This window comes from Leucoraja erinacea, chromosome 19 (assembly GCF_028641065.1).
Source record: "Leucoraja erinacea ecotype New England chromosome 19, Leri_hhj_1, whole genome shotgun sequence".
Lineage (NCBI taxonomy): Eukaryota > Metazoa > Chordata > Chondrichthyes > Rajiformes > Rajidae > Leucoraja > Leucoraja erinaceus.
In genome coordinates this window covers 39032257-39104345 of record NC_073395.1, presented here as the reverse complement: position 1 = coordinate 39104345, position 72089 = coordinate 39032257, and the positions used below count along the sequence as shown (strand labels likewise).

The window sequence follows — 72089 nt, the reverse complement described above, 5'->3', positions numbered from 1 at the left end:
GCTAAGAGACTGCGATCAGTCCTGTGGGAAAACTTGCAAGCAGCCACATTGGACTTCATTCCCAACATTCCCAACAATGCCAATAACTAAAAGCAAAGAAAAGTTGAGGAAGACCATTGGAGACAGCCGAAAGATGGCCCATATGTATACAACATCGCCTATTTTCTTCGCTCCATAGATGCTGCTGCACCCGTTGAGTTTCTCCAGCAATTTTGTGTACCTTCGATCTTCCAGCATCTGCAGTTCCTTCTTGAACACAACAGGCCTGGCAATGCTGAGATTCAAAGAAACAGGGAGGATGAAGTCCACATCATTCTTGACTCAGCACACACCATGCCTAGGATCATACACACAAAAACACAGGAAGACCTCACACTTTGGAGGAACTGAAGCCACCTCAGATTAGACATGGAGTAGATGTGGAGATCTGAGAATGCACCAAAATCCTGTAGATTGGGAACGTCCAAGTTCAAACACAGGACTCTGGATAAAGACATAGAGTTGAGACCAAACCAGGAAGGACAATGCTCAAATGAAGCAGGTATCACTTGGAGTGTGTGCCAGAGTAAATCAGATTGAGACTGGATGGTTATTTGGATGTGTTGCTTGTGTTTCCCTATCCTTTTCATTTCTAAGGAGGGGTGTGATCTATGTGAATAATGTAATATCAATCCACCTTGCTTTAAAGCTGCTGTCCCTCTAAAGATTGTTCCATGTGACTAACATCTTTCAGAATTTCGACAGTGTGTCATGACCAGAAGTCCCAGAAGGTGGAAAGAAAGTAATTCTAAGAATTCCAACTGGCTCTGAAAGCTGTTGCGGAAACGAAGAATCTCTGTTGGTGGTTTCAATTGGTGAATACTTCTAATGTTATAGAGAGCGATAAGGGAGACGTTGACTCTAATGTAGGACTTCATGGGGTCAGGTATTATGTTCTTGCTGTTTGAAATCCCCATCCTACCTTCTGTAATTGTCCTGAGGAAGTGTAGATTAAAACACCCTTGCTAAAGGCTAAAGACAATTTTTAAGGGCTACATTTTAAATGGCCCACCAAAAAAACAGAGGAGGAGAGGAAGGATTATAAATGTGGTGATGTTGACTCGTCCTTTACACATTTACACCACAGACTTCTATGTTTAACTCCAATGCACAACGCATTTGAGCAATCAGCTCAGATGGGGAAGGATGAGCATCTCATTCTGTTACTGTCACAATTAAAGAAGTATCAGTACAATACAATACAATACAATACAATAATACTTTATTAGCCAAGTATGTTTTGCAACATATGAGGAATTTCATTAGCCAAGTCGGCCATACAAATAAAAAGCAACAGAACACACAAAACACATTTTAACATAAACATCCACCACAGTGACTCCTCCACATTCCTCACTGTGATGGAAGGTGAAAAAAAAGTTAAATCTCTCCCTTCTTTGTTCTCCCACGGTCAGGGGCCTCAAGCCTTCAGTTGCCGGGACGATCTTACTCCCATAGCCAGCAGTCGAACCCTCCGCATGGGGGCGATCAGGTCCAGGGGGAATCTCAGTTCCCCCGCGCCGGTGTGCTGACCCCGAGTCGGGGCTGGTTGAATGCCGTAAGGCTTTCGGAGCTCCTGACTCGGTCTCTCCCGAGACTGTGAGCCCTTGATGGTAAAATCAACAGGCCACAGTTGGAGCGATTCCAGGTTAAGGGATCGGGCCCAGACGGTAAGCCCACGCCCCACGGTGGAGCTCCAAGTCAACCCCGGGAGGGCCTCCAGCTCCATGATGTTAGGCCGCACAGCGACCGGAGAGATGACTCGAAAACCAACCGCATCCCCGTCAAGATAAGAGACTGAAAAAATATTTTTCCCCTCCCCCCACGTAAAACAAACTACAGAACATTGGCACAAACTTTTAAAACACATACAAAATAATAAAAAAAGATGAAAAAACAGACAGACTGTTGGCAAGGCTGCCAATCGTACCGCGCCCCTGACCTCTGTCTAACTTAAGCTGTAGGTGCTTGGCTTTTCTGGAACCTTCCATTGGTGGAACATAGAACATAGAACATAAAGCATCAAACACAAATATACAACATACTGTACAACATAGGACAAACAACATGCAACATACAATGTACAACATACACCATAGAACATACAACATGCAACATACAACATACACCATACACTATAGAACAAACAACATGCAACATACAACATACTATAGAACATACAACATGCAACATACAACGTACAACATACTATAGAACAAACAACATGCAACATACAACGTACACCATACACTATAGAACATACAACATGCAACATACAACGTACAACATACACCATAGAACATACAACAGTACATCACAGGAACGGGACCTTGGGCCCACGATGTTTATACTGAAAATGAAGCCAAGTTAGCAAGGCACATGATATCAAGGCACAAAATCAGCAGCAAAGCATAGCGTAGAAAACGTAACAGGAAAACACATCAATAAATCCCGACACAAATGTAATAAGTATGTGACAAATGGATTGATTGGAAGGAAGAACATAATTGGCCTGTGAACTTGATGCCAGACTTGACACAGAAACCAAAGCCAGCTGTGAACGTCTCTGAAGACACAAGGAACTGGTAAACAACAAAAAGCTCAGTAACTGGAGTAACTCAGCAGATGGCAGCATCTCCGGAGGAGGTAGCATTTTGGTTTAGGACCCTTCTTTGGACATTGTAGTAGGAGGGAGTCTGAAGAAGGGTCAGGATCGAACTCTGGTATTTGGAGCCACGAGGCATCTGCTCTACCAGCTGTGCCTGCTGGCCCTGGCAATATAGAATGAAAGACATGTTATCTAATATTTCAAGGTTTCAAGGTGAGTTTATTGTCACATGTACCAACACACAGTGAATTTCAGATTGCCATACAGTTACACCAATAAAGTGCAACAAGCCACCCAAATATATTTTTAACATGAACATCCACCAAAGTGTCTCCCCCAAAAAGCATTTGCACGTTTCCATCATTTTTATTGAATTTTATGAAAATTAGACAAAATCTCCCCCAGTTTGTTCCTTTCCTTCCATGGTCATTCTCCACCACTCCCCATCTGAGGAATTTTGTGCCCTGTGTGTACAATGATGTTACAATTTGGGTGGCATGATGGAGTAGCGGTAGAGTTGCTGCCTTACAGCACCAGAGACCCAGGTTCAATGCTGGCTGCAGGTGCCTGTTGGTACAGAATATACCCTGTGACCACGTGGCTTTTCTCTGGGTGCTCCCGTTTCCTCCCCCATTACAAAGACGTGCAGGTTTGAAGATTAATTGGCCTTTAAAATTGTTCCTAGCGTGTAGTGCACTGGTGATTGTTGGTCGGCATGGACTCGGTGGGCTGAAGGGCCTGGTTCAACGCTGTATCTCCAAACTAAACTAAACTAAATTACAGAGGAAAGCTTCCTGTGTTAATTAAGCGCAAAGAAACGTGACATTAACTCTCTAATTTAATTTTAACAAGGAAAGCCATTTCCTCCAAATGTAACTAAACTTTGACCTCATTTGGCTTCTGCAGGAATAATTACTGTTGCTATAAATGGCTGTTTATTGTGTAAAATGATACGTGATTTATACTAAGGCACACACACTAAGCAGAGTTACACCAGCGTTATACTAAGCTGTCAATTCTCATTGTGGATTGGAAAAGGCTACAATGACTGTTCATATAATTGTATCCAAGATAAATGTTCTTATTTTCTCTCGCTAAAGGGCCTGTCGTACTGTACGAGGTGATACAAGAGTTCTCCCGAGTTCTCCCCTAATTCGAGCTCGTGTAATGTACGTAGCGGGTACGTAGGAGTTCGTGGGTGTCACGTAGCGGCTCGTACGAGTAGCGGTAGGTACTCGGGAAACCCGGTAAACTCGTGACATTTTTTCAACACTGAAACATCTCCACGAGTAAAAAAATACTTGTGATGAAAAGAATTGCTACTTTTTACTCGTACGAGCCCCTACATACCCGCTACGTACATTACACGAGCTCGAATCAGGGGAGAACTCGGGAGAACTCTTGAATTGCCTCGTACAGTGGAACAGGCCATTAACTTACACGGTGCAATATTCTACAGACACAAGTACCCTTTGAGCACAAACTGTGAGCATTGAGAAGGAACTAAAAGATGGTAACGGAGATGGCCAAACATATTCCTATTTGTTTGCACACTGATGGCATCCTTTATTTTAATCTTAGATAGACACAAAATGCTGGAGTAACTCAGCGGAACAGACAGCGTCTCTGGATAGAAGGAATGGGTGACGTTTCGAGTCGTAACCCTTCTTCAGACTGAGAGTCAGGAGAGAGGGATACACAGAGATAAGGAGGTGTAAGGTGTGAGATCGAGACTATTTGATCTACAGTGTAATTTGTCATTTTAAATGCAAAGATGAAAGGCTTTCAAAGCGGAGAGGTCCAAAAGACAGGATCAGAATTAGGCCATTCGACCCATCAAGTCTACTCCGCCATTTAATCATGGCTGATCTATCTTTCCCTTTCAATCCCATTCTCCTAACATCTCCCTATTATCTTTGACACCCATACTAATCAAGAAGCTATCAATCTTCGCTATAAAAATACCAATGTCGGCCTTCACAGCAGTCTGCGGCAATGAATTCCACCCCCTGGAGAAATAAATTCCTCCTCATCTCCATTCTAAAGGTACATCCTTTTATTCTAAGGCTGTACTCTCTGATTCTAGACTCTTGCATTACTGGAAACATACCCTCCACATCCACTCTACCTCGACATTTCACTATCCAGTAGGTTTCAATGAGATCTCCCCTCGTTCTTCTAAACTCCAGCGAGTACAGGTGCAAAGCCATCAAACGCTCCTCATATGTTAACCCAATCATCCCTGGGATCATTTTTGTAAACCTCCTCTGGACCCTCTCTAATGCTAGCACATCCTTCCTTAGATATGGAGCCCAAAATTGCTCACAACATTTCACCAGTGCCTTATAAAGCCTCAGCATTATATCCTTGCGTTTATATTCTGGTCTCCTCAAAACAAATGCTAACATTGCATTTGCCTTCCTTACTGCAAACGCAAGCAGCAAATTAATCTTTTTGGAATCCTGTACCAGCACTCACAAGTCCCTTTGCACCTCTGATTTCTGAATCCTCTCCAGAACCAGGAGCCACAGTTTAAGGATAAGGAATAAGCCATTTAGAACGGAGACGAGGAAACACTTTTTCTCATAGAGAGTTGTGAGTTTGTGGAATTCTCTGCCTCAGAGGGCGGTGGAGGCGTGTTATCTGGATGCTTTCAAGAGCGAGCTAGATAGGGCTCTTAAAAATAGCGGAGTCAGGGGATATGTGGAGAAGGCAGGAACGGGGTACTGATTGGGGATGATCAGCCATGAACACATTGAATGGCGGTGCTGGCTCAAAGGGCCAAATGGCCTCCTCCTGCACCTATTGTCTTTGGCTATTTAGAAAGAAGTTTATCCCTTTATTCCTTCGACCAAAGTGTACGACCACACACTTTGCTTCGCTGTATTCCATTTGCCACATCTTTGTCCAATCTCCCAACCTGTTCAGGTTCTTCTGCAGACGCCCCACTTCCGGAATACTACCCAATCCTCCACCTATCCTCGTATCATCCGTAAACTTGGCCACAAAGCCGCCAATTCCATCATGCAGATTATTGACATACAACATGAAAAGTAGCGGACCCAACACCGACCCCTGTAGAACCCCTCTACTCACCAACAGCCAACCAGATAAATCCCTTTATTTGCCTTCTTCCAATCTTCCATCCATGCGAGTACATTGCCCCCAATTCCATGGCTTCCTCTTTGTATAGCAGCCTCAGGTGTGGCACTGGGGTGGGAGATTGCAACCTTCACGTGGTCCATCCTGTTTTGACGAATGCAATCAACCTGGCGTGCACAAACAGAAATCAAATAGAACAAGTTGTCTTACAACTTTAGGCTGTGCACGCCATATGCAAGAAGAGGAGGTATGGCACTTAGTCAAAGGCCTTCCGAAAATCCAAGTACACACATCCACTCACTCTCCTTTGCCTATCCCCCTTTGCCTATTTTACTTTCTTAATAAACTCCAACAGATTTGTCGGGCTGGTCGTCCTCTTAACAAAACCATGCTGACTTTGGCCTATTTTATTATGTCCTTCCAAGTGTTCTGAAACTTCATCCTTAATAATGGACTCTAAAATGTTTTCAACCACAGAGGTCAGACTGAAAAAGAACATAATGTGCTGGAGTAACTCAGCAGGTCAGACAGCATCCCTGGAGAACATGAATAGGTGACGTTTAGGGTCGAGGTCCCTCTTCAGACTGATGTTAGGGTGGGGAGAGAAGTAAACTGGAAAGTTTTTCCAGCTTTCTTCTCTTCCCCTTCTCCCCCTCCCCCTTCTCCCCCTTTCACCTCATTCCCTTTTGAAACAGTTACATTTGTACCAGTGGATTGAAAAATCACCATTCCTAACTCTAGTGATTCTTGAAAGATTACCATTAATGCCTCCACAATCTCTACAGCTACCTCTTTCAGAACCCTGGGGCATGTTCCATCTGGCCCAGGTGATGGATCCATCTTTAGGCCTTTCAGCTTCCCAAGCACCTTCTCCTTGGAGGGTAGGAACAGGAAGATAGGGGAGATGAATGCATGGCTGAATGGGGCAGGAATTTGGTTTTCTAGGCCATTGGGATCTCTTCAGGGGCAGAGGTGACCTGTACAAGTGGGATGGGTTTCGAGTTTTCTGGAGGGGTACCAACATCCTGGCAGGCAGGTTCGCTGGTCCTACAAGAGTGGGATTAAATCAGATTGGCAATGGGGAAGGATCCCATGCAGGGTCGAGGCAGGTGAGAGGTTAGAAGTTGGTATGGAGGGTGATTAGGGAGAGTATATTGGACAAGAAAGGCAGGGAGTGAGGGAAGAAAGTTGGTTTAAATTGCACTTATTTTGATGCAAGGGCCCTGATGTATAAGGTTAGGCCATGGATAGGTACATGGGCCAACTGGGACATGATAGTCGTTATTGAAACACGGATAAGAGAGGGGTACAGGGCTCAATGTTCCAGGGTACAGATGCTCCAGGAGAGACGGGGGTGAGGATAAGAGAGCAGGGGGGTTGCTTTATTGGTTAAGGAAGATGTCAAGGCTGTGGTCAGAGATTAGATGACGGACGGTTCATCTAGCGAGGCTATACGGGTGGAGCTGAGGAACAAAAAATGGACGATCACCTTGGTGGGAGTGGACTACAGACCCTCAAATAGTCAACGGGAACTAGAAGAGAAAATGTGCCAGAAGATGGCAGGCAGCTGTAGGTTGGTGGAGGTGTCATGGTGGAGGATTATAACTTTCCCCGAGATAGATACAAAAAGCTGGAGTAACTCAGCAGGACAGACAGCGTCCCTGGAGAGAAGGAATGGGTGACATTTCAGGTCGAGACCCTGCTTCAGACTGGTTATGGATAAGGGAAATGAGAGATATCGACGATGATGTGGAGAGATAAAGAACAATGAATGAAAGATATTCAAAAAATTAACGATAATAAAGGAATCGGGTCATTGTTAGCTGCTTGTTGGGTGAAAACAAGAAGCTAGTGCGACTTGGGTGGGAGAGGGATGGAGAGAGAGGGAATGCCGGGGCTATCTGAAGATGGAGAAATCAAACTCGTACCACTAAGCTGCCCAAGCGTAGGTGCGAGAGCAGACCACCAGGTCCATCGAGCCCGCAATTTGTGTTTAGCCTCACTCTGACAATAGAGGAGCCGAGGACAGAAAGATCTGTGTGTGCCTAACCCGTTGAGCATTTTGTGTCCATCCCTGGTTTAAACCAGCATCTGCAGTTCCTCCCTCCACTTAACTTTCCCCATATTGACAGGGAATGGCTTAGTGTGAGAGGTTTGGATGGGATGGAATTTAAGATTTTCATAGGGGGGGGGATTTTAATTTTCCCAATATTGACTGAGAATGGCCTGGTGCCAAAGATTTAGCCGGGGCGGAATTTGTCAAATGTGTTCAGGAAAGTTTCCTCAGCCAATATGTAGAGGGCCCTACATGGGAAAGGGCAATACTTGATCTAGTCTTGGGGAACTGGGACGGGCAAGTGGATGAAGTGTTCGTGGAAGAGCCTTTTGGGACCAGCGACCATTGTTCTATTAGGTTTAAGTTAGTTATGGATAGAGACAGGAAGGGCTCATAAGTTAACATTCTAGATTGGGACAAGGCCAACTTTGATGGTGTAAATCAGGAACTTGCTCAAGTTGATCAGAGCAGGTTGTTTGAAGGAAAAGGAACGGCAGGAAAGTGGGATGTTTTTAAAAGTGTGCTGACATTTCCAGGACATGCTTGTTCCTGTTAGAATGAAGGGCAAGGCAGGTAAGCGTAAGAAAGCCTGGATGACAAGGGCAATTGATGCTCAGGTCAAGGGTAAGAAGGAGGCATGGAGCAGGTATAAGCAACCCAAATCAAGTGTATCCCTGGAGGAGTTTGAGGAATTGTGGATTATGTTAATAAAGGAGCATCAGGAGGGCAAACAGGGAACATTGGATAGCTTTGGCAGATAACATTAATGATTTTTCCAAGAGATTTTATAGGTACATCAAGGGGAAAAAGGGTAACGAGAGGGGGAAGGGCACCCCTCAAGAATCTTATGAGCTGTACAAAATCATGAGAGAAATTGATTGGGCAAAAGCACAGAATATAGGAATCGAGAACCAGAGGACATAGGTTTAAGGTGACGGGGGGGAAGATTTAATCGGAAACTGAGGGATATCTTTTTTACATAAAGGGTGGTAAGTGTGTGGAACGAGCTACCAGAGGAGGTAGTTGAGGCAGGTACAGTTGCAACGTGTAAGAAGCATTTAGATAGGTAAGTGGATAGGATAGGATTTGAGGGATATGGGCCAAACTCAGGCAGGTGGGACTAGTGGATAGGTGGCAGGTAGATGGCGCTTGTTGGCCTGCACGGGGAAGTTGGGCTGGAGGTCCTGTTTCTGCACTGCACGACTCTATGACTCTTAAGAGACCCATATTTTCTAATTTCTTGTTTTCTTGTGATTTACAAGTCAAACTGATAATACTGCTGGCATTTATTAATAACACAATGGGCTTTCATTAAGTCACCAACCTTTGTGCATTGAGAAATGCTGATTTAATAATCATGGGAAACATAATGTCATTTATTCTAACAATAGAGTTGTCATCTGCTACATAATTTACTGTGCATATGTTTTTGAAGCACATCGTGATGGCAGTGTATTGCCCAAGGTTCACCGAAGGTTTATCATTAAAGTTAAAGCATTACATCAAATGGTAGGCAGACAGCCTCTGTAGCCATTAACAGAAAAGATTCATTATTGTCACTTTTTTCCTTTCATTATACAGTACAATACTTCACTGGTTGACATTTCTATTAGATTTTATGATGAAGTCGGCATTTTTTTCCTGATGGACTCTACCACAGCATTTTTGTAATAATAGCATTCTCCAGTAACTTCACGGCAAACTGATTTACTATCCTTGTGCTACCTCATCCTTTGGCAGATCTCCAAAATGATGTTTGGGATCAAGAATGTATACCCTGAAAAGGCATGGCTAAACAAGACGATCTCTTATCATTTTGATGGCAGCTGTAATTGTTTTCTAATGATACAGCCATTACAATTGTTTACAAAGGTTGCTACCATTTAGTATCATATCATAGAAAATAGGTGCAGGAGGAGGTCATTCGGCCCTTTGAGCCAGAACCGCCATTCATTGTGACCATGGCTGATCGTCCCCAATCAATAACCCATGCCTGCCTTCTCCCCATATCCCTTGATTCCACCAGCCCCTAGAGCTCTATCTAACTCTTAAATCCATCCAGTGATTTGGCCTCCACTGCCCTCTGTGGCAGGGAATTCCACAAATTCACAACTCTCTGGGTGAAAAAGTTTTTTCTCACCTCAGTCTTTAATTACCTTCCCTTTATTCTAAGATGGTGGACCCTGGTTCTGGACTCGCCCAACATTAGGAACATTTTTCCTGCATCTGGCTTGTCCAGTCCTTTTATAATTTTATATGTTTCTATAAGACTTCCCCTCATCCTTATATGTTTCTATAAGATCCCCCCTCATATCAACAGTTATATTCTAGCAACATTAATATTAAACAGTTAACCCACTGACATTCCTCAGAATTGTTGACATATGCTCAGGTTGGAGGTATATATTGGATCATTGATGGACAATTGTAAAAATACAAGGCTCGTATATGTGAATAGCAACATTTTTGTTATGTGTTGTCCTTAAAGCACTGGATTTTCACATTGCGACAATTGTAAACTACTCCAAACTGTAACGGTAGTCCCAGTCAGAATTAGTAACTGATAATGTTTTCTCTGGTTCATAAGCTTGAGGAGATCGGCACAAAGAAAATAATGGTCTTTCTGCACATTGTAATTAGACATGGAAAGAACAGGAATAGTTCATGTTGCGGACACGGCTCAGACCATCACACAAACCAACCTCCCTTCTATTGACTCCATCTACACCTCACGCAAGGCCAACAGCATCATCAAGGACGAGTCGCACCCTGGCCACTCCCTCTTCTCCCCTCTCCCATCAGGCAAAAGGCATAGAAGTGTGAAAACGCACACCTCCAGATTTGGGGACAGTTTCTGCCCAGCTGTTATCAGGCAACTGAATCATCCTGTCACAACCAGAGAGCAGTGCTGAACTAATATCTCCTTCTTTGCTAAATCTTGGACTATTCTTGATCAGACTTTGCTGGCTTTACCTAGCACTAAACATTATTTCCTTATCATGTAACTATATACAGCAAATAGCTCGATTGTAATCATGTATTATATTTCTGCTGACTGGACAGCACACAACAAGAGCCTTGCACTGTGCCTTAGTACACGTGACAACAAAATGAACTAACGTAACTATTTTGCGTCCGGATGGCATTAACATTGAATTTTCCCAATTTTGCTAGCCATTGTTGTCTCCTCCCCTTCCTTAACCCTTGCTGTCTCCTCCCCTTCCTTAACCCCCCAACAGTCTGAAGAAGGGTTTCGGCCCGAAACGTCGCCTATTTCCTTCGCCCCATAGATGCTGCTGCACCCGCTGAGTTTCTCCAGCAATTTTGTGTACCTAACGTAACTATTTACTGTTCATGTTACAGCCCGGCTAGCTCAGTTGGTAGACTTTGAGACTCTTAATCACAGGGTCATGGGTTCGAACCCCACATTGGGTGATACTCTCTTGGCACCAAAATATAGTGACGGCTGTAAGGATTTCACTGTGCAGTGCATACAGGACAATAAAGAACTATTGATGTAATCTCCCCATTGATTGATATACATCTTATGACTTGTGTACGAGTTTTGAGGGACAGGGTAAGTCAAAGTATTTCAGGACAACCTGATCAACTGTTCCAACAATGTTGATTGAAAGAAAAGAAGTTGGCCAAGTCACCCTGCTTCTCTCCAAATGTATGGTGAACTATTTTACATCCACCCAAGAGGCCAACCAGTGCCTCAGCATCATATCCAGTCGAGTAAAGGCATTGCCTCAATGCTGTACCGAAATGTCAGTTTAAATGATGTGACCTAGACTTCAACACACAACTTTCTGACTCAGAGCTGCATAAATGAATGGGAGGAAGTTTCCATTTCAAATGTCTCTCTGAGAGACAATGAAACCGTGCGCTCGGTAAGCAGATGGGACGTGGCACATTCCAGAGAGAAAACTAATACGTGCTGGCAAATAAACAGGCTTTCTCTCTCTTTTTTTTTTTTTTGCAGCATATCACCCATTCAAATGTCCAAATTAGTAACCATGATTTGTTTTTAACATAACCGGTACACTTTATTTTGGTTGGAACTCCAGAGCTTAATTATTTTATGACAATTATATATTGGGCACTGATACATAATGCTTACACACAGATATCTGTTTAGATTATCAGGATGCAATGGAATTCCTTGTGCACAAGAAGCTCACAAGGTAAACAGCATTCATGGTTATGATGGATACCACATGATAGATACACTGTAAATGCAACCACAAACGCAATACAGCAGAATGTTCCAAAGACTGTAATGCAATCTGACGCAGTGTCAAAATAAAATGCGGAATTGAAATAATGAAATGCAATATAATTAGACAATAGTTTTTAAGAGCTCTATCCAGCTCTCTCTTGAAAGCATCCAAAGAACCTGCCTCCACCGCCCTCTGAGGCAGAGAATTCCACAGACTCATCACTCTCTGTTTCCTCATTTCCGTTCTAAATGGCTTACTCCTTATTCTTAAACTGTGGCCCCTGGTTCTGGACTCCCCCAACATCGGGAACATGTTTTCTGCCTCTAGCGGGTCCAAACCCTTAACAATCTTATATGTTTCAATGAGATCCCATCTCATCCTTCTAAACTCCAGAGTGTACAAGCCCAGCCGCTCCATTCTCTCAGCATATGACAGTCCCGCCATCCCGGGAATTAACCTTGTAAAACTACGCTGCACTCCCTCAATAGTATGAATGTCATTCCTCAAATTAGGGGACCATAACTGCACACAATACTCCAGAACCAACAGAAATTGCACCTTGAAAGTTCTTGGCTACCTGATTAAACAAAAGATAAATGAATCTGCTTGGATTGACCTCTGCTTATGATTGAAGTTTGGCACCTGGTGACAGACTTGGCTGTCAATATGGGAAGCAAGCAGATCCATGGTATTTGAAGCCAGTGATTGACCAGTTCTGACTGGGTCACTGATGCCAAATGAAGAAATCAAAGCCATTTGAAATCTTTACATTTGGCTTTAGGTAATCTTCATATGGTCATTGGGTTATAAGTAATAGGAGCAGTATTAGGCCATTCGGCCCATCAAGTCTACTCCTCCATTCAATCATGGCTGATCTATCTCTCCCTCCTAACACCATTCTCCTGCCTTCTCCCCATAACCTCTGACAACTGTACTAATCAAGAATCTATCTATCTCTGCCTTAAAAATATCCATTGCCTTGTCTTCCAAAGCCTCCTGTGGCAACGAATTCCACAGATTCACCACCTTCTGACTAGCACCTTGCAATGTCATACTCACCAACAATGCGGCAGGAACCTAACCATTTTCTGACTGGGTCACTGAGCCATGGAGCTTTAGCTGGTTTAGTTCTACTCCTACATGTTGTTTCGGCTTTGTTTATGCTGATTCCGTATCACGTTCCTGTCTGTGCCTTGAGCCCTGCTGAAGAGAGGGGTCAAATCCTGACTCAGCAAATTCTAAATGTATAGATATATCAGTACATTGGCTTGGATGGCATTGCTAAGTAGGAAGACAAAGCCAAAGCAATCTCTGGCAATGAATTAATTCTAGATTGAAGATGTGTTAACAGAGACACCATGGAGGCTGATGTTCTGGCAAAGAATTAATTCTAGATTGAAGATGTGTTAACAGAGACACCATGGAGGCTTATGTTCTGGTTTTCAAACCAAGGTTATAATGCATAAATTAGACACAACATGCTGGAGTAACTCAGCGGGACAGGCAACATCTCTGGAGAGAAGGAAGGGGTGATATTTTGGATCGAGAAGAAGGGTGTCAAACTGAAACCGCACCCATTCCTTCTCTCCAGAGATGCTGCCTGGCCCGCTGAGTTACTCCAGCATTTTGTGACTATTTTCGGTTTTAAATCAGCATCTGCAGTTCCTTCCAACACGTTATATTGCATAACTGATTCCTGATATTTGACTCATTTCTCTAGCTGTAAAGATTTTGCCTCCTGAAGTGATATTTCCAACAGATGTGTAAGGACACCAATTCATTCTTGGGTTTGAAATGGAGCACTTACTATAAAATTACAACAGAAATGCTTTCAATATGATTATATACTGCTATTCCTGCACGGGTTACATAATTGTTTATAAAAGGGTTAAAATGAATCCAGCCAAAAGTGCAATAATAAATGAAACTTAAAATTGAATCTACAAAACACTTTCATTCATATACTTAATGTAGTGCCCACACATGATCCACAAAGCAGGAATAATTGTACATTGCATTGTCTCAACAAAAGAGCACTCTTCTAATTTCCCAAAATGCAAATATTTAATGATTGTTCAGGCAAATATATCAAATCAAAAGCAATTGCCTTTAGAGTGTTGAAATATTCTGGAATGTGGCAGGTTAACCTTGTGATGTACCACAGTATATCAAATATGCTTACTATGTGCAAGGATCATGAAACAACAGGAAAATTGTTAACCATTTTCTGCCATGTTTATAAAAAGGAGCAAAACCACAGCTATGAGGTGCAGAGGGATTGAGCAAGTCTGTATAGGTTCTGCAGAACTTTGAAAAATCTCCAGCTATTTGTTTTATTTTTTAACTCCTGCAGTTGTTTTCATTATGTGAGTAACATGTTGAGAGACCTATAATCAGCCTAATTGCTCCCAGCCTAATTGGAAACCTGGGTTTCCTCAGTGATCAGTGAACCATAATGTTCCGTTTAAAACTCGGATTTATACAATGCCTCGCATAACCCCAGGGCAATGAAAAAAAACAACTTTATATATTTATATAACACTCGCACAATAAAACACATTTTTACTAAGCCAATATCAAGCAACAGAGTGCCATGGTGGCACAGCGGCAGAGTTACTGCCTTACGGCGCTTACAGCTCCAGAGATCCAGGTTCGATCCTGGCTAGGGGTGCATGACTGCACAGAGTTTTTACGTTCTCCCCATGACCTGTGCGGGTTTTCTCTGAGAACTCTGGTTTCCTCCCACACTCCAAAGACGTACAGGTTTGTAGGTTAATGCCCTTGTGTATATATGTAAAAATTCTCCCTAGTGTAGGATAGTGTTAACGTGCGGGGATCGCTGGTCGGTGTGAACTCGGTGGGCCAAAGGGCCTATTTCCGCGCACTAAACTAATCTAAACTAAACATTTGAACATTGTGGAGATATTAAATTGACCCAAGCCACATGACCATCCATCACCCATTTACCTTAATCCCATGGTTTTTATTCTAACCACATTCCCATCCACTCTCCTCAAGATTATACCAGTTATCCGCACACTAGGGGCCATTTACAGCTGCGACTCGCGTTCCGACTGTCTTTGGGATGTGGAAGTAGACTGGAGCAGCTGGGAAAAACACCCATTGTCATTAGGAGCTCGAGCAAACTCTGCACCAACTGCACTGAAGGTCATGATTGAATCCAGCTCTTTGGTGCCGTGAGGCAGCGACGCCCAGCTGTGCCACTCTGCTACGCCACATCTTAGGTATCTCATTGCATATCTACTATTCTTCTAAAGTCCAATGGTTTCGGCTAGTCTAACCCCATCTGAACTCACAGGGCAATCTTCTCATCGTGGAAGTCAATCCACTGAGTCTACTCTGGAATAACTTCAAAGCAAGTTAGAGTATAGAAGTTGGTAGGTCATGTTGCACTTGTATAAGACATTGGTGAGACCGCATTTAGAATATTGCATTCAATTCTGGGCACCATGTTATGGGAAAGATATTGCCAAGCTTGAAAGGGTTCAAAAAAGATTTTCGAGGATGTTGCCAGGACAAGAGGGTGTGAGCTAGAGGGAGAGGTTGAGTAGGCTGGGTCTCTATTCCATGGAGCGCAGGAGGTTGAGGGAAGATCTTATAGAGGTGTACAACATCATGAGAGGAATAGATCGGGTAGATGCACAGAGTCTTTTGCCGAGAGTAGGGAAATAGAGGACCAGAGGACATAGGTCAACGTGAAGGTGAAAATATTTAATAGGAATCTCAGGGGTAACTTTTACACACAAAGGGTGGTGGGTGTATGGAACAAGCTGCCAGAGGAGGTAGTTGAGGCTGGGACTATCCCATCGTTTAAGAAACAGTTAGACAGGTACATGGACGGGACAGGTTTGGAGGGTTATGGACTAAGTGCAGGCAGGTGGGACTGTTTCACTCTATGCCTCAAGCATATGCTTTCTTAGGTAGGATGACCTTCAATCCTTAAGGTATCTCATGCTCTGAGCAAGATCTCAAACCAAAACATAAAGAAAAGACCATGCTCGAGGAATTCACCTGCAATATTTTCAAAGCTAGTTGTCTCATAACATTCTGGGCGATGTCTTTTCTTGAGTTAAAACAGAACACAACTCTTGCAACTGTCCAGCTGTCTGGCATGTTCCAAAGTCATCTGTCAAACTGTCTCCATTACACCATTCATCAACTGCTCCTCAATTATAGCTGTTGCACTGATGAATTACAAACGATAAAGACTTTCACCAGACATTATTGTCAAGAGACTGAAGTACTTACAAGAACATTAGTTGGTCTAGATCACTGTAGTATGTTTGGGCAAGCAAGACTAAATCTGACTGTTCTGCCTTCTCTCACTGGATGATGAGATGCATTGTATAGGAGTATAGACCAGAAATATAGCCTCTGGATCTTACCAAAGTGTTTTGCACTGTTTCTTTTACATCCAGGCAAGGTGGCCATTTGAACTATCAGCAAAACATCGGGATGTTTGTTTTACTTTTAGAGATAGAACACGGAAACAGGCCCTTCGGCCCAGCGAGCCCGCATCGACCAGTGATCCCCGCTCACTAACACTATCCTACTCACACTAGGGATAATGTTACATTCATACCAAGCCAATTAACCTACAAACATGTGTGACTTTGGAGTGTGGGAGGAACCCGGAGCTTCCCAGTGAAAACCCACGCAGAGAGTTTGATTTAGCTCTTCGGGTTAACAAAATCAAGGAATATGGGGAACAAAGCCGGTATGAAGTACTGATTTTGGATGATCAGCCATGATCATATTGAGTGGTGGTGCTAGCTCGAAGGGCCGAATCGCCTACACCTGCACTTATTTTCAATGTTTCTATGTTTCTAGGTCACGGGGAGAACGTACAAACTCCGTACAGACAAACTCCCATAGTCAGGATTGAACCCGGGTCTCAGGTCTGAAGAAGGGTCTCGACATGAAACGTCACCCATCCCTTCTCTCCAGAGATGCTGCCTGTCCCGCCGAGTTACTCCAGCATTTTGCGTCTATCTTCAGTTTAAACCAGCATCTGCAGTTCCTTCCTACACATTACATGCTGCCCGCAGCTATAGCTATCTATGATGTTGGACATAGTTTATCTTTGAATATGTTGCTATCCACCTTCTTTGTAAACCACCTAAATTATTAATTGGCTCAGAGGACGTCAAGAAAGGCTTGGGAGTAGAGATGAGTTTTAAGTCTCGACTTAAAAGGAGTCGATGGAGGGGACAGTTCTGATTCATTGTCTATCAGTTTTCTAAACTATAATCTCATCCAACCAGTGTAAACAAATGCAGCTGTAAACTGTGTCCAGTGTGTTTCCACAATACAACAATACACGCAGGAAATTCTGGTTTGAATGCTTCCTGTGCCGGACACTGCGGAATTTTGTAACAGTTAATATTTTCCATACATTACTACCCATGTTAATTAGGAAAACAACTGGAGGAAAATGGGCGCAACAAGGATTTCAACCTATTCCAGGAAGTGCTTATGATTTGACATTCCTGCCTTTGATTGTATCATTGTCCTTCAAAAGTGAATACAATAGAAGTAGCGGCATTTACAAAAGACTTGCTTGCGAACGTGCGGATTTCTAGCATCAATGGTGTCTAATTGATTGTAAATGCATGTCTGAGGAAATATTTAAACTTTACACGATTGCTTTGAGTTCATCTTTAATAAATAATTGCCCAATTGCTCTGACCTTTAAATAACCAATAACAGTCATAAGTTGTTTCTCCAAAACCTCTTTTTGTTGAGCGTTGCCAAGTGCGGAAAAGGCACAACGTCCAACTAACAAATAGAATCAACTGAGAATTCTCTGCATGCTGTGTATTCATTTGGACATTGTCAATGTCAAGTCAAGTCAAGTCGAGTCACTTTTATTTATATAGCACATTTAAAAAATAACTCTCGTTGGCCATAGTGCTTTACATTGGTGGAGATACTAACGTTATGCCACATTGGTTCATAGATTAAGTACATACATAAATACATACATATAGCCCTTGCTCGGAGGACGTCAAGAAAGGCTTGGGAGTAGAGATGAGTTTTAAGTCTCGACTTACAAGGTGTCGATGGAGGGGACAGTTCTGATGGGAAGAGGGATGCTGTTCCACCGTCTAGAAGCTGCAACCGCAAAGGCGCGGTCGCCCCTGAACTTATGCGTAGACCGCGGGATGTTCAGTAACCCCAAATCGCCGATCTGAGGGACCTGGAGGTGTAGTGGTGGGTAAACAGACTTTTGATGTAGGTGGGGGCAAGCCCGTTAAGGGCTTTGTAGACATAGAGGAGGATCTTCAAATTTATTCGGAACCGCTCAGGGAGCCAGTGGAGAGAGGCCAGGATCGGGGTGAAGTGGTCCCTTTTTCGGATGCCCGTCAGGAGTCTCGCTGTGGCGTTTTGGACCAATTGCAGGAGGGACAGGGAAGATTGGCTGATGCCAGTGTAGAGGGAGTTGCAGTAATCTAGGCGGGAGGAGATAAATGTGTGGATGATCTTTTCGAGGTCATCAAAATGGAGGAATTGTTTTATTTTAGCAATCGTCCAAAACTGAAAGAAGCTAGCTTTTACCACGGCATTGACTTGTTTGCCAAAATTCAATGCAGAGTCAAATATCACGTCAAGGTTTTTGTGATTCTCGGTGGGATCATTTCCCACAGGATACAGGCCCACTCCACCTCCAACAGGGGCACACACCGATGCTCCAGGTGGCGTAGGTTTGCCACAAATCTCAAACTCCACAGGTCTGGTGAACCACCTCTACTCACTATCCCACGCCAACACGGGCAGAAACGTGACGCAGTGGTAGAGTTGCTGCCTTACAGCGCTTGCAGTGTCGGAGACCTGGTTACGATCCCGAGGACGGGTGCTGTCTGTGTGGAGTTTGTACGTTCTCCCCGTGACCTGCGTGGGTTTTCTTCGAGATCTTCGGTTTCCTCCCACACTCTAATGACGGGCAGGTTTGAGGGTAAATTGGCTTGGTGTACGTGTAAAGTGTCCCTAGTGTGCGTGGGACAGCGTTTGTGTATGAGGCTCGCTGGTCGGTGTGGGCCAGGGATGGGGAACCTTTTCATGTTGGAATGCCGCAATAAGTTAGCTGTAATCTAAGGCCGCATCCAAGATACTTCAATCAGATATGTTTCAAAATATACATTATTTTGTTAAAATAACCCTCATGATTATTAATGTTTTAATTGTGGCCGTCAGTCGGGGAGGATTATTTTGTTGAATCTTCTTTTACTCTTTGGTATTTTAAATGCGTTCATTTTAAGATTAAAATTTAAATAATAAAAGACGAACAAAAACATATTAATAAAAATAAAAGGAGTTGTTCTACAAAATTTGGATTCATTCAAAAGGCCGGACATAATGGCTTAGACGGCGGCATGTGGCCTCAAGTCCGCAGGTTCCCCACTCCTGGTGTGGGTCGAAGGGCCTGTTTCCATGCTGTATCTCTAAACCAAACTGAAACCAAGTTGAAACAAAGCTGAAAGACTTTGATGGGGCCTTCAGAAAATTGTAAGTCGGGAGAAAGTTGGGCAACTGTGTACCAACATCATGCAGACGGGCAGCATAGTGGTGCAGCTGAAAAAGCTGCTGCCTCACAGAGCCGGAAACCTGGGATCATTGCTGACCTCGGGTGCTGTCTGTGTGGAGTTTGCACGTTCTCCCTGTTACTGCATGGGTTTCGTCCAGGTGCTCCGGTTTCTTCCTCCATGCCAAAGATGTGTTGGTTTGTAGGTTAATTGTAAATTTCCGCTCTTGTCTAGGCAGCGGATGAGAGAGTCAGATGGAACTAGTGTGAATAGGTGATCGATGGTCGGGCACTTGGTCAATGGCACTGAATGGGTGATCAATGGTCTGAAGGGCCAGCTTCCCTGCTGCAATTTCTAGAATGCGTCGCACCCTGGCCACTCCCTCTTCTCCCCTCTCCCATCAGGCAAAAGGTATAGAAGTGTAAAAACGCACACCTCCAGATTCAGGGACAGTTTCTTCCCAGCTGTTATTAGGGAAACTGAATCATCCTACCACAACCAGGGAGCAGTGCTGAACTACTATCTACCTCATTGGGGACCCTCAGACTATCCTTGGTCAGACTTTGCTGGCTTTAACATGTACTAAAGATTATTCCCTTATGTTGCACTGCAAACGGCTCGATTGTAATCGGGTGTTGTCTTTCTGCTGACTGGATATCATGCAACAAACACTTTTCACTGTACCTCAATACACGTGACAATAAACTAAGCTAAACTAAATTAAAATATCCACTAGTACCTGAGGTTATGGTTAACACATGGTGCTAAAAAAAGGCACAAAGTGCTGGAGTAACTGAGCAGGTCAGGAAACATCTCTGGAGACCATTGATAGGTGATGAATAAGGTCAGGACTCTTCTTCAAACTGAATACTTGTGGTGGAGGGAGAAAGCTGGAAGAGAGACGGGGTCAGGCCAAAGTCTGGCAAGGTATAGGTGGATAGAGGTGAGTGGGTTGGGGGGAGGGGGTTGATTGGCAGATGGTTGGACAAAAGCCAGAGAGAGAACATCAACAAGTAGGAGATATGGATAGAAGAGGTATGAATTGTGAAGCCAGATGAAGGAAGATGGGTGGAAGTGGACAGGGAATGGGAGAAATGGGTGCACATTCAGGTGATGCACAGAGAAGGGGGGGGGGGAGGGCTCTGAAGTGGGGAGGTGGGGGGGGGGGTGCCCTGAGGGGGGGTGGATGGGTTGTAAGCTGCCCAAGGTAATATGAGGTGCTGTTCCTCCAGTTTGAGTGGCCTTACTTTGACAATGGTAAAGGTAAGATATGGGAAGGGGGTTTAAAATGAATAGAATCATCCAGCTGACCTTGGCAGACCGAGCACAAGTGTATGGTAGAACAGCGCTTGGTTTACACTTGGTCTCGTCGATGTAACGCAAGCCACATCGGGAACACCAATGTGTTAACCGGAATCTTTTTGGTAAACCAGCATTTGCAGTTCCTTGTGTCAACACACAGTGTTGATTAGATCATCGGCCCAATTCGCTCAGACTGACATCAATTATTACTGAACTCTGCACACTTTGACCATTCTGACGATTACTTCCATGCCCAATTTACGGAGTAACTTAACCCACCCTATAAATGCGCAGATACAAAGTGCTGGAGTAACTCAGTGGGTCAGGCAGCATTACTGGAGAACTTGCATAGGAAATGATTCGGGTTGGTGCCCTTCTTCAGTCTGAAACATAGAAACATAGAAAATAGGTGCAGGAGTAGACCATTTGGCCGTTCGTGACTGCACCGCCATCCAATATGATCATAGCTGATCATCCAACTCAGTATCCTGTACCTGTCTTCTCTCCATATCCCCCTGATCCCTTTAGCCACAAGGGCCACATCTAACTCCCTCTTAAATATAGCCAATGAACTGGCCTCAACTACCTTCTGTGGCAAAGAATTCCAGAGATTCACCACTCTCTGTGTGAAAAATGTTTTTCTCATCTCGGTCCTAAAAGACTTCCCCCTTATCCTTAAACTGTGACCTCTTGTTCTGGACTTCCCCAACATCGGGAACAATCTTCCTGCAACTAACCTGTCCAACCCCTTAAGTGCCTGTCTCACAAGCATGCGACTCCATGCGGCAAGCGCGACCCAACCTGGTCGCTTGAGCCGTACGGCCTCGCGGGACCGGTCCCACTTCGATCGCTGGAGCCGTATGGAGTTGTGCGGAGCTGGTCCCGACATCGCCCAGGGCTCCGAAAAACTGACCGTGTTCAAAAATTCTGCGCGGCAACGGCCTGCCGGCCCGCAGCTGCCTCGATGCCGTGCGCACCGCCTTGACGGCGTACGTCACGTGCGAACTTCCCACGGACTTCACTCGAACTTCATGTCACTCACTCGACCTCCGCGCAGCCCCCGCTTCTGGTTTGGTCGCATGCAGTCGCATGCTGGTTTGGTCGCGCTTGCAGCATGGAGTCGCATGCTCATGGGACAGGCCCTTTAAGAATTTTGTAAGTTTCTATAAGATCCCCCCTCAATCTTCTAAATTCTATTGAGTACAAGCCGAGTCTATCCAGTCTTTCTTCATATGAAAGCCCTGACATCCCAGGAATCAGTCTGGTGAACCTGAAGAAGGGTCCCGTCCAGAAGCGTCAACTGTCCATGTTCTCCAGAGTTGCCCTCTGATCCGCTGAGTTACTCCAGCATGTTGTGTCAATTTGAAAAACAGCACCTGCACTTCCTTGTTTCGACGTGTGGGGGGGAGGGATTGACAAATTGGGAGTATAAAGATGTAGTTGGTGGAAGTGAGTACAGGAAAAATTACAAAATGATTCTCGAATTAATGGGAAGGAAAGTTCGCGAAGGCATAAAAGATTAAGGTCAGGGCCAATTGCGAGCAGTGCTTGGGGGGCACATGACTACAGAGGTCAAGTGTTGTATATGAATGCGCAAAGCTTAAGGAATAAAGTGGATGAGCTTGAGGCTCAGTTTGAAATTTGCAAGTATGATGTCGTGGGAATTACAGAGACATGGCTGCAAGAGGGCCAGGGCTGGGAACTGAGTATTCAAGGGTATACGTCCTATCAAAAAGACAGACAGGTGGGCAGAGGGGGTGGGGTAGCTCTGTTGGTGAGGAATGAAATTCAGTCCCTTGCAAAGGGTGACATTGAAACAGGAGATGTGGAGTCAGTATGGATAGAACTAAGGAATTGTAAGGGTAAAAATACCCTAATGGGACTAATCTACACGCCCCCAAACAGTAGCTTGGACATAGGATGCAAGTTGGATCAAGAGTTAAAATTGGCATGTAGTAAAGGTAATGCTGTTGTTATGGGAGATTTCAACATGCACGTAGACTGGGAAAATCAGGTTGGGACTGGACCCCAAGAAAGGGAGTTTGTGGAGTGCCTTTGTGATGGATTCTTAGAGCAGCTTGTATTGGAGCCTACCAGGGAGAAGGCAATTCTGGATTTAGTGTTATGTAATGAACCGGATTTGATAAAGGAACTTGAGGTTAATGAGCCATTAGGAGGTAGTGACCATAACATGGTCAGGTTTAATCTACAATTGGAGAGGGAGTAGAGTAGATCGGAGGTGTCAGTGTTACAGTTGAATAAAGGGGACTATGGGGCCATGAGGGAGGAGCTGGCCAAAGTTGACTGGAAATATACCCTAGCAGGGATGACAGTGGAACAACAATGGCAGATATTTCTGGAATAATACAGAAGGTGCAGGATCAGTTCATTCCTAGGAGGAAGAAAGATTCCAAGGGGAGTAAGGGGCGACCATGGCTGACAAGGGACGTCAGGGACAGTATAAAAATAAAAGAGAAGAAGTATAACGTGGCAAAGATGAGCGGGAAGCAAGAGGATTGGGTAATGTTTAAAGAACAACAGAAGATAACCAAAAAGACAATATGGGGGGAAAAGATGAGGTACGAAGGTAAGCTAGCCAAGAATATAAAGGAGGATAATAAAAGCTTCTTTAGGTATGTGAAGAGGAAAAAATTAGTCAAGACCAAAGTTGGGCCCTTGAAGACTGAAAAAGGTGAATTTATTATGGGCAACAAGGAAATGGCAGATGAGTTGAACAGGTACTTTGGATCCGTCTTCACTAAGGAGGACATAAATAATCTTCCTGATATAGTAGTGGCCAGAGGATCTGGGGTGACGGAGGAACTGAAGGAAATCCATATTATGCAGGAAATGGTGTTGGATAGACTGATGGGACTGAAGGCTGATAAATCCCTAGGGCCTGATGGTCTGTATCCCAGGGTACTTTAGGAAGTGGCTCTAGAAATCGTGGATGCATTGGTGATCATTTTCCAATGTTCTATAGACTCGGGATCAGTTCCTGTGGATTGGAGGGTAGCGAATGTTATCCCACTTTTTAAGAAAGGCGGGAGAGAGAAAACAGGGAATTATAGACCAGTTAGCCTGACATCGGTGGTGGGGAAGATGCTGGAGTCGATTATAAAAGATGAAATAGCCGCACATTTGGATAGCAGTAACAGGATCGGTCTGAGTCAGCATGGATTTACGAAGGGGAAATCATGCTTGACTAATCTAATAGAATTTTTTGAGGATGTAACTAGGAAAATGGGCAAGAGAGAGCCAGTGGATGTAGTGTACCTGGACTTTCAGAACGCATTTGATAAGGTCCCACATAGGAGATTAGTGGACAAAATGGTGGCACATGGTATTGTTGTTGGAGTGCTGGCATGAATAGAAAATTGGTTGGCAGACCGGAAACAAAGAGCAGGGATTAACAGATCCCTTTCAGAATGGCAAGCAGTGACTAGTGGGTTATCGCAAGGCTCGGTGCTGGGACCGCAGTTATTTACAATATACATCAATGATTTGGATGAAGGGATTCAAAGTAACATTAGCAAATTTGCAGATGACACAAAACTGGGTGGCAGTGTGAACTGTGAGGAGGATGCTATGAGAATGCAGTGTGACTTGGACAGGTTGGGGGAGTGGGCAGATGCATGGCAGAAGAAGTATAATGAGGATAAATGTGAGGTTATCCACTTTGGTATAAAAAAACAGGAAGGCAGATTACTATCTAAATGTCGTCAAGTTGGGAAAAGGGGAAGTACAATGGGATCTGGGGGTCCTTGTTCATCAGTCTATGAAAGTAAGCATGCAGGTACAGCAGGCAGCGAAGAAAAAAACGAATGGCATGTTGCCCTTTATAACAAGAGGAGTCAAGTATAGTAGCAAAGAGGTCCTTCTGCAGTTGTACAGGGCCCTAGTGAGACCACACCTGGAGTATTGTGTGCAGTTTTGGTCCCCTAATTTGAGGAAGGGCATTCTTGCTATTGAGAGAGTGCAGCGTAGGTTTACAAGGTTTATTCCCGGGATGGCGGGACTGCCATATGCTGAGAGAATGGAGCGGCTGGGCTTGTACACTCTGGAATTTAGAAGAAACATATAAGATTGGTGAGGGTTTGGACACGCTAGAGGCAGGAAACATGTTCCCGATGTTGGGGGAGTCTAGAACCAGGGGCCACTGTTTAAGAATAAGGGGCAAGCCATTTAGAACAGAGACGAGGAATCACTTGTTCTCACAATGTTGTGAGTCTGTAGAATTCTCTGCCTTAGATGGAGGCAGGTTCTCTGGATACTTTCAAGAGAGAGCTAGATAGGGCTCTTAAAGATAGCAGTGTCAGGGGATATGGTGGGAGGGCAGGGATGGGGTACTGATTGGGGAGATCAGCCATTATCACATTGAATGGCGGTGCTGGCTCGATTCTCACCCACTTCTCACTTACCTTCCCCCCCTCTCCCCCCCCCCCCCCCCCCCCCCTCCGCTCCCCCCAAACCCCTTCCCCCTAGATTCCCTCCTCTGGCCTCTCAAACCTCTTCACTCCTTATTTCCTTATCTCATCTCACTACCTCTTGTGTTCTCGTCTCTAGCCTCTGTCCAATTTATTTTGTTATGTACATTAAGGTGGCACAGTGGCAGGTGTGATCCTGAACTTAGGTGATGTTTGTGTGGAGTTTAATCTCTGGAGTAACCTGCACTAAACATTATTCACTTATGTTGCACTGCATACGGCTCGATTGTAATCAGGTGTTGTCTTTCTGCTGACTGGATATCACGCAATCAACACTTTTCACTGTACCTCAATACACGTGACAATAAACTAAACTAAACTAAACTAAAATATCCACTAATACTTGAGGTTGTGCTTAACACATGGTGTTAAAATAAGGCACAAAGTGCTGGAGTAACTGAGCAGGTCAGGAAGCATCTCTGGAGACCATTGATAGGTGATGAATAAAGTCTGGATTCCTCTTCAAACTGAAATCTTGTGGTGGAGGGAGAAAGCTGGAAGAGAGACGGGGTCAGGCCAAAGACTGGCAAGTGATAGGTGGTTAGAGGTGGGGGAGGGGGGGAGGGAGGGAGGGGTTAATTGGCAGATGGTTAGACAAAAGCCAGAGAGGAAACATCAACAAGAATGGAGATATGGATAGAAGAGGTATGAATTGTGAAGCCAGATGAAGGAATATAGGTGGAAGTGGACAGGGAATGGGAGAAATGGGTGCACATTCAGGTGATGCACAGAGAAGGGGTGGGGGGGGGGGGGGGAGACAGTGGGGAGGTGGGGGGGGGGGAGATAGGTTACCTACCTGAAATTAGTTACCTAAATTGGAGAATTTACTGTTCATGTGGATAGGTTGTAAGCTGCCCAAGGTAATATGAGGCGCTGTTCCTCCAGTTTGTGTGGGCTTCACTTTGGCAATGGTAAGGGCACAGGTCAGAAAGGTAGATATGGGAAGAGGGTATAAAATGATTGGAATCATCCAGCTGACCTTGGCAGACCGAGCACAAGTGTATGGCAGAACAGCGCTTGGTTTACACTTGGTCTCGTCGATGTAACGCAAGCCACATCGGGAACACCAATGTCTTAACCGGAATCTTTTTGGTAAACCAGCATTTGCAGTTCCCTGTGTCAACACACAGTGTTGATTAGATCATCGGCCCAATTTGCTCAGACTGACATCAATTATTACTGAACTCTGCATACTTTGAGCATTCTGACGATTAGTTCCATGCCCAATTTACGGAGTAACTTAACCCATCCTATAAATTTGCAGATACAAAGTGCTGGAGTAATTCAGTGGGTCAGGCAGCATTACTGGAGAACTTGGATAGGAAATGTTTTGGGTTGGTGCCCTTCTTCAGTCTGAAGAAGGGTCCCGACCTGAAGCATCAACTGTCCATGTTGTCCAAAGTTGTCCTCTGATCCGCTGAGTTACTCCAGCATGTTGTGTTATATTGGAAAACAGCACCGACACTTCCTTGTTTCGACATTCTTCTGTAAATGTGCAGTCTTGTGAGCATTTGCGTTTAAAATTGGATGTAAATCAGCACTGAATTATCGTGCAACATGCTCTGTCTAAACAGCTCGGGCCAATTTGCAACAGTTATTTATAGCATCAGATTTTCTCTCTCTAACCTTTGATCCACTTGGATACACACCCATCTCTCATTTACCTCTCCCACCCCCACCACCTCCCCCCCCCCCCCCCCCCCCCCCCCCCCCCCCCCCCCCCCCCCTTCCCCTAGATTCCCCCCCCCCCACACCTTCCCCCTAGATCCTCCGGCCTGTCTCAAATCTCGTATCTCCTTATTTCCTTATCTCACCTCTCACTACCTCTTGTGTTCTCGTCTCTATCCTCTGTCCAACTTATTTTGTTATGTACATTAACACGGCACAGTGGCGCAGTTGGTGAAGTTGCTTCCTCACAGCACGGGAGACCCAGGTGTGATCCTGAACTCAGGTGATGCTTGTGTGGAGTTGAATCTTTGGAGTAACCTGTGAGTACATGGTTTCCTCCAAGTGCTCTGGTTTCCTCCCACATCCCAAAGACGTGTAGATTTGTAGGTTACTTGGCCCTCTGTAAATTGCCCCCAATATGCAGAGAGTGGATGTAAAATTGGATAACACAGAGAAGGTGAACAGGTGATCGATGGTCATGTGAACTCAGTCAGGTCAAAGGGCTTCTTTTCCATACTGTATCTCTCTGTCTCATTACTTTAATTCCATGTCTTTAATGTTTGACTTTAAATACATTTTATTTTCTTAATTATTTAATATTTGTGATTTAATTATTTTAGTAATTTTTAAATGCCTTAAAGTTACAAAGCTTTGAAGAATCTGACAAGTTGTTCCACCCCCACCAGTTTCTGTTGTCAAAGACAGTAAGGTTCTCGCTGAGGCTCCACCACACATTACAGCGGTTTCCCAAAGTGGTGTACCTGTCCCCAGTGCAATGCGCAAGGTCTCCAGGGGGTAAGCGGCAATTTTCAGCTATTTATTACAGAAACACAGATTCAAACATAGTGGTTACGAATTATTTTATACATACATATTTGCAAATAAATTATACATTTCATATGAATTCTCCTACTCAAGTTGTGATAGCAGCTGCATTTAGATAGTTTACAGACTCCTGAGCGACAATTTGTATCGACTTTTACAATGAAATCAGGGGACATGGTGAGAAGGCAGGAAAGGGGTACTGATTGTGGATGATCATTGAATGGCGGTGCTGGCTTGAAGGGCCGAATGGCCTACTCCTGCACCTATTGTCTGTTGTCCATTGAAATACGATTGTTTTTAATGAGGGGCTTAAGATGCTTATGAAAATTTACAAAGGGATACACGGGAATCAAAACTTTGGGAATCTCTGCATGACAGCTCGCAGTGACACAGTTCACTCGGCTCATCCACCTCTGCACATCCAGCCAGGTGTGTTCATGCAAACTGGGCTACAGGTGGTGAGTTAATAGCTGGTGGATTTGCACCATTTCATTTTTGATATACGCGACTCAGAGAATGTGTAGGAAGGAACTGCAGATAATGGTTTACACCGAAAATAGACACAAAATGCTGGAGTAACTCAGCGGGTCAGGCAGCATCTCTGGATAGAAGGAATGGGTGACGATTCAGGTCGAGACCCCTTGTCGTAAAATTATGTACATACAGAGACTTATGCAGACTTGTATAATGTAGTCATCTATAGTGTTACCACTACTCATTTTCGGTTAAAATATTAATGTTTAAGCAGAGGAGGAATTTCTTGTCCAACTAAAGGGCCTGGCCCACTGTACGAGGTAATTCATGAGTTCTCCCAAGTTTCCCCTGATTCGAACTCTGAGAATTAAGGTAATAGCCGCTCGTAGGTACTCTGGGCTCTTGTGGACATTTTTCAACATGTTGAAAAACTTCACGAGTCTTTGCGGGCTTATCGCGTTTCCCGAGTAACTGCGGTAGCGAGCTGCTAAGAGACGTCCCGAGCTCCGACGTACTTACCACGAGTTTGATTTTTTTTAAACTCGGGAGAGTTCTTGAATTAGCTCGTACAGTGGGACAGCCCCTTTACTCAGTCCATGTATTTTTTTGCTGGATAGTTTAATTTAAATATCAACATTTCTTACTTTCCAGCCCACTGTGCGGTTTTCTCTTTGGTAAATTATCCAAATATGGATGTTTTAATGCTTTGACGTTTTAATCAACACAGCCATTAATCAATTCTCCATTTACAGTCGCCCTGTTTGAGTAGACAATTGCAGGAGAGCTGGCACGGAACAACAGACTGATTCCCTCACAGTTAAAGCAGTAGAACATTACATAATTCAATACTGGGCCTGTCCCACTTAATCTATTTTTGGGCGACTGCCGGCGTAGCAGGTCACCGAAAAAACGGCGACCCGGCCCATCTTCAACATAAAATTTGAAATAGAATCATTACATTAATAGTAAAAAAAAACTGGTCAGCACCAGTGACAACCTACGCTATCTACGCTGGCTACAATTACAACAGCACCTACGTCAGGAGAAGTCAATCTACGCTCATTGTCGTCATACCCACTGTCGCCGACTGTCTCTGAAAGTTTTTCAACGTTAAAAATCCAGCGGAGACTAGAAAGACACTACGACTCTTTGGGCAACTGAGGAGATGACTCACGACCTGGCGACCATGTGGCAACAGCCTAGTCGCTTTAAAAATTGCCTAAGTGGGACAAGCCCATTAGAATCCTGAAAGTAACACAAATATCAATGCCCGTTTTAATCTAAGCATTAACCCTGTCTGTTCCCTTGCCTCCATTGCCAGCTAAAGACAGGAAAGATTTGCGATTCTTTTGAATAGTGAATGTTATTTGGATTTTGGGAAAGGAATGTCCAGCAATGGGAAACTATTTCACAAATCTATCCACATCAACTTTGCGTGCATCTGTTCGTCTGGCTTCCTAATTAAAGCACATAATTGTATTTGCAATTGGCAGGAATACAACAGACACTGATCGCTGCCAATTTCTTTTCAGTGAATTTGAACAATGCGTTGCTGTGCTCACATTGACTTTAACCTCCTGGGTCGGTGAGTAGACTCTGAGTATGTGTTAGAGCAGCATTTGTGTGAGGCACCTGTGAATGTGCGAGTGCAATTCTGTGTATGTGTGGCAGACACAAACTGCTGGGACAGGCTGCATCTCTGGAGAGAAGGAATGCATGACGTTTCGGGCTGAAGCCCTTCTTCAGATGTCTGTGTATGTGTGTATGCATGTAGCACTGCCTCTGCATCTGTATGTCTATGTGTATCTTTATATCCTTATGTGGTCAAGTTGTCCTACAACTTTAGGCTGTGCATGGCATACGCAAGAAGAAGAAGAGTTATAGGTGGCTAATATGATATATATATATTATGTATGTTGTATATATATATATCAAATACAATATATATATGTATGTGTGTGTATATATGTCTATATACATATATATGATATATACAGTATGTGTGTGTATATATTTGGAACTGTATGTGATTATGTATATATACGGGTATCTTTGTTTGCTTGTTTGGAGATACAGCATGGCCTGTTTCCTTTATCATCGTTACATTTGTGCATATCTTTCATTCATTGTTCTTTATCTCTCGACATCATCGTCTTTATCTCTCATTTCCCTTCTCCCTAACCAGTCTGAAAAAGGTTCTTGACCCAAAACGTCACCCATTCCTTCTCTCCAGAGATGCTGAGTTACCCCAGCTTTTTGTGTCTATCTATGGAAATCTATGGAGTCTGCACTGACCAGCAATTCCCGTACACCAGTACTATCCTACACACTAGGGACAATAGACAATAGGTGCAGGAGTAGGCCATTTGACCCTTCAAGCCAGCACCGCCATTCATTGTGATCATGGCTGATCATCTCCAATCAGTACCCCGTTCCTGCCTTCTCCCCATATCCCCTGACTATTTTTAAGAGCCCTATCTAGCTCTCTCTTGAAAGCATCCAGAGAACCTGCCTCCACCATTATCTGAGGCAGAGAATTCCACAGACTCATCACTCTCTGTGAGAAAAAGTTTTTCCTCGTCTCCGTTCTAAATGGCTTACTCCTTATTCTTAAGGACATTTTACAATCTTTACTGAAGCCAATCAGCCTACAAACCTGTACGTCTTTGGAGTGCAGGACGAAACCAGACCACCCAGGAAAAACCCACCTGATCATGGGGAGAGCATACAAACTCCGTACAGACAGCATCAGTAGTCAGGATCGAACCCAGGTCTCTGGCGCTAAAAACCAACAACTCTACCACTGCCCCACCCTGCCGTGCTTGTTCATGGATTTACATGTCTCCACCTGTGTTGAGGATACATTGATCTACACTATACAGATTTGCACATTCAGTGTAGGCATCTTCACTGAAACACATGAGAGGACACCTTTGGATTAAATATCTGAAATGTAAGAATCATCTATCTGCCATTGTCCACCAATACTGCTCCAGACAATTAATATCCATAATATGATGTAACGGTGGAACCACTTGTCAGATTATTTGAGGCTTTGTAACTATTTACGATATAATACGATATTACAGAACTTTATTCATCTCAGGAGGGAAATTAATCTGCCAACAGTCATAAAAGGGAATTAAAAATTACTAATATGAAGACAGGCATTTATGACAAAATGTACCATCAGTAACCAGCACAACCCTTGGCTGAATGAGGAAAAATGTGTTCAATGACCTAGACCTCAAATGTCCAATTTAATAGTCTACCAAGTATCAATGATCCAGGTTCTGGTGACATGTACAGTTTAGAACAGATGCCTCAAAAAAACTAGAGAAATACCATTAAGGCAGCAGCGGCAAAATCCACAGATTGGTTGGGTAAACCAAAGTCAACATTCTCTCCCAGGTCAACATTTCCACCATGGAGGTACCATATGCACCTAATCGGCTGGACCTTTAAATTTTTCTTCAGATGCGTTTTCATTTTGTATGTAAAAACCCACGAGAACCATGGGTAATTTAAAAAAAATTACAGCCAGATTTATCACTTCTGAAACTTTTTAGATGCCAAAGGAATCAAGAAAAAACACAAATAATGCCTTACTTGATGAAATGCAATGAGCAAACGCGATAATTCCCAATATTTTCAATGTTTACCAAGCACTTTAGCTGCTGTTGTCCTTTCAGTTCTCGCTTCTCTATACCTTAATTCGCTTCACTTTTGGAATTCTAAAGTTGGGTACATGTGTCTCACACTTACCCCGACTCCCACAATTTTTTATCAGCGCAGAAATTCTACATTTTGGCGGTTTTTAACGGGTAGGAAAGTACGCGTTTCTAGCATTAATAGCATATACCAGAAGTGACGGATGTCTTCCAGTTGGATTTAGCGGCTCCGTGCGTCGAGCCCTTTGACCCAGTGACCTTCCGTGCAACCCCCCTATAGATCTCCCTGTGAAATTGTGTATCTCTGCCTGAGATTGTAGATGTATCTCTTCAGGTGTATCGAGTTAATGTGTCCCTGTGTGGCTCTGGCTATGTGAGATTGTATACCAACCTTTTTGAGTTTATTTGTTCGTGTGCGTCTATGTAAGATGATGTATCTGCCGTTTGTATGTATCCACATTTATTTATCACTATGAATGTGTGCCTCTGTCCATGGGAAAGTGTGAATGTACTTATTTGTGTGTGTCCAAGTGCATTTGTACAACCCTGTGTGTGATTCGCTGTTTGTGTCAGTCTGTGGATATTGTGTCTGTGTTCATGTTTTACTGAGCTTATGTGTGCAGTTTGTGTGCATGTGTGTACCTGTGTGGCTGTGTATGTGTGTGCATGTGTGTACCTGTGTGGCTGTGTATGTGTGTGCATGTGTGTACCTGTGTGGCTGTGTATGTGTGTGCATGTGTGTACCTGTGTGGCTGTGTATGTGTGTGCATGTGTGTACCTGTGTGGCTGTGTATGTGTGTGCATGTGTGTGGCTGTGTATGTGTGTGCATGTGTGTACCTGTGTGGCTGTGTGTGTATGTGTGTACCTGTGTGGCTGTGTATGTGTGTGCATGTGTGTACCTGTGTGGCTGTGTATGTGTGTGCATGTGTGTACCTGTGTGGCTGTGTATGTGTGTGCATGTGTGTGGCTGTGTATGTGTGTGCATGTGTGTACCTGTGTGGCCGTGTATGTGTGTACCTGTGTATGCGAGTATGCGTGTGCATGTGTGTGGCTGTGTATGTGAGTATGCGTGTGCATGTGTTGGTCGGGCTGCTTGCCTGGGTGTGTGACTGACTGCATGCAGACAGGCTGTGGCGCTGGGCTGGCTTCATCTCAGTAGCGACTGAGCCCGGGCGGGCAGGCGGGCGTGGCTGCGGTGAATCGGCCGGGGACGGGCTGCAGGGTGCAAGTGCGTGAGCAACTGAAGGGAATATCGTGGGCGGGTTGAGAGAAAGAAACATGGGGAAGGAAGCGGGACCAGGAGAACGCGGAGTCCAGTATGAAACTGGGGATCTTCTGAGATCCGCCAAGTTGTTGCCCGGCGGGGGAGAGGAGGAGCCGGAGCAGAGAGAGCAGCACAGGAGAGACCCCGGCGGACTCAACACTCACATCAAGGTGAGACAGCACGGGGGGTCCCCGCCGGCTCGCAGTGTTCCCAATCTAGCGTTGCATGGTGGCCGGAGTTGCTGCCTCACAGCGCCAGAGACCCGGGTTCAATCCTGACCACGGCCACTCTGTGTGTACATACTTTAAACATTCTCTTTGTGATCTGCGTGGGTTTTCTCCGAGATCTTCGGTTTCTCCCACACTCCAGAGGCGTACAGGTTTGTAGATGAATTGGCTTGGTGTAAATGAGTGTAGGGTAGTGTTAATGTGCACGGATCGCTGGTCGGTACGGACCCGGTGGGCCGAAGGGCCAGTTTCCGCGCTGTATCTCTAAACTAAACTAAGTGGCCAGTGTCAGTGTGGGTCGGCAGCAGTGTCAATGGACGGCAGTGCAGGGTGAGCCGTGTACATGTCACTGGCGTGAAACCTACAACAAGGTGAGTGAAGCAGTGACAAGGCGGGTGTGTGTATGTATCCCGGGCTGCCGGGGAGGTGGACGGGTCTAGTGACACATGTGTGTGAAAGCCCTGATGTGCCTGTCTGTTTGTGTTCGCTCTCTCTCTCGCCATAGGTTTCCTTCGAGGATGTGATCGCTGAACCTGTTGGCACGCAAAGTTTCGACGGCATCTGGATTTGCAGCCACGCCTCGTTTGAAGTCGGCAAATTCCTGCTGTACAAAGTCCTCACTCTCTTCCTGGCCATCCCGCTGGCCTTCATCATTGGCATTCTCTTTGCCGTCACATCTTACGTCCACATTTGGTAAGCTCCTGGCTGTTCCCAATCTCGAGTTGGCAGTCTCTGTGTTTTTGCTTTCCCTGCCTTGCAACCACGACTACCATACATTGCATGCAGGGCAAGGCGATACTTGGTTAATCTCCGAGAAAAATCAGATAGTGAAAATTTTTAACATCCTTTCCTGCTCAAACAAAAAGCCTCCAGGTTGCCAACACAAACTAAATGTTCAATTAGACGCTTTGTTAGGACAGAAAACATTGGCCTTGAGTTTCCTACATCAATGCCATTTCCACACCCATTTCCCTAATCTGTGCCCATCTAAGGAGAATGGATTGCAAGTGCAAATCAAAATCCCCCCTCGGAGTAAATGTTGAAGAGCTTCTAAATCAGCTTGCTGTGTTTGAACCTCTAGTGCCCCATCTGAGGATACATGTTCAGTGAAATTGATAGGATCGAGTAATCGAGTACTGGGAGTGATGTGAATCCAGCAACCGCACAATGAAGGCAGCCATCTGGGTTGACAAAGCTCTGAACAAGTGCTACACTCGGATGGAGCTGTTGCCTCACAGTGCCAGAGACCCTGGTTCAGTGGGTGCTGTCTGTGTGGAGTTTGCACCGTCCCCCTGACACCAAGTGGGTTTCCTCCTACATCCCAAAGACGTGCAGGTGTGTGGGTTAATTGACTTCTACAAATTTTCCCCGTGTGCAGGGAGTGGGTGAGAAAGTGGGATAACATTAGAACAGGTGATCGAAGATGGCTTTTTTTCAATGCTATAGCTCCAAACTAAACTAAAGTAAACCAGACTCTGACATTTGTTGGTGTGAAACACCCTCTGATATCCCTGTCCTCTTGAACATTTGCCATCATAATTCAGCTCAAAACTACCATTTAGCCGCCCACGGTATGCATGCGATCCAATCAGTTCAAATAATATACATAAATACAATCAAGCCAAACTGTGTGTGAAGAGAAAAAGAGTTAATGTTTTGGGCCAAAAACTGCATCTGTGGGAATAGAGACAGTTAACTTTTCACCCATGTCTTTCCCCGCAGATGCAGCCTGACCTGCTGGGTAATTTTCAGTATTTTATGGTTTATTTTAGATTTCCAACATCTGCAAGTTTCTTGTTAATTTTTTAATGTAGGTAGTTCTGCTATAACTTGATAGTCGTGTTGCTAAGAAAAGTTGAATTGTAGAAACATGCTTAATAATGACCATTGTGTCAATGGGGAGAAAGGGGTTAAAGGTTAGAAAATTTCAGACACAATAGATAATTTATTTTTCCCACAGGATTTACAAAATTAAAGGCCATTTCAATAGCAATAAGTTTAATTGTGTTACTGTAAGCTAAAAATACTAAAGGCTGCATAGTACATTGTTTAATCGTATCATTCCAATAAGAATCGACAGGCAATTGCTTTTTCAAGTTGATGTTGGTCACAGCAGCTGTGTTCTTGAGATAACATAGTGTCTGATCATTGTGTGGAGGTTAGATAGAAACAGTTTTCTCCCCCTACACTGAAAACATTCAAGACAGCTTTTTTTCTGCTTGTCAATATAGGTTATATATTTTCTGCTTGTCAATGCAAGTTATATAATGACCAATTCAGCCATTGTTATGCAAATAGTGTTCCCAAATTTATCCCCCGTGATATATACAATTTGTGTTGTGGAACCACATATTGTATCAAAACTATCTGTGTGCTTATTTTTAATTTTTAAATCTCTACTATCAACTTTTTCACTGTTCATAAGAAGGTCTGCAGTTTAACATTCCTTTTTTGGGCTGAAGTGATCATTGGCATTGCAGGAATTTAAATCACCTGATTAAAAAGACATGCTGTTAAATACAAGCTTTTTCTGCCACAGGTTTAATAGTCTCTGCAATTAGAAGCAACATCCTAAAGCTCAAAGCATAGTTTGGGGGGAAGTATACCGTTTCCATTAGGTTATGGAGAGTGTGACGTTGAGAAGGACAGAACAAAAGTGAACATTATTTTCCTCACCCAAATGATCATGAATATTGGGAGTGTAGGAAAGATGTGCAGATGCTGGTTTAATTTGAAGATTGTCACAAAATGCTGGAGTAACTCAGCGGGTCAGGCAGCATCTCTAGAGCGAAGGAATGGGTAACACAAAATGCTGGAGTAATTTATTTGAATATTAAATATTATTCAATAAATTGAATAGTAAATGAATATTGGGAGTTTGGGGTCTGGACCAAAGAGGGTTGTGGCAGCTCAGTTTTTTTCAGTATATCTAAGTCGCGTTGATTAGATTTTTAGATATTAAGATGAATGAGATTCATGCAGGAAGTTGATATTGAGATAAAAGATGATCTTATTGAGTGATGAAACAGGGACTTGGGCTGAGCAACCTACCCCCTTACTCCCATATTCATTCTTTGTCCTTGCTGCAACTTACTGAAAGAGTTATAGATTTTACACATTTGAAGTTCCGTTTTGGTCAGCCAACTATAGGAAAGATGCTATTAAGCTGGGGATCTTGTAGAGAAGATTTACAAGGTTGTTGACAGGACTTGAGGCTCTGTGCTACAGGGAGAGGTTGGACAGACGATGACTTTATTCCTTGGAGCGCAGGATGCTAAGGGATGAAGATATAGAGCAGGGCTCTCACTTAACTTTTTTCCCCCTGTTGCCAGCCGGGCAACCTTGGCAGCTTTTTAGGTTGCCAAATGATAGTTTAGGTGGTCATTTAAGATGGCTTGCTTGACGCGTGCAATAATGTGCTCGGACGAAGTGCGTAGTTACCAGTCGGAATTATACTCAATGAAGCATTCACATATTATTTCTGCTTCAAATAAAGTCACAAACTAAACATATTCACCAATCAAGACATGATATATACCACAATGACATGCAGCAAAATTATAATACGGTATCTCAACTCTTTTTACACATTGCAATTAATGCAACTTTTATTATTTCTTTCCACTCCCAAACAAAAATGTGGTTGGATTATTCAGCGTATGATCAACCTGTCTCAATAAATCCTGGACCTTGATAGCATATATGCTTAACCATGCACACCACAGATTGATGCAAGCATGTTTTCTGTGAAGGACCGAACATTATCATGACATGGCCATAGCATGGGTCGTTATTGCTATTGGTACAGAAACACTCTCGCTTCCCACATAATTTATCCACAACAAAATATACAGGTTGCAAGGATTTTTCTAAAGGCATTTTATGGTAATAGCTGTTAAAACTGACTATACCCATCTGACAGGTTAAACATTACACTAACTAGCAAGAGATGGCCAAAGGATATAACTGCAGCAAATGTTCTTTAGGTAATATATTTAAAGGTGTCAAGACGCCACATTACCAGACATTCAGATTAGATGTATGTGGCAATGAAGATACACAATTTGTATGCAACAATTTAAAAAAAAATTGTTGATCAATGCCTTTTCCATCATTCCCACCAGAATTAATGTTAAAATTTCAACTGAAATATCTCCTGACCAAATTTGTGATGTATATGACTGACTGTAGAAGTAAAACCTGGATAAATCCAACGTATAGTTGTGAATGTTGCTCATTAAATAACTACAGTACTGATACACCATATATAGAGCATTGATTTGCCGTTAAAATGAATTCTGTAATAATGTGTCAGTGACAATCGAACACTGCGGTTTTAATGTTTCACGTGTTCACAATTTAATTAATCCATCTTTATGGATTAAAACAAATATTAACATTGGGAATTAAAACATATATTTGATTGCATTCCGTTATCAAACATAGTCAATGTTAGCTCTGAAGACATTTCCAGCACAATAGGGTTGGGGCGGGGGTGTATGTATCAGTGCAGGATGGATAGATGGCGGTGGGTGGATTTGAGAAGGCAATCGGTGCGGATTGGATGGATTGAGGCAGGGGAATTAGTGCGTGTTGGTTGGAGTGGGTAAAATTGTGAGGGGAGAGCACGGGGGATGTCAGTGGGGTTGAATGGGGGTATCTGTGCAGGATGGATGGGGGGAGCAGTGCAGGATGGATGGGGAGTGGCAGGAGAATCAATGCGAGGTGGATAGGGTGATCAGTACAGGATGAATAGATGGTGGGGAGGGGGGGGGGGATAAGGGGAGTGGGGGGGGGCGTACAAGTGAGAGAGGGAGAGGAAGGGGCAGAGGAAGTGGGAAGGAAGGCCAGCGCTCCTCGGACAACACCTGTCAGGCACGGAAATCGCAATCAAAATATGGAGGGGACCGCGGAAAGAGTATCTTGGCGGCCGCGCGCGCATGCGCACACTCACACACACGAGGCTTCGGAGGCTCAATCCAGCGCTAAATGCAGCTCAACTGCCTGTCTCGCCCAAAGATACTAGAGGAGCTCCTCTATAATCTCTGGTCTCGCCTACTGCCCCGTCTCAATCCAGACAGGGACAGGCAGAGTTGAGCAGCGCTGCTTCTCTGCGCTAGCTGCGGGCCTGGGGGCACCGCGCCCGTCTGACTCCCGACGCCTCTGGCCACCCGTGGGCGTGGGGACGGGGATGGTCCAGTGGCGGTTCGGCAGCGATTGCAGCGCCGGAGACCGGGATCGATCCTGGCTGCGACGCACGTTTGCCGAGAATGTTTTGGCACGTCTCCCTCCTCCAATCACCGCGCTCTCTCCTCAGCCCTCCCGCCCTACTCTACTTCCGCCACTGACCGACACCTCCCTCCTCCAAGGGTTAGTTTTGAAAGCGCCGTTGGCGGAGTTGCAGCAGCGGCCGTTATCAGGCCGGGCGGGGTGCGGGAGGAGGAGGAGGAGATGGAGGCGCCGCTGCAGTTGTACGGGGCCCGTCATTTGCTCCGACCCTCCGTCACGCCGCACTTAGCATCTTTCCCACAACCATCGCCGACACAAAACGTCACGTTCCTTTTCTCCAGAGATGCTGCCGGACCCGTGGAGTTTCTCCAGTTTTTTGTGTCTATCTTCGGTATAAACCAAGTCACCAAGCCGGGCAAAATGACTCGCCGTTTAGGTTGCCCGGCGGCGCTTTGAGTGGTCAATGGCACCCAGGCAACCGTTAATTTCGAGCCCTGTAGAGGTATAGAAAATTGCGAGGAGCCTAAAAAGGGTGTATGTACATGATTGGTTTCCCAGGATTGGGTAATCAAAAACTAGAGGTCATTGGTTTAAGGTGAAAGGGGAAAGATTTGACGGAAATCTGAGGGGCAACATTTTCATACAGAAGGTGGTGGATCAAACAACTAATCTGGTTGATGCAAATAAAATAACATTTAAATAACATTTGTACAGATATGTAGGATGGTTTTAAAGGGATATTGGCCTAATGCAGGAACATAGCATCAGTTTGATCAGCATCTTGGTCAGCGTGGATGAGTTGGGCCACAGGTGCAGCTTCTCTGCTGTATAAGTCCATGATACCATTAATGTGTCAATTTTAATGGGCAGTGAACTGTGGGCCGTTAGATTTTTCATGTTAAAGTTTCAAATCATACATAAGTTCATAAGTCATCGGAGTAGAATTAGGCCTTTTGGCCCATAAAATCATGGCTGCTCTACCTTTTCCGCTCAACCCCATTCTCCTGCTTTCTCTCCATAACATTTGACACCACTATTAATCAAGAACGTATCAATCTCTGCTTTAAAAATATCCAAAGACTTGGCCTCCACAGCCATCTGTGGCAATTAATTGCATCTATTCAGTACGCTCTGGCTAAAGAAGTTCCTACGCATCTCCTTTCTATAGGTACGTCCTTTGATTCTGAGGCTGTGCCCTCTGGCCCTAGACTCACCCACTAGTAGAAACATCCAGTCCACATCCACTCTATTTAGGCTTTTCATTATTCGGTAAAATTCAATGCGTTCCCCCCCCATCCCTTCATCCTTCTAGATTCCAGCGAGTACAGGCCCAGAGTCAACAACTGCTTATCGTACGTTAATATAATCATCCCCAGCATCATTGTTGTAAACCCCCTCTGGACCTCTCCAACGCTGGCACATCCCTCCTCGGATAAGGAGCCCAAAACTGCTCGCAATGTGGTCTAACCAGTGCCTCAGCATTCCGTGATCGCAGCGTATTAAATGCGTTTTCAACGTGATATGTTCGATTTAAGGGCCTGTCCCACTGTACGAGGTAATTCAAGAGCTCTCCCGAGTTAAAAAAAAAAATTGAACTCGTGCTAAGCACGTAGAATGTACGTAGCGTGTACGTCGGAGCTTGGGGACGTCTCTTAGCGGCTAGTAACGCTAACGGCAGGTACTCGGGAAATGCGGTAAGCTCGTGAAGACTCGTGAAGATTTTTCAACATGTTGGAAAAATGTCCACGAGAGCCCCGAGCACCTACGAGCGGCCATTACCGTAAATCTCCAAGTTCGAATTAGGGGAAACTCGGGAGAACTGTTGAATTACCTTGTACGGTGGGACATGCCTTTTACGATGGGTTTATGGGAACGTAACCCCGTCGTAGGTCGAAGAGAAGCTGTAGATACAAAGTTCAGATTGTAGTTATCAGCAATGTAGTGCACCAGTTCCAAAGATAAAGTCCAATGTCTGGAATGGTTTCCTTCCTTTGTCTCTTATTGTTATGAATCTGTGTGATGTTTGTGACTAAGTCCACACTTTAACTTCAGGTTCCTGATGCCCATTGTGAAGACCTTCATGATGATTCTGCCCCCTATTAAGATCATCTGGAAAAGTATTATGGACATGTTTGTTTCTCCTCTGTTCGAGAGTAAGGGCCGATGCTTGTCTGCATTCAATATCCGCATCTCTGAAAAATAAAGAAGAAAGCAAATGGTGGCATTCACAGCGAACAATCTGAACCCAAAAGGATTCCAGACTTTATGAAATAAGTAGCATTGCCTATGCTTAAACTTTTCATTCCAAATGCACTTTGAGAAAGTATCTGACAGTTTTTAAGTATCTACACATTTTTGCATCAAAGTCCATTTAGAAATAGGCATACATATAATTGATTTATTTTTATTACAAGTCAGTAAGCATCCTGGTGTTGATTAAGAAAGTTTGCACCAAGATATTGCCATGCAATAATTAATATTTTGACAAATATTCATAAGAATTATGTGGCACTATGAGGCCATTCGGTCTATCAAGTCTATACCATCTCCTTGCATTGCATTCCAATCAACCACATTCCCCTTCTGTCTCCCTTTAACACTCTCTCAAGGGCCTATTCATTTATTTTTTGAAGGCACTCGTATTTCTTCCAGCTTGATCAATTGAATTTCAGATCCTTGCTATTCTAAGGGGGTTGACCCCAATGTGCCCAACATTTTAAATGCATATCCCCTGCTTCTTGAACTAGTAGCTAAAAGGAACAATTTTCCTTTATTTACCCTCCCTGAAGATGTCATGACCTCTTCATGAAATGCTCATACCTTTAACTCCTGTAGATACATCTGCATTTTGAGGGACCTTCACATCCTTCCTTAACCTTCTGACCAAAATTGAAAACGATTTCTGACGCCCAGCAGTGTTCAGTGTCATTTCACTCCTTTGTGTAACTGAGCTTTTCCTAATGAATTCTCACGTCCCACTTGTGTAGGGAGGAACTGCAGATGCTGGTTTACACTGATGATAGACACAAAATGCTGGAGTAACTCAGCGGGACAGGCAGCATCTCTGGAGAGAAGGAATGGGTGGCGTTTCAGGTCGAGACGTCACCCATTCCTTCTGTCCAGAGATGCTGCCTGTCCTGTTGAGTTACCCCAGCATTTTTTGCCTATCTACTAGCATCCCACATATTTTACTAAACACTCTCTCTACCTGCTGTCTACGTTCATGGATTATTATACACGCGTGTCCTGCACAACATTCGAAACTGTACCACTTAAGTTATTTGACTCCCCTTATTTATCCTTCTCTGTATTGAGAGATATCATGTGCCGTGTACCTCGCCATTCAGATAATCTCTCCATGGCTTTATTAGTTCTCCTCCGCACTATTTACTACATTGCCACACTTTGTGTCACCCACAAATTCAGAAACATAACATTGCACAACAATGTCTAGGAATTTAATAAGCATTAAAATACAATGACCACAGCGCAGGGAACAACATTCTCTATCATCCTCCAATCTGAAAAGAAAACATTTAATAATCACTACCCTGCATTCAGCCTATAAGCTAATTTCCAAGCATGTTGATAGTGGTCCTTTCGTTCCACGGAATTCAATTTTACCAACCAACCTTTGTGTGGGACTTTATCAAGCAAATCACTGCATTCCCTTCATTTATCTTTATCGCTTCCAGCAAAATATTTAGTTGAGTTAATTAAATTCAAAGCTCTCTTTTATCCACTCTAAATTGCTCACATGGTTATTAATATTTTCCCTTATTATGTCACAGTGATAGAGATATTCGGCCCAACTTGCTCACGCTGGTCAACAAGTCCCCGATACACTAGTCCCACCTGCCTGCGTTTGGCCCATATACCTCAAAAACATTCCAAAGGTTTCCCCTCAACCAAGATTAACTTGACTTGCCTGTAGTTGCATGGGATGTCCTAGAACTGCTTTGTGAAACAAGGGGTGTTGCATTTGCCATTTTACAGTTCTCCAGTAACTCCCCATTATCTAGGGAGAATTGGAAGATTATGACAGGAACCTTAACTCCATCAATAGAAAAGGATGCATCCCATCCAGACATGGTTAATTGGTTTACCTCAATCATGTAGGGTTCTGCTGAATCCATAGAATGTAGAAATAGTACAGCACAGAAAGAGGCCCTTCAGCCCACAATGTCTGTGCTGAACATGATGGCAAGGCCAATTTAACTGTCTGATATCTCTCCATTCCCTGTATAATCCATACCCCTCCTTTCCCTTCATATCCAAGATCCTTCATCTGAAATATTGAATAGACATCGGGTCCATCTTCTAACAAAGGATATCCTTGTGATAGAGGAAATGTGATGAAGGTGGGATGATGGATTTGTTACAGGCAGTATGGTGCAATTAGCCTCCTGTGCGTCTACCTTAAGCAAAGCTAATCTACCTAATAATTCTGATTTTATGAAATGTTCACTTTTGTGATCTTGAGTTGGCACCATGCCTTCTTTAACTACCTGCATTCTATTTACATACAGATATGGCACATTGATGCAGGAAAGTTGAAGTTAAAGTTATGATTTAAGGAGAAACAATTCTGAAGAAATGATGGACTTTCAGAATTGAAACTACAGTATGTTAGTTTCAGTTATCAGAAACCAATGGCAAGCAAAATCAAATAAATTGCATTAAGAGTAAACAATGTCTTCACAATTGGCAGCAATTACAGGATATATGTAACAATATGAAAGTGATATCCAACCAAAAATAACAATTTACATAGTGCATTTTCACAATATGACCTCTTGGATCTAATCAACTAAATTATGGACTAGTTTCAGCAAATCTTCCAATATATTTCTAACAGTCTCCCACTGTCTATGTATTCCATCATTATTGTGCTTGCTGAGCTGCATTGGCTCCCAATCTCCTAATTCGTTCAGTTTAACATTATTTGCCTTTCTATCATTCCCCAATCTTTCATCTGTACAATACAATAAGGTTTTATTCGTCAAATTGCACATAAAGTAATTAATTTGTCAGCAGCGGTACTATGATAAAGAACACACAATACATAATAAAAATGTAACACAAACATCCACCACAGCATTCATCACTATGGGGGAAGGCACAAAAATTGGCCAGTCGTCCATTTTAGGATTCCCGGTTTTATAATTCCTTGAGCATCTTTGATCCTCCAGGTCGAGCCATTCTATCCTCAACTTCCAAACCATTTGAGGCAGAACATTCAGTCACCTTCATTTGACTCTATAAACTGCTCTCTCCGTCTCATTTTGCTGATTTTATGAAATGATCACATTTTTCCAAACTGTGTCAAAATCCATCCTTTCAATTGAGCTTTCATTCAAATCATCTTTCATGGGTTAAATCCAATGTTTATCACTTTTATTTTTGCTGCTTCACCATAAAGTATGTTGTCCATGTGACTGATGCTAAGGGGTTTATCTAGATTCATGTTATAAGTTGCTATTGAATCCCCAATCATTAATATTAGGATTTTAATTGAAAAATGAGAATCAATAAGTTCTGAACTGTGTTAAATTATTGGGTTCTACTTTAACTTTTCATTATGGATATCAATGATTCAAGATCAAAATACATACACACTGATATAAGACTATGTTGTGACTTTGGAGTCAAGAAATGTGTTCTTGTATTAACATACAATACTGTGGACTTACAGGTTTTTTGATGCTCAATATTGTAACACTTGAAACACTTGTGCACTGCACTGATGTGATGGATTCTTATATTACTCTGGTTGTATAATGTTTGCACACAAATGTATGCTTTGGTAGGCTGAGGTACTATTACAAAGTTATAAATAAGAAAAAGTTAATGCCTGTATTTTGTTTTTTTTCCTTTCATTATTTTGTCCAATATTAACATTAAACTCAAACTCTGATAATAATTTAAGCAGTAAAACTCTAATGATCTGGAAACTTTGGGACTTTGGTGCTGAATAGGTGGATCCTCTGCACTATTAAATGTTATTTCCATCTCCATCCCAATGTATTTTTAGTTCACATTTATGTTTAGATGTTAGACAATTTCATGATCATTTTCCCAGTGAACCAGGTACTGCCCCATAGGGGAGATTGACACAGAATGCTTAAGTAACTCTGACATCTCTGGAGAGAAGGAATGGATGACGCTGTGGGCCGGGACTCTTCTTCAGACTCCAGACCTTTCTTCAGGTAAACCAGCATCTGCACTTCCTTCCCACACATTAAGTTTAAAAGGATTCAGGAAGTGGGGCCCCAATGAGTGAGATGAGGATGTAGGAACCAAATGCAAATGAGGTGGAAATGAGATGACAAAACATCAGCTGATGAGCCACATGACAAATATCAGGATTTCCATACAGTTGGATAGTGGATTACCAGAGATTTACTGTTGTGTCAGTTTACAGTGAAGACTGTGCACTTTGAAAATATAGCAACTGCTGACCCATCCTTTCTTTTGTGTTTGTGAGTTTTCAAAGCAGCCACTCTGATCTCTCTAACTGGGTGAAAGAACCATCCATAGTATAAAACAAAAACTCAAAAGATTTAATTTCTTTCTGCAATGAGTTAACTGACCACAGAAAAGGCTATACTTAAACTGACACGATTGATGTTAATCCACTTGAGCATGGGAGAACTCACTCCTGACACCTAGAATTTTGCAGTAAAGTCAATCTGCTGGAAAGGCTGGCTTGGTACATGTAATGTATTCATACATATTCGTGTATATGTTAATGAGTTGGTGTTCAATATAAGCAGGGAATGTTGGGTAATAAATCTCTCTCGTGATCCAGGCAACCTGTGTGTAAGTTGTTATTCATTCTGCCGTCTGGAATATTACAGTACATAAAGCTGACATACTGAGGAGCACAAACTGAAAGTGCAGCCTTGCTAAAATGTATCATGATGTGGGACTTTGAACTTTGCATTATCCAGCAAACAAGACGAACTGATGGTGGTTGAGATACTGCACTATGTAGTTATGCCGATCTTGATTCACAATCATCTGATTATGAAGCTCAACACAGTATGTAACAAAGCACATCTAAATTATTAATTATAAACTCAATCCTTGAAACTAACTTCGCTCCTAAAAGTCAAAATTAAAACGTTCTTGTGCAAATCTAAATATCCCGTGTAATGACGATATTTAATCTTATGGCGATCATGCCAAGTTAAATTGAACAATTAAAGAATATAAACATTGGGTTGATATCAAAGCAGGAAATAATTTGCAAAGGAAAACAAATCACAGTATCTCTAGAAATCAACACATCAGCTGCTGGTAACAATTCAACTTTAATTAGCCTGCCTAGACTCCTTGTAAGATAGATACAAAAAGTTGGAGTAACTCAGCGACACAGACAGCTTCAACGATGCTGAAACTACTTCAAAGATACAAGACGAGGAATTTTACTTTTGAAATCATGGTATTTTCCCTTTTGGACCCTGAAGCTTTGCCCCACCATCGCCACAGAAATCAACGAATCTTGGATGCTGACAGGTTTGCCCTGCAGTGCTCGGTGCAATGGTATTCCAGCCTAGTGCCAGCCAGTCCCGGCAACACTAAGCTCCCCATTCTCGCAGCTCGCCCGGCAAGAGTCCGCGACTCCCTGCACAATCGGCGGCTGCATGCAATTTATTCCAATCGGATCTGCCGCGACAAGCCAACACGTTGCGGCCTGGACAACTGAGACGGGGACTGGGTAGGGGCTGAATGGATCAAGAAGATGCTGTCTCAATATTTAGCTGCAGGAAACGAAGACTCGCCCGGGCTTGTTAATCGGAGAGGCGGCTTCAGAGCGCAGAGGCAGTTGAGGGGTTAAGTCCACAGGTTGTTACAACGTGCTCTGTGGGGCGGTCCGTGTCTGCATATAATGTTGTCAAAGGCAGAGCTACAGAGACGATACGATAGAACTTTATTGATCCCAGGAGAGAAATTCGTCTGCCAATAGTCATAAATCACAAGGTACATGAAACATGAAATCAAAGTGAAGAGTGGAAAGGATTGGGGGATGTGCAAAGATTGGGGGGGGGTGGGGTCAGTCTACCCCTTGACAGAAAGGGGATGAGTTGTACAGTTTATTAGCCACAGGGAAAATTGATCTCCTGTTGCGTTTACTCCTCAGGTTGACCAGTGTGTCATGGAGGGGGTGAGCTGTATTGTCCAAGATGCTCTGTAGTTTGAGGAGCATCCTCCCCTCCAAGACCATCTGCAGTGAGTCCAACTCCGCCCCCAGGACGTGGCCAACTCAACCTGACCTCCCGGTGGCTCAGCACTTCAACTCCCCCTCCCAATCCGACCTCTCTGTCCTGGGTCTCCTCCATTGCCAGAGTGAGCAACAGCGGAAATTGGAGGAACAGCACCTCATATTCCGCCTGGGGACCTTGCGTCCGAATGGCATTAACATTGAATTCTCCCAATTTGCTAGCCCTTGCTGTCTCCTCCCCTTCCTTAGAGCTGTCCATCTGCACCTATCCGCCCGCCCTCGGCCCCTCCTCGTCCTCCCTTTTTCCTTCCTTCCTTCCCCCCATCTGAGAAGGGTTTCGGCCCGAAACGTCGCCTATTTCCTTCGCTCCATAGATGCTGTTGCACCCGCTGAGTTTCTCCAGCAAATTTGTGTACCTGCCAACTTTCCTGATGAGTTTGTTATTTAAGAAAGAACTGCAGATGCTGGAAAAATTGGAGGTAGACAAAAAATGCTGGAGAAACTCTGAGGGCGAGGCAGCATCTATGGAGAGAAGGAATAGGAGACGTTTCGGGTCGAGACCCTTCTGGGTTTTTGTCTACCTATTGTTGATCCTGTTGGTGTCCGCGGCCTTCGCCCTATTGACCCAGCACACGATAGCGAATAAGATGGCACTGTCTACCAAATGTCTAGCACCGATTGGTAGAATGTCTGCAGCATCTTACTGCAGACGTTGAAAGAATCTCAAAACGCATCTTATAGCAGGACATTGAAGGAGCGAGGCCTTCTCAAAGAGTACGGCCGGCTCTGTCCCTTTTTGTACAGGGCCTCGGTGTTCCTGGACCAGTCCAGTTTACTGTCCAGGTACACACCAAAGTATTTGGAGACTGCATCTGTCGACTTTGACAGTGGTTGTGGAGACGTTGGCAAAAATTAAACCACCTTGCCTCCAGTCACAGAGAACTCGGTGGTAATGGTCGGGTGTCTTATCCGCGCTACTGGGGGAGGTTTGACCCTATGAGCGGAACGCTTTATACCATAATGTCTATTCTGGTTTGGGGCATCACGCTTTTATCCCCCAAGCCGGTACAAAACCAAGGGGGCAGCAAAGATTCAGGTAAAGACCTTTTTATTGACGGAGTCATTCATGCAACTGACAATCCCACGAGATGTATGGAGTTCTACAGCACGGAAACAGGCCCTTCGGCCCAACTTGCCCTTGCCCACATCCTTCACCACACAATCTCCACCGTAAACATGTGAACAAACTTCCACTTCCAGATGTGGGGCGGAACTGCAGATGCTGGTTCTCACGTAGGATAGACACAAAATGCTGGAATAACTCAGCGGGGCAGGCAGCATCTCTGGAGAGACGGAATGAAGAAGGGTCTCGATCCGAAACGTCACCCATTCCTTCTCTCCAGAGATGCCGCCTGTCCCGCTGAGTTACTCCAGCATGTTGTGTCTATATTCGACTTCCACTACCTAGCTGCAAATCTCCTTGACATGAAATATATTTCACCGTACAGGTGACACTTCCCCTATCCACTCATACATTCGTTTCTATATCTGCTGAGTACCGCTCGCTGCTTTCCCGGAGTTGCCTCAGCTCAGAAGATAGACACAAAAAGCTGGAGTAACTCAGCGGGATAAGCATCTGAAGGTAGGGTCTCGACCCGAAGAATCGTCCATTCCTTCTATCCAGAGATGCTGACTGTCCCGCTGAGTTACTCCAGCTTTTCGTGTCTATCTTCGGTTTAAATCGGCATCTGCAGTTCCTTCTTCACTCCGTCAGACACGTTTCGCCTCCCGCACACTCTCTATCTGGCTGCCTGTTTAACCCCTGCAGGTTGCAGCTTCTCTCCGATGTCTCTCGCTTTATGCCATGGGTCGCTCTCACTGCCTCGCGTAGATTGTAACTTCCCCCTCACATCCGAGACAGCAGACCCTGCCATTGGCCCGAACCCGCAGCTCTAAAGCGCCTATGATTCATTGGATATGAATGCGCGCTTCCCGTCGTAACTGGAAACTTCAAACCGTCTGCATGAAGACTGAAATCTCCAAACACAGCCCAGGATCATTGGCTCTCCTCCACTAAACCCGGCGATCACAATCTCCTTCAGAATTACCTTCCTCCCACAGGCTCCCACTTTAACCCGCCAGTCTCTGGAATATCCAGCTGTTTGGAGAAGTTATGTCTGGTGAGAAGAGTGGAGACTTTGAGGTAAGAGAGAGGATGCATCCGCCTTCACTGCTAGAGGTACCGGCCCGGTGCTAGCAGGTTTAACGTGTCGCTCCTAAAGCAATAGTCGCGGGTCAGGATTGCGGGAACGGTCCAGGCTTGGCTGGAGAACGGTGCGCATTTGGCAGGGGATTTTATCTGCGGCGGCCAATTCAAGCCGATCACCCGGCGACAGCGGGAACACAATGCGGAATAACTCAGCCAACTCCAACTCAGAGACGAAATGCTCTGCCTAAAGGTTGCCATTTCAATGCATTCCCTAAATTCACAGAATGTGCGGTAAAGTTATCGCCTGAAAATGAAAGGCTTCTCTCCAGAGATGCTGCCCGACCCGCTGAGTTACTCCAGCATTTTGTGTTTATCTTCGGTGTAAAGCAGCATCTGCAGTTCCTTCCTACACAATGAAGGACTGAGGGCTGAAACTCTTCAAATATGCGATTCACGATTCTCCCGAGCGGTTCATAGGTGAACATCTGTAATGATGTTGGCTCCTTTTACTGATTGAATCCCAAACATATCTTTTTTCTATATATTCTGCATTTATTTTGTTCGAAACTAGAGTTGCTGGGAGAAAGGAAACATGGAGTGTGTGAGGGTTCACAGGCAGATGCTAGAAGATCTCACCGCAATAGGTTGTTTGGGAGTGTACTGGACTGGTTCTGTACTCGTCCCAATATAACCATATAACAATTACAGCACGGAAACAGGCCACCTCGGCCCTTCTAGTCCGTGCCGAACACTTACTCTCACCTAGTCCCATTACCCGCACTCAGACCATGTGTGGCGAGTACAGAGCCAGAGGCCACAGCCTTAGCATAAAGGGGAGGCCATTTAAGACTGAGATGAGAAAAGGGGAGGCCATTTAAGACTGAGGTGAGAACAGACTTTTTCACCCAGAGAGTTGTGAATTTGTGGATTCCCTGCCACAGAGGGCAGTGGAGGCCAAATCACTGGATGGATTTAAGAGAGAGTTAGATAGAGCTCTAGGGGCTAGTGGAGTCAAGGGATATAGGGAGAAGGCAGGCACGGGTTATTGATTGGGGACGACCAGCCATGGTCACAATGAATATCGGTGCTGGTTCGAAGGGCCGAATGGCCTCCTCCTGCACCTGTTTTCTATGTTTCTGTGAGCAACCAGGCTGCTGGAGTCTCCCAGTAGATCACACCACTGAATGGAGGTTTTACAGTATGTGGCCCGGAGCAGCGCAATTAATCCCGCGGCTCCACATTTCCCCTGAGATTGTTGGAAGCACTGTGTTGGTCTTTGCTGGGAGAGTTCCCAGCTGATGTTCACAGCGCTCGTTGGCTCTGGCGGGCGATTTCCCTGTGTTTGCTGGATCACTGAGGACCCTGCTGGGAGATTTCCCATCAGACGTTCAGCGTTTTCTGGATTCACTGAGGGCCCTGGTGGGAGGTCTCCCAGCAGAAGTTCAGTAGGGTTGCTGGTTTCAATGAGGACTCTGGTGCGCGATTTATAAGCAGATGTTCATGGGGTTGTTGGTATCGTTGAGGACTCTGGTGGGACATTTCCCAGCAGATGTTGGAGCACTTGCTGGATTCACTGGAATCTCCCATCAGATGTCCACACGGTTGCTGGTTCAACGAGGACTCTGGTGGGACATTTCCCAGCAGATGCCCACACAGTTGCTGGATTCACCGACATCTCTGGTGGGACAATTCCCAGCAGATGTTGAAAAGTTTGCTGGATCAACGAGGACTCTGGTTGACGACCTCCCAGTGGATTTTCAGTGTTTTCTGGATTCACTAAGGGGTCTGGTGGGGGATCTCCCATCAGGTGTCCACGCGGTTGCTGGATCAACCAGGACTCTGGTGGGACATTCCCCAGCAGATGTGGGAGCGCTTGCTGGAGGAGCTGAGTGATCCGTGCTGCCCCCTGGTGCCCGCTCGGCCGCTGCCGCTGCCGCTGGGGTGTGGTTGGTGCTCTCCCAGTGTCTCCTTTAAATGCGCCCAGCCGTCCACAACTACTCCTTCGGCATCCGACGGCTGCAGCCTTCAGCGCGTTGCATCGGCTCGGCTCGAAGCTCGCCTTAAAGCCATCCCTGTCACCTTCCGCCCGCAGGAACTTCTATACCCGTCGCTCATCCGAGACCACGGGAATATTTACAAACCCAAAAATAAAATGGAAGATGAGAAGATGAAAGAGGAATTTGTGCAAGATTGTCACACGAAGGAGATCGACCTGATAAACAGGGACCCGAAGCACCTGAACGAGTATGTGGTGAAGGTAAGGACCGGCTGGGACTGTTGGGGGAAAGTTGGGGGGACTGTGCAGAAATAGAGCAGCATGCAAAACAACAACTTTCAGCGCAAGTCCACGGTGGATTGGTAAAAGTTGCAAAGTTGTGTTGGCGTCAATTTCCCTGTCGTTCTGTCTCCCAGTGAAGGTGACAATCGCCAGCGACCCCTCCTCTCCCAGGGCCGTCACTGGGCGCTGAGGGGGGAAATAAACATGGAAATACTTCAGCAGCAGCAGCAGCAACAGCAGCTCATCCGTGAAAGTCGGGCGATCCCAGCGCCGGCAAGAACTGGCACTTGGCAGCAGTTGTTGGAAAAACTCAAGCGCCCTCCGCTCTGTTCTAAGGGGTCGTTGAGATGAGCATTTAGTGATTAGAAGGGGGGTTACAAGCCGAACCCTCTCCGCCCCCCCCCCCCCACACCTCAAACCCTCCCCAGTTTAATCCCAGACTTTGCCGAATGCAAGGCAATCCCTTCCCTGAACACTCCTCCCAGTACCACACCCGCCAAATTCACCAGGCGCCCCCCGGTGCACTTGGTAGCCTGCCCTCCCCCTCCCCCCCCCAACCCTCCCTGCACGAAATATCTCCTCGAAATAACTCGTAAAACCCCGCCCTTATTCCACCCGAGTTGTGAATGCCCTTGCAACCTAGAGCCAATACTCCTTCCACTTGCTCACCCAGCACTGCATAAAATAATCTCATGCACCGGACTCCTAGCCAATCCCACCCAGAATGTGTCCCCAAAGCTCTGGCCCAACTGCACCTGCCGCTCCATCTACCTGCCCCAAAGCAACCCGACCAGGCCCAGCACCACTCCAAGCAAATCGCCCAAAACATGCCACCTCTTCCCTATTGTGCATGGGGTCCAGCCCACCCTGCCCAAAATACCCCACCCAAATCCACCTGACCAGCCCAGCACACATGCAATACCCGAACACATCCAGTAAAATATCCCACCCTCTCCATCCTACTCAAGATCAAAGATAGACACAAAATGTTGTAGTAACTCAGCGGGACAGGCAGCATCTCTGGAGAGAAGGAATGTGTGACATTTTCTCCAGAGATGCTGCCTGACCCGCTGAGTTACTCCAGCATTTTGTGCCTGTCTTCAGTGTAAGCCAGCATCTGCAGTTCCTTCCTACACTGCTCAACATCAAGTTTGGTCCACCCAGCCAAACCCTGTAATATTTCACCTACCGTATGTTCATTCCATTCTGATCTTACCTCACTAAACAAGTAAACAAACCTGACTTCACCACACCCAGACTCTCACTCTATCCAAACTGCATCAAGCCCATTCTACCCAACCCTTTCCACCAAATCATCCACGATCCACTAACCACAAGCCCACGCTACTAGCCTACTCCATGGGCACTCACCCAATACCACTCCTTCAAAATAACTGCCAATCCATCATACTCACAAATACAACATTTACAATTTTGATAGATTTTAGTATTGTTGCCTTAAAAGGATAATGAGATCTTGATAAAGTGTTAATCAAAATATATATATGAATATGTGCAAGATAAAGTCAACATCATAGAACTGCCACAACATTTGCTTTATTAAATTTTATTGGAGGAGGAATTACAAAAGTACGGGTTCAGATTCTCTGCCATTTTAACTCTGAAATTTTTCCCACCCATCCCAAGAAAGGAAAAACATGCCTCTTCAGTTCTGAGGATAATGATTTAGTAATTAGACATTAGTAATTAACAAATCTTTTAAATTAACCATCACAGGAAAATACAAATTGATGACACAGTACAGTATGTTGCATAATAATTCATTGGAGCATTGGAATGCCAAATAGCAAGATTTTAATAGGTCCGCCAAGTACTAGTTTATTTATAAAGATCACAATAAATGGTATTCAAAGGGGTCGATGCTTAATAAGCAAATGTGTCCTGCCTTGTATATGCGTTTTATTCTTCAACTACTTTTCTGTCAAAAGTACAGCTTTCATTTATAAGTCCACTGATAACAACATTTCTATTTTTTATATATGAGTGAAACAATATTCACGTTGCTAGCCATTTGGTTAGCAAATGTGAATAACATCAATCTCCTTGTTCTTAAATATCATGCCTGGAGAAATTCGAGCAGCAAAGATCACAATTTGAAAGTTGTCAAACCAGTTTTACTTTTAAGGAGAATGTCAAACCAGTTTTAGTTTTAAGGAGAATGTCAAATTAATATTCTTCAGGGCAGCACAGTGGCACAGCAATAGAGTTGCTGTCTTACTGCGCCAGAGACCTGGGTTTGATTCTGACCCCAGGTGCACATTCTCCCTGTTTTCTCTCCCGATGCTCCGCTTTCTTCCCACATTTCAAAGCCATGCGGGTTCCGAGGGTAATTTGCTTTTGGAAATTGTCCCTCCTGCATAGGATAGAACTAGTATATATGGTGATTGTTGGTCGGCATGGACTGGGAGGGCCGAAGGGCCTGGTATCCACGCTGTACCTCTAAACTAAACTAGAAATTGTAGACAAATGTAGATGTTGTGAAATAGTTCCCTGAAGTAAAACTCAACTAAACTGAATGAAATAAATGAGTGGGGACTTCCACACTGGATCTGCTCTTAATGGTATTGTAGTTGTGGTCATGGTTTTCTGAAATCACTAATAGCTAAATAACGCATACCAATGCTTTAGAAAAAAACAGTTGAGCCTAATTTTTTTTTTTTTTTTGCAAACCAAATACAACAATTAAACAGTGTGTTTTTTCATAATCTAATACTAATTGAGATCTTGGGATTTTCATTTTCTCTGGCTAGAATACTGCCAACTGGTGGCCAAAAAGAAAAATTCTCCATTTTCCTGATCTGTTCGAATCACTGGCTTGGGGTTTAATTTGAACTGAACTACCAATTGTTGAACAGTTTTGTACTCGGCAGCAACCACCACAAAAGAGAGCTCAGAAAGTCTATCTGAGCGATGAACCGAGAGAATGAATAGCTCTTTTGTTTTCTCCCCCACCCTGTGAATTACATGACATTTGAGCACATGGCTGGAACCATGTTGAAGAGAAGTGATTTTATCTTTAACTGCCTGCAGACTTAACGCCAATTTTTTGTTACCCAGATCCTGTTTGGCGGCTGGTAAATCTGTTGGCAAGTTGCAGGAAGCTTTATTGCCTGGGGATAATCAACACTTAAACCAGGCACAAATCACACAATGCAGGGAAAACAAACTCACTCGCTAGTTCTCTTAATGAAACTCTATATAATTAATGTTTAGGGTTTACAGACATGCGACTAATTTACACTAGAGCTGCATTATATAAAAAGACAGCTCAGTGTTTAATTACAACACGAACATGACGGTGAAACAAGGAACTGCAGATGCTGGTTCACATCTAAAGTGCTAGAATAACTCGATGGATCAGCCAGCATCTCTGGAGAAAAGGAATTGGTGACATTTCAGGTCGAGACTCTTCTTTAGACCGTCTGACGAAGGGTCTTGCCCCCAAAGGTCCGAGTCTGAAGAAGGACCTCGACCTGAAACGTCTTCTATTCCTTTTCTCTAGAGATGCTGTCTAACCTGTTGAGTTACTCCAGCTTTTTGTATCTATCTTTGCTTTAAACCAGCATCTGCAGTTCCTTCCTACACATGAGTAGATGATGTTTTGGGTCAGGACCACACTTTACAGATTCCCTTCTGGCTTTTTGATGCATAATGAATGAGCACAAGTAGCTGTCATTAGGGTGGGTGGTGCAGGATGTTGGCGAGGGGAGGGGGAGATAAACCATGTCTATATCCTGATTGTGCTTGATACAAACACATTTAGACAGAACGTCCACAATAAGAAGAACCAACATGAGTAAATTTCAAAGAAAATTGTGTCGGATAATGATACAATACAATAGAACTTTATTTATCCCAGGAGGGAAATGGATCTGCCAACAGTCATAAAAAACACAAAATACATGACATTGAAATGGGGACTGGATAGGATTGGGGTTGTGCAAAGATTGGGGAGGGGGGGGGGGGGGGGGGGGGGGGGGGGGGGGGGGAGAGTCAGTCTCAGTCTATCCCACGACAGGAGGGAAAGGGGAGGGGGATTGGTATAGTTTATGATGGGGGGGGGGGGGGGGGGGGGGGGGGGGGGGTTGTACAGTCATGTAACCAAAAGCACAGTAATAGAAAATGAAAAGGGTTGTTACTTTGGATAAATCTACAAAGTGTCTAGTTTACTATGAAAGGCCTTGTACAACATCAGGAGAATGGAAGTAGGTTAAGCAACCAGCAGGCAGATGTCATGAAAATCAGTGAAGGGAAATGTATTTTAGAGGCATCAGTGGGATTAATATAACGTAAATGAAGTAGAGAACCAAAATCACATGCTGTGCTTCATAAATAAACCAAATATAAGTGGAGTCATCTACAGTTGACATCTTTAGAATTTGTAAAGCATTCAGTTACAATAAGTACATTGGGAATTGCAGATGATGGAATCTTGAGCAAATCACAAAGTACTGGAGTAACTCACCAGGTCAGCCAGCATTATGGAGGGAATGGAAAGCCTCCATTTTGGGTTGGGACCTTTCCTGAGTCTGAAGAAGTGTCCCAACTCAAAACATTGCCTCTCCATTTCCCCACAGATGCTGCCTGTCCCACTGAGTCACTCCAGTACTTTGTTTTTTTTGCTCAGTTACAATGAATTACTTTTAAAGTGTATTTAATAAATAGAACAAAAATACATTTTCCCACAAACAGTTTTGCAATGTAATAAATAAATATTGTAACAAAGTGCAACTGGTTCCAATTGAACAGCCAGATGGACTGTTTACTGTTTTAAACATTGGTGTCCAGGAGGTTAGTCATCACCATTTATTGCTAATTCCGTTTCCAAATGTAACTAATGTATTACTGATTATTGTGAAGAAGTCTGGAGAAAGGTCTGGACGCAAAATGCCACCCATTCCTTCTCTCCAGAGATGCTGCCTGTCCGGCTGTGTTACTCCAGCATTTTGTGTCTTATCTTTGCTGTAAACCAGCATCTGCAGTTCCTTCTTGCACTATTACTGATTATTATTAAGTTATTGATTATTAGTCAAATTTATCAGGCATTTGAAGCCTAACCCCTTCTCTAACCCCAGGATACAATTGTTAGCAAAATGAAAAAACTATTAAATTGCCTGTTTTTCTATATTGGCTAAGTAATGACTGTTCAGTAAATTTACTTGTACAATTGGCTCCAATTCAAATGATTCTGAATTCAATTCCAATTTCAGTCATTTCAATTTACTATCAATGCTGAGAATTCAAAGCACAGCTCTCTTTGAAACTGCATTGGAATCTTGCGTTTTTCCATAGAAACTGCTCACTGGCCACAGATATTATCATAAGGCAATTGTATGTCTAAATACTCTAAACATTGATTATATATGGGTTTCATCAAGAGAACCTGAGAGTTTATGTTCCCTGCATTGTGTGAACTTGAGACCACCATTAAAAACAATGAAGCAAGGGATGAGAATGTCTCTAGAATGTGTGGGTGAAACACAGATTTCCCAACTGTAGACATGTTATCATGAGGCTTTGATCTAATAAAATTAAATCCAAGCCAGTTGCAAACCAGGCTCTGCATCCAATATTGCAGTGTTTCAATAGACGGGAAAAAGCATAACTGGTTTACATAGAAACATAGAAACATAGAAATTAGGTGCAGGAGTAGCCATTCGGCCCTTCGAGCCTGGCCATTCAATATGATCATGGCTGATCATCCAACTCAGTATCCCGTACCTGCCTTCTCTCCATACCCTCTGATCCCCTTGGCCACACTGGCCAAACTCCCTCTTAAATATAGCCAATGAACTGGCCCGCTCAACTTGAATCTGTGGCAGAGAGTTCCAGAGATTCACCACTCTCTGTGTGAAAAAAGTTCTCCTCATCTCGGTTTTAAAAGATTTCCCCCTTATCCTTAAGCTGTGACCCCTTGTCCTGGACTTCCCCAACATCGGACATTGAATTATCCAGTTTGTGTAACTAACCAGAAACACCCGCTCACTTTGACCCATTCCCTCTTCTGTGTCCCACCTGGATCCTCACCTGTCACTTAGAAATAAAAAAAAAACTGCAGATGCTGGTTTACAAAGAAAAGACCCAAGGAGCTGGAGTAACTCAGCAAAATGTCATCTATCCATGTTCTCCAGAGTCACTGCCTGATCCACTGAGTTACTCCAGCACTTGTTGTCTTTTTTTGCAATCCAACATCTGCAGTTTCTTGTTTCTACATTTTTCTGCCTATTGTGAAATCTCTTCAAAATATGCCAAGGGGTCTGAAAAGGGGTCGCAAACAAAAGCATCATCTATCCATGTTCCCTAGAGATGCTGCTTGACCCGCTGAGTTACTCCAGCCCTTTGTGTCTTTTTTTTCCAATGCTCTGGTGCCCACTTTTTTCACCCTCAATAAAATTGACCACCCTATTCACTCCTCATCCAGAAATATTGCATAAAGCTCACAAATAAATACATCACCAGAATTGATACGAGCTAAGCACCAAAGGTTAAATGTGCTACCCTCTGCCAAGAATGAATGAAATCTCATGTCCAAGGAGTAAAGGTGAAGGGCCAGGTAAATAGTGAATGTCAAGTTGGGATGGAACAAGAGGTCAGATCCATTTGCATCTGACCTCCAGTGTCTTCCATAGCAAAGTGTTCAATGAAACAGTTGCCTAGTCTATTCCTGGCCTCTCCAATGTAAAGGAGGCCACATCAGGAGCCCTGAATGCAATTGATGAGATTGGAGGAGGTGCATGTGAACGCCTCCCTCACTTGGAGGTACTACAGGGATCCCTGGACGGAAGTGAGAGGAGTTGTCTGGACCTTCCAGATGAGTCAGAGGTCCACGTACAATTCCGAACCTTGATTGATGCATTTGGTGCTGCTGATGTTCAGTCTGCCCAAGCCTGCTGGAGCTTGTGGTTGTAAGGCCTTGCTCCATCCACACCTTTCTCCTAACCTCCCCCATTCCCCCAACCCCCCCCATTCCCCCAAACCCCCCCGACACTCCATCAGAAGGAGGGTCACGTCCTGAAACTTTGTTTTTCCTTTCCCCCCACAGACGCTACCAGACCCGCTGAATTACTCCGGCTAAGATAAACATAAAAAGCTGGAGTAACTCAGCGGGTCAGGCAGCATCTCTGGAGAGAAGGAATGCTGACGTTTTGGGTCGAGACCCTGCTTCAGATCTCTTATGTCAGGTCTGAAGAAGGGTCTCGACCCAAAACGTCACCCATTCCTTCCCTCCACAGATGCTGCCTGTCCCGCTGAGTTAATCCAGCATTTTGTGTCTATCTTCGGTGTAAACCAGCATCTGCAGTTCCTTCCCACACATTTCAATTACCCCAGCACTTTGTTTCTTCTCACCATTCCAGTATCTATAGTTCCTCATGTCCCTAAAGCCAAATCAGAGTTCTTTTATCTCCTGGCATCCTGAAGACATTAACAACTTTAGAGAACTCTAGAATGGAGTAAATAGTTAGGGTTAATTAAAAACCAAATTAGAAGCTACTCGCTGTAGTTGATGATTCCTTTGAACGTCCTGGTGGCCGTTTCTCCCGCTGTAAGTTGCTAGGTTGTTCAGTAAAAATGTTAGAGGCGGAAACACAACCATTTGACGATCGTCATGTCAACTAGCTGACAAAGCTGATGTCGGTCAGCATGAAATGGCTGTAACTTAGCAACTTACAAATTGCATATCCTCACCAAAGTGGGAGCCAGCATCAATATAAGTGGATTTCAAATGCCAACACTCATGTCCTGGTCAAAAATAGATGTGCCATAGAGTGCTTGTGTAGAAAACGCTGGTTTAAACCAAAGATAGACACAAAAAGCTGGAGCAACTCAGCGAGTCAGGCAGCACCTCTGGCGAGAAGGAATGGGTGACGTTTCTGGTCGAGACCCTTCTTCACACTGAGTAGTGTGGGTGGTCAGGGTAGTGTTTTATTTTCATTTATGATTCTACTTCAGTGGCGTCTGGAATATCATGAACAAACTGAAATCTTTCTTGAGCTCCCACATTATATTAATGTTTGGATGACTGAGCCTGTATTCACTGGAGTTTACAAGAACGAGGCGTAAACCCATAGAAATGTACAAAGTCTGACAGGATTCAGAATTTTTTCAGCCACAGATTTGTGAATCTGTGGAATTCCCTGCCACAAAAGGCAGTGGTGGCCAATTCATTGGATGTTTTCAAGAGACAGTTAGGCTAAAGGAATCAAGGGATATTGGGGAAAAGCAAGAACGGGGTACAGATTTTGGATGATCAGCCATGAGCATATTGAACGACAGTGCTGGCTCGAAGGACCAATTAGCCTACTACTGCGCCTATTTTCTATGATTCAACAGGCTGGATGTGGGGGGGATGTTTCCCCTGGCTAAAGAACACCCAGAACCAAGGGTGACATTCTCAGGATAAACATAAAGATATTTGGTGTAGGAAGAAACTGCAGATGTTGGTTTAAACCGATATTTGGGCAGAGGTGAGGAAAAATGTATTCACTCCGAAGCTGGTGAATTTGTGGAATTCTCTACCACAGTTACTTGTAAAATTAGGTAAAATTATTGTATTACTAAAGAAGGAGATAGATAGATTTCTAAAAAGACACTGTGTGGCTTAGCGAGAGAGCAAAAATATGATGTTGTTAATAACATGTGGTAGGGAATCAACAATGCGCATTTTCAATGGTGGGGAAGGATTGACGAGGCAAAGGGCCAACTCCTCTTTCCACTTCATATATTTTACATTTCATAGAGTTTCACTGTTTATATTAGTAACCCATGGAGAATATGTGTAAACCTTTTGGAAGTTACCATATATAGAAAAATGTCCCTATTGACTATTTACTGGAAAATAACAGACGGTGTATATGTCAGAAGGAACTGCAGATGCTGGTTTCAGCCAAAGAGGTTGAGTAGGCTGGGTCTCTATTCCTTGGAGCGCAGGAGGATGAGTGGAGATCTTATCGTGGTGAACAAAATCATGAGAGGATTAGATCGGGAAGATGCACAGTCTATTGCCCAGAGTAGGGGAATCGAGGACCAGAGGACATGGGTTCAAGGTGAGGGGGAAAAGATTTAATAGGAATCCGAGGGGTAACTTTTTCACACAAAGGGTGGTGGGTGTATGGAACAAGCTGCCAGAGGAGATAGTTGAGGCAGGAACTATCCTATCGTTTAAGAAACAGTTGGACATTTACAGGTTTGGAGGGATATGCGCCAAGCGCAGGCAGGTGGAACTAGTGTAGCTGGGACATGTTGGCCGGTGTGGGCAGGTTTCCACACTGTATCACTCTATGACTCCATAGGCACTAAAATTTAGGGTAACTCAGGGGGTTAGACAGCATCTCTGGAGAAAAGGAAGCTTTGGGTTGAGTCCCTTCTTCAGGCTGATTCAGGGAAGAGGGAAACAAGAGCTATAGACAGTGATATAGAGAGAAGGTAGACACAAAATGCTGCAGGAACTCAGCGAGACAGGCAGCATCTCTGGAGAGAAGGAATGATGTAGAGAGATATATAGAGATATATGTCTTTGATAAAATTTTCAAATCTTAATGCAGAGGTCCCAAGTGTTCCATTTTAAGGAAAAAATAATCATTTAATTTGTCCAGTGGATTCACATTCTCTGGGATGTATCCGTGGCATTTGACCTCCGATACCATGAGCATTGTTGGGACATTTCAGGGAGATACATTAATTCCCTGCGTAAACCATAACATCTCTCCCATGCCTCTGTATTAGCACTTCACTAACACTACCACTACAGCTTGGTCTCAGCCTAGCATTGCACAATATCATTCACCTCAAAATGGAAAAGTGAAAACTAGCAACGACTAATAACGTTAACGCAAACATTTCTGCTCATAGTATAAACTACTAAATCTGACGATTTAATGCTGGTAGGTTAATTTTTCATATTGAACCTTAATATTTCAAGTACAGGGATGTCACAAGATTTGAGTGAAAAGATTATCTAAGTAGCAAGATCGCACACAAACTATTCTAGGATAATGTGTCCAAATTGCTCTGAGAACTCTGTGTTGGTAATTAAATGCACAGGGAGATGTCGTCAGACTGGTTAGAACTGATAACTGATGTTTAAATGAAACTGATGTTTTCTCTTCTCATCATATAATGCTGGATGTATTAGGTGATAAAATACAGAAAAGCAGAGCATATCCAACTGTTACATATAAGGTGCACAGATTTTACATAGGCATCTGACCATAATAATGGGTAAAAACCTTTCAAGTTAGTCTTCAGTTTGTCAACTTTCTTTTCGCATTTTGGCATTGGAAAGGTCTTAGAAATGCAAGGCGCAAGCGGCCCAAGGTGAGCTGGCTAATGTGGCTTGGTGGTGGGAGGCAGAGGCAGAGGTAGTGGAAGGAAAGATGCATTTTCCATTGAAAGTCCATGACCAGTGGTGTACAGCAGGTATAGTTGATGGGAACGTTGATGTTTTTCTGATTCCTGGGTTGTCAGGACTTCCATATAAAGAAAGACTGGATAGACACGGCTTGTACTCGCTGAAATTTAGAAGATTGAGGGGGGATCTTATAGAAACTTACAAAATTCTTAAGCGGTTGGACAGGCTAGATGCAGGAAGATTGTTCCCGATGTTGGGGAAGTCCAGAACAAGGGGTCACAGTTTAAGGATAAGGGGGAAATCTTTTAGGACCGAGAAGAAAAAAACATTTTTCACGCAGAGAGTGCTGAATCTCTGGAATTCTCTGCCACAAAAGGTAGTTGAGGCCAGTTCATTGGCTATATTTAAGAGGGAGTTAGATGTGGCCCTTGTGGCTAAAGGGATTAGGGGGTATGGAGAGAAGGCAGGTACAGGATACTGAGTTGGATGATCAGCCATGATCATATTGAATGGCGGTGCAGGCTCGAAGAGCCGAATGGCCTAGTCCTGCACCTATTTTCTATGTTTTAATGTTTCTATGTTTTGATAACTATGAACAACTAAGATGCGAATGTGGGAAGTATAATTAACTAGTTGGCGAAAGACACTAACATTGATGGTGATGTGGATAGCCAAGATATAGATTGGCTGGAAGGATGGGCAGAGCCTTGTCAGATGGACTTTGATACTGACAAATGCGAGGTGATATATTTTGGGAAGTCAAACAGGAAGAGGCCACATGCAGATAGAGCCCAAGGAATGTTGATGAACAAGAGGGAATTTTATGGTTTCTTCAAGTGGCAACAGAGATAGGTTGGGTGGTGAAGAAAGCACATGCATGCCTTCATATGTCGGGGCAGAGAATACAAAAGTTGGGATGTCATGTGACAACTTTACTAAACACTGGTTAGACTTCACTTGTCTTAAGGTCATAAGTGATAGGGGCAGAATAAGTCCATTCGGCCCATCAACTCTACTCTGCCATTCAATCATGGCTGATCTATCTCTCCCCCCTAATCCCATTCTTCTGCCTTCTCCCCGTAACCCCCGACACCCGTACTAATCAAGAATCTATCCCCACCGTAAAAATATCCATTGACTGAGCCTCCAAAGCCTTTCGTGGCAAAGAATTCCACAGATTCACCACCCTCTGACTAAAGAAATTCCCCCTCACTCCTTAAAGGATCGTCCTTTAATTCGGAGGCTATGACCTCTAGTCCTAGACTCTCCCACTAGTGTAAACATCCTCTCCACATCAACTCTATCCAAGCCTTTCACTATTCGATAAGTTTCAATGAGGTCCCCCTCATCCTTCTAAACTCCAGCGGGTACAGGCCCAGTGCCGTCGAACGCTCATCATATGTTAACCCACTAATTTGTGGGATAATTCTTGTAAACCTCCTCTGGACCCTCTCCAGAGCCAGCACATCCTTCCCCACGAATGGAGTAGTATATGGAGTCATATATGTAGTAACGTATGCAAGTCCACTCATCACATTATATGAAGGATGCAGCTGTACTGGAGAGAGTGCAGAGGAGATTCACCATTATATTTCCCGGGTTAAAGAATTTTAGTCATGGGGAGAGATCGGAGAGGCTGAATTTGTTTTCTCTGGAGTGAAAGAGGCTTAAGGGCCTGTCCCACTTGCCAATTTTTTCGGCGACTGCCGGCATCATTGACTGACGTAACATGTCACCGAAAAATACGCGGCATGACGACACATGACGCGGCGTGATGACGTATAACGCGCGGTGTTTTTTCGAGTGTCGCACCCACTTTTTTGTCGCCGCTGGATTTTTAAATGTTCAAAATCTTTTGGCAACACTGATATGACACTGGCGAAATCGCCAAGTGGGACAGGCCCTTTCGAGGTACATGCAACGAACTATCAGAGGCATGGATAAGGTAGATAGTCAATCTTGCTCCATGTCGTGGTAGCAAAGACAGGAGAGCATACGTTTAAGATGAGAGTAAGGAGTTTAAAAATGGATTTGAAGGGATATTTTTTACACAGTGATTGTTATCTGGAATTCGCTGTCAGAGGAGATGGTGGAGTCAAATACAATTACTTCATTACGAGACATTTAGGCGGACATATAAATAGACAAGGCAGAGAAACAGATGGGCCTACAGTGGGAAAATAGAATTAGTTACGTGGGCAAAAAGGTCAGTGTGGAGCATAGTGGGCCCAGGGGCCTTTTTATATGCAGTATCACTCTGACATGCACATTTATTCTGAATATTAGTTAGATTAATGAATATGAAGATACATAAAACTTTGTACCTCCAGCTGGGGCTGCGAGTTACTGTTTTGCGTCAGTTTATAAGCGTGATTACATACTGTAATAATACTACATACCAGTGCTATTAGCTCTCGATCAAGGGCTTGAGCTTTAGCATGAAAAAATCTGAATGTTTCTGCCACCCATGTGCAAAATTAATTAGCTGCAGGATCCCAAAAGACATTTGTCAATGCCCTCAACTTGTGAAATGTATCTGCTGCATTTGACCATAGAACTGTCACTGCACCTCAGATAAGAGGAGTATTTTATTTGTAACATGGATAAACACATCCATAGCTTCCATATTTTAAGATGCATCACAAAATCTCAACCAGTTTCTCGGCCCTGTTTTGGCTAGGAAGCTGGAGGGGTATCTTGAGGAAAAGATGAAAGATTTCTGTCTTTGCTGCCACAAAGATGCTTAGTACATGCAATGAGCACTCACCCTGTTTTTGATAGTGTAAAGCCAGGGCTAAAACTGCAACCAAAGGAAATATATATATTAGAAGGATGAGGGGAGATCTTATAGAAACATATAAAATTATAAATGGACTGGGCAAGCTAGATGCAGGAAAAATTGTTCCCAATGTTGGGCGAGTCCAGAACCAGGGGCCACAGTCTTAGAATAAAGGGGAGGTCATTTAAGACTGAGTTGAGAAAAAACGTTTTCACCCAGAGAGTTGTGAATTTATGTAATTCCCTGCCGCAGAGGGCAGTGGAGGCCAAATCACTGGATGGATTTAAGAGAGAGTTAGATAGAGCTCTAGGGGCTAGTGGAGTCGAGGGATATGTGGAGAAGGCAGGCACGGGTTATTGATAGGGGACGATCAGCCACGATCACAATGAATGGCGGTGCTGGCATGAAGGGCCGAATGGCCTCCTCCTGCACCTATTTTCTATGTTTCTATATACATAGGAAACATATATACCGCAGTTTGAAATGGCAGAACAGAAACTTGGATATTAAAAGTTAAAGAAACGTAAAAATATGCACTAAACGACTGATCAATAGAGGAAGCCCAGTACAAGTCAGCAGGGGAGAATACGAGGGTGGAGAGTGGTTATTGTTGCTGAGGTGAAACATTGTTGCCGTATTCCACCTGCAAATCAGACCTGCAAAGTTATTTATTGGATAATGGGTCAATAGTCACGGATGCAACCGCACAGTGAAATTATTTTCACATATATTACACAAGCGGGCGCTGCCATTATTGGCACCATTATTCAACGTCCAACGTCCGTTCGGCCAGCACGCTCGATGTACTAGAGCGCTTCCTGCGAACCAACGTCCCTCTCCTCTCCTCTCCTCGCCCGGCCATCTTTGTGTCCCGGAGGCGCCCTCTGCAGCCGACCTTTAAGGTGCTGGAGGCATCGCCCCGGTTTACCCTTGCTCTCGCGTCCGATGTCTCCAGCGGCCTCCCGGTTCCCCCGTCCGACGAGCCTTTGAGCGGGTTACCAGCCCCGCCAACCAACCAGTCATAGATCGGGTTCCCGGTCCCGCTGACCGACGGCAGTGATGATTCATCTAGCCAATGCTTTTGGCAGATTTAATAGCGCAGTCTCGTGTCTGCCCGAAACATTTAGAGTTTTAAGTTGTGTAAAATGTATGAATAGAATTTATTGCGGAAGTAATCCGACTGCTTGTGTATTTCTCCTGCCACAGATGGATTTTGAAGATGTGATTGCTGAACCAGAGGGAACTCACAGCTTCGATGGCATTTGGAAGGCCAGCTTTACTGTCTTCACTGTGACCAAATATTGGTGCTACCGCCTGCTCTCCGGGCTCTTCGGGATACCTTTAGCAATTATTTGGGGAATTTACTTTGCCATCTTATCATTCTTCCACATCTGGGCTGTGATGCCGTGCATTAAGAGCTATATGATCGAGATCCAGTGTTTCAGCAGAGTATATTCCATCTGCATTCACACCTTCTGTGACCCTTTCTATGAATCCTTGGGTAAAATGTTCAGCAACATTCGAGTGTCAATGCTGAAAGAAGTGTAAACAGAAACGTGGTGAAAGTTTTTGATTAAGTTGTCACGTTGCTTCCTACCAAATGGGAGCTCAGTTTCTTCATCACAGAAACATGTTGGTGCCCTTTCTAATAGCACTGATATAGGAACAAAATGGTTGCATGCTCTTTCATTACTTATCCCTGGCATGTTCTGTTATCCTTTTATGGTACTCTGCATTTCAACACTGATCTTCGCTTTTAACAGCTACATTCCTTTACTGTTATACACCACATGACAAATTTTGTAAACAAAATGAGTCATAGCCTTTGTTTAGCAATTGAGGCTGCCCGCTACTTGATTCTATTGTTTCCCAAGCCAGAGGCTGATTCACAGTACTGTACTTAACCAGAATGGAAAAGAGAAAGGATTAAACTCCGAGCATAGGATTGTAATACTATTTAAAAAGTTGAGGTTCGCTGCAAAATGTGGATTATTTTGCAGTGAAGTTATAATGATGCCTTTTCTGAAAATATTATGCAAAAATATATTTCTTTGTTGAGATTATCAGGATTTTTGAAAATGTTAAATAGAATTTACACATCTGGAATGTCAGCCTGTTAGAGCCGTGACTGACACCACCCAGATTCTTGTTACACAGTTCATCATTATTGGAAACTAAATAGCTGTGTGTGAGTTATATTGTGCCTTGATGCCAAGAGGGTCGACTCACTGCCTCTGCCACTCTCTGAAATATGCAACGTTCTCTATGACTTCTCTTCTTTGGTAATCATTTTAACTTTTTCTTAACCTTGTGCATGTCTGACATTAAACTCTAACGTGCGCTAGAGGCCAGACCATCAGGAGGACAATGGTTAAACAATGTTCTTAATGCTTGCAAATTTGAGAAACGGTGTGAAATGAAAGTACTTACTGCACTGTAAGATAACCATGTTAAATTGCTGAATGTAACTCAGATTTTCCACATTTAAAATTGCAACGTATCAACGAGCTGTATCGAAATATGCAACCCAAATGCAGTTAATCTCCGGGATTTTCCTGCTTACCAATTGCAGCAGAAGTCGGGCGCAGACCGACCGCAACGCTGAAGCACACTGATGGCCAGAGGCACCCGTGGGCAGTGGGTCTTGTACTCCTCCATCCTCCATCATCTTCAAGCCTCAAAACACACCCGGAGCCTCAATCTTCTTTCCTGCCAAGTTCTATTGCCACTTTAAACATGTGTAACAGAAGGAGTTGCTCTTACTGCTGTTTTAAAGAATCTCTGATGGAATATTATTTTTGAGGGTTGTGTATATAGTTCGAATATAGATTAGTCACCTACAAAATAAACAGATATGAAACAGATTTTTAGATTTTTGCAGAAGCTATTTTATACAGATGCATTCATATTACTTATTAACCATAAAATATATAAAATTGAGCTTTTATTTTTTACTACCACTTTTAATTGTATTGCAAATTATTTGAACCATGATTGATTTCTTCCAAGTAATGTTAAAGCTTGCTATTGCAGAAGATGTTCAGGCATTTAAAATATGTTAGCATGTAAGAGCTGAAACTATTTGAAATAAATAAAGAACCAAATGTTTACACAACTTGGTTTGAGTTATATTCCTTCATATAATTGTCATCTTAATAATAATACCTGTTCTAGTATAATGAGAACCAGTTTCATTTGGATGTAAACTAATCCATAAAGCCCCTGTCCCACTTTCCCGAGTTACTCACAAATTCTCCCGAGTTTTCCCCTTGATTCAAACTCGGAGATGCCAGCCGTTGGTACTCGGGGCTATTTTATTTTACTCGTAGACATTTTTCAACATGCTGAAAAAACGTCCCGACTTACCTGATGCCCTGAGTTCCTAGGGCTGGCATTACGAGCCGCTACAAGATATCTACGGCCTCCTACGGACATTCCCCGAGTTTGAATCAAGGGGAAAACTCGGGAGAATTTGTGAGTAACTCGGGAAAGCGGGACAGGGGCGTAACTCTGCAGAGATCATTTCAGCCTAAAGGGCCGGTCCCACCAGCATGCGATTGCATGCGTCTAGCGCGACCAAGCGTGGTCGCTTGAGGCGTACGGCCGCGCGGGGCCGGTCCCAATTCCAACTGCGGAGACGTATGGAGTTGTGCGGGGCTGGTCCCGACATCATACTCACCAATCAGCTGGGCAGGTGACGGGCCGACTGAATTTGGACATCGCACGGCGTCGGGCGGTGACGTCATCACGCAACGCCACACGCTAGGCGTACGGCATCACGACGCTGTGTACAACGTCAAGACGCTGCGTACGACGTCAAGACGCTGCGTACGCCCTCCATGCGCCTGCGGGCCGACAGGCAGTTGCCGTGTGGGATTTTCGGAGAGTGCAAGATTTTTGGAGTCCCGCGCGATGTCGGGACCGGCCCCGTGAGGCCATACGTCTCAAGCGACCACGCTTTGGTCACGCTGCATGCATGCAATCGCATGCTGGTGGGACAGGTCCTTAACTCTTGTAACTAATGATTGGAATTTGCATACTAACAAGAGCCATATAATTATATTTATATAATTATAATTATATAATTCCTCAGATTTGTATTTTTATTGTCCAGAGCACAACGATTGAAGTCGCAAAATTAAACGTTTACAGTAAACACTGGTTTTTACGGACCTCATTATAACAGATTTTGGTTATAGTGGACTGACCGACAGACATTTATACTGCCTCTCTGGCCAGTCCCACCTCTGAAACCACCCCGGCCACTCACCACCACTGGTTCCACCGTGACCGCTCGCATGCACGCCTATCACCGATGCCACCATAACCACCGCCAATACTGCCGCCACTTTCCGCCACCACCACCATCTCCACCACCGTCTCCGCTGCCAACGTCACCACTGCTGCCACCACCACGGTCAGCACAACCACCGCCGCCACTACCAACACCACCGCTGCCCCGACCGCTGCTGCCACCACCTCTGCAGCCGCACCCCCACCACCACCACTGTCGCCACTGCCACCGATGCCAGCACCACATTTGCAGTCATGCTTGTGCCACCGCCTCCACCGCAATGAACACCACCGCAGTCACGACTGCCGCCACCGCTGCCCCAGCCACCACCACTGCATCCACACCACCGTCACCACCACCACAATAACCACCGCAGTTGGTACGGCACGGCACGGCACGGACTAGAAGGGTCGAGATGGCCTGTTTCCGTGCTGTAATTGTTATATGGTACTGCCAGCATCATCACCTCCGCAAGACAAAAGAGATACTGAACGACTTTGGGCAGCGAAGAGATGCACGTTGCATTGATGGTGCCAAAGTCGAGATGGTTGAAAGCTTCAAATTCCTAGGAGTCAATATCAACTTCTCCTGGACCACCCATATTGAAGCAATGACCAAGAAAACACACCAATGCCTCTACTTCCTTACAAGGCTGGGGAAGTTTGGCATGTCCTCACAACTCTCACCAACTTCTACAGATGCATCATAGACAGCATTTTATCGGGGTGCATCACAGCACGGTTTGGGAACAGCTCCATCCAAGACCGCAAGAAATTGTAGCAAATTGCACACACAGCGCAGACCATCACACAAACCAACCTCCCTTCTATTGACTCCATTGATACTTCACGCTGCCGCGGCAAGGCCAGCAGAATAATCAAGGATGAGTCACACCCTGGCCACTCCCTCTTCTCCCCTCGCCCATCAGGCAAAGGTATAGAAGTGTGAAAACACACACCTCCAGATTCAGGGACAGTTTCTTCCCAGCTGTTATCAGGCAACTGAACCATCCTACCACAACCATAGAGCAGTGCTGAACTACTATCTGTCTCATTGGGGACCCTCAGACTAGCTTTGATCAGCCTTTACTGGCTTTATCTCACACTAGATGCAATTCATGTTATTCCCTTTATCATGCATCTGGCGCACTGTAAATGGCGTGAATGTAATCATGTATTGTCTTTCCACTAACTGGTTAACACGCAACAAAAGCTTTTCACCGTACCTCGCTTGGTACATGTGACAATAAACTAAATTGTACTGACCTAAGCAGTTGCTGCCACTATCACCACTTATGCAGTCACTGCCACCACCACTCCAGACGCCCCCAGGCGGTGACCCATCACTGCGTTGATCCTCGCCCCCGGCAATCAACCCACCTGGATTCCAGTCCAGTTCCAGACCGAGAATCTGAAAAAGGGTCTGGACCTGAGATGTCACCTATCCATGTTCTCCAGAGATGTTGCTTGTCCCGCTGAGCTACTCCAGCACTTTTCGTTCCTTTTGTGTATTAACCAGCAACTGTGGTTGTTTGATTCTACCATGTATACAATCATAATCCCTTACTTGGTTATAGCAGACAACTAGTAATAATGGACACTACCTGGTCTGTTATCATGAGGGTTTACTGCATTTAGTAATGAAGGCTCAGATTCTAATTAGTTGATTGTCATGTAAACAAAGGCAATGCCTTGTTCACATGAAGCTCACAGAGTAAGCAGTATATGCACAGTAATGATATATACAACAATAAATATGTCATAAAGTGCAAAACAATGGAATGGTGCAAGATCGTAGTGCAACCCAAATAGGCAAATCAAATATTAAACCACAACATGAACAGCTAAGCAGTGGGGTGGAAGGTGTTGTGATGCCCAGATACTAAAGTTCCTCTCCCTCTGTGCAACAAGTTTTAAATAACTGTGGAGTTATTTAACATTATTTCCTTCATAATATAAAAGGAATTAAGACATAATTTATGCCAAGAAATGCCCATTTCCATATGTACTTGATTAAATAATTGACAATTGACAGGTGTCCCCACTCCTTTCCCTCCTTCTCCCCTCTTCCCTCTTTTAAAGGACTTACCATACACTGTGCTAGCATTCTTAATTACAGCCCTGGCCCCTGCCTTTACGATGTGCGTGTGTGTGTGTGTGTGTGTGTGTGTGTGTGTGTGTGTGTGTGTGTGTGTGTGTGTGTGTGTGGTGTGTGTGTGTGTGTGTGTGTTAAAGGACTGTGTGTGTGTGTGTGTGTGTGTGTGTGTGTGTGTGTGTGTGTGTGTGTGTGTGTGTGTGTGTGTGTGTGTGTGTGTGTGTGTGTGTGTGTGTGTGTGTGTGTGTGTGTGTGTGTGTGTGTGTGTGTGTGTGTGTGTGTGTGTGTGTGTTGTGTGTCACCGGCAGATGCCTGAAAAATCGCCTAAGTGGGACAGACCCATAACACTTCCTCAAGATGAATCCACTCGAGCAGATTTAATGTTGGCAACTTGATTTCCAAGAAGTGTGTAGGAAGGAACTGCAGATGCTGGTTTAAACTGAAGGGCCTCGACCCGAAACACCACCCATTCCTTCTCTTCAGAGATGCTGCCTGTCCCGCTGAGTTACTCCAGCATTTTGTGTCTATCTTGAATTCTAACAACATCTCTAAACTGACCAAAGGGCACCTCTAGCCATAAATCCAACAAAAAAATGTTGGCAGCTGGTAAGTTCCAGCTATCTAGCTGACCAGCTGTCAAATAACTCAAATGCTCATCTATATCTCTAAAACAGTCAAGAAAAATAGGAAAATAAACATACAACTAAAATAGTATAATGATACATTTATAAATATAAATGACTTTAAATCAAGATACATAAATCCCGAGCATCTTGTCTCTCTGCTACAAAACCATTCTCCTGGATGGAAATGGATGGAAATGTAAATCTGTGTTGAGCCTTAGTTGGAGAAATTTAACATGGCATATTTCCAACTGTGACTGCTGGAAATTGTTTGCATCTGTTGGTCTCCTGGAGAAGTCTGGCATCTGAACACAGTCAGAATGACAGCAGCAAGCTGCTTGGCAGAAGTTACAGAGGTAACAGTTGGAAGTTCTGTTTGAAACTGCAGCCTTTTATGAAGAGTTGTTGTTCATCGTAGATTCTACACGCTGAGATGAAACAATACCACGTTTTATCCCAGATTCGCCGCACAGCCACGTGTGCTTTCTCTGTGCTT

The 72089-nt window shown here is 44.2% G+C and overlaps 2 protein-coding genes across 2 annotated transcripts; both read left to right on the top strand.

The window, feature by feature from the left end:
* The first annotated feature begins 33022 nt into the window (after positions 1 to 33022).
* Positions 33023 to 45535, top strand: cav2 (caveolin 2). Its single transcript, XM_055650868.1, has 3 exons — positions 33023 to 33434; positions 33997 to 34184; positions 40773 to 45535. The coding sequence occupies exons 1-3, from the start codon at positions 33279 to 33281 to the stop codon at positions 40921 to 40923; spliced, it is 495 nt and encodes a 164-aa protein (XP_055506843.1). The 5' UTR covers positions 33023 to 33278; the 3' UTR covers positions 40924 to 45535.
* A 3371-nt stretch (positions 45536 to 48906) lies between these two features.
* Positions 48907 to 67697, top strand: cav1 (caveolin 1). Its single transcript, XM_055650866.1, has 3 exons — positions 48907 to 49150; positions 51249 to 51413; positions 65789 to 67697. The coding sequence occupies exons 1-3, from the start codon at positions 49121 to 49123 to the stop codon at positions 66128 to 66130; spliced, it is 537 nt and encodes a 178-aa protein (XP_055506841.1). The 5' UTR covers positions 48907 to 49120; the 3' UTR covers positions 66131 to 67697.
* Positions 67698 to 72089: the final 4392 nt, after the last annotated feature.

Bases quoted from the DNA above. Each gene is read 5' to 3' on its own strand.
- cav2 (XM_055650868.1), top strand. From the start codon at position 33,279: ATGGGGAAGGAAGCGGGACCAGGAGAACGCGGAGTCCAGTATGAAACT. The intron at 33,435-33,996 runs GTGAGACAGCAC...CTCTCGCCATAG, and splicing joins GACTCAACACTCACATCAAG to GTTTCCTTCGAGGATGTGAT. The intron at 34,185-40,772 runs GTAAGCTCCTGG...CTTTAACTTCAG, and splicing joins ACATCTTACGTCCACATTTG to GTTCCTGATGCCCATTGTGA.
- cav1 (XM_055650866.1), top strand. From the start codon at position 49,121: ATGTCTGGTGAGAAGAGTGGAGACTTTGAG. The intron at 49,151-51,248 runs GTAAGAGAGAGG...TTCCGCCCGCAG, and splicing joins AGAAGAGTGGAGACTTTGAG to GAACTTCTATACCCGTCGCT. The intron at 51,414-65,788 runs GTAAGGACCGGC...CTCCTGCCACAG, and splicing joins TGAACGAGTATGTGGTGAAG to ATGGATTTTGAAGATGTGAT.